Source organism: Hakea prostrata, chromosome 3 (genome assembly GCF_041222555.1).
Source record: "Hakea prostrata isolate BN-2017 chromosome 3, UWA_Hpros_2, whole genome shotgun sequence".
Lineage (NCBI taxonomy): Eukaryota > Viridiplantae > Streptophyta > Magnoliopsida > Proteales > Proteaceae > Hakea > Hakea prostrata.
The window spans coordinates 14,118,370-14,185,194 of NC_142602.1; the positions used below are offsets into that span (position 1 = coordinate 14,118,370).

Genomic DNA, 66,825 nt, shown 5'->3' on the forward strand with positions numbered 1-66,825 from the left:
AAATTCAATTGCAAAACACAGAAACCCCACTGTGGCACCAAGATCCATGCTCTCTCTCCCAAGAGTTTCTTCTTCTTCTTTTCTGGTAAGAAGCTCTCTCTCTCTCTCTCTCTCTCTCTCCTGGGAGTTCATCATCCCATAAAAATTCTCCTGAAGAAGAGGAGGCTAAAGGGCTACAAGGCTGATGAGAGGCTTAATTCCAAATATTTATTAGGGTTAGGTTCTTATGGAGTGTGTATTAATTCTAAGTTGCCATTCACGATTCACGTGGTTTCATGTGAAATTTTACGTGGGTGGTTATGAACTTCTCTTGGATACTGAGATTTTTATTTCATTTATGTTTCTGAGTTATTAAGAAACTGGTTAGAGACAGCCATGAGTCTTGCCACCCTCGTCGGCACTTCTCCGCTCAAGAAACCAAGACCAGCAGACCATCCCCACACCAGTGTGAGTGTGTGACAGTGTCAATGTCACGTGAGAGTATTCATAGACTCTCTTGGTCCAAGAGTCAACTGGTCACTGCACGTCCCATATTCTTCAAATGGTTTCATTAATTAATTCAACGTTTCAACCTTAGACCAAACCCTCGATCAAAGAGTCAACTCTACCAGCTGATGCATACATATTGTCTCTAAACTGGAACAAAACCCACATCCATATGAATATTATTGAGTTGTTTGCTTCCATCAGTGGATCGAGTAGACTCAAGAAGAAACTACTAAGCTTGTTCTTCATGTGGAGTAGACTTAAAAGAAACTACTAAGCTTGTTCACCTCTTAATCATCAAGTGTTGGTCTTTGTCTACTGAACTAACCTCACTCACTAATCCCTTGAAGTTATTTTTTATAAATTGTAAAATAAAGTCCTCTCTCCAAAGCACAGTTCAATGCCAGTAAGTAGCACTTATGTGTCTGTCTCTGTTCTACCCTTTACAATGATAGCCACATTCCTAGACATACACGGATACAAACCCCTGCATTTAGTTTTTACCTCCTCCAGTGAGTTGCATACAACTTCCTTCCAAGAAATGTTTCATTAGTTAAACCACAAAATTCTTTCAGAACTGGATTTCAAAACTGTTTACACAGGAACTACGGAAGCTTCCATAACTGTCTAGAATTGTTGTGTAGATCTTTCAATCTTGAACATTTCAGAACAGGGAAATGCAGTGACTAATCTTTGTTATGATTGTAAAATAACCACTTGCTGGAGACCACTAACAAAAATCCAGAGGAGAATACCAATCAATGACATCAGAATATACAGTAATACCTATTTAATAGTTTTACATGCCTTAAGAGGTAAATGTTAGTCTACAAATTTGCTACCAACATTCCCTCATCGGAGTGGTCGAGGGCACAGATGAATGCCAGGATGAGTTCTGCTATAAATAACAAACATCACAATAATCCGAGTGATTAGCATTTCATATGATCATTGACCACAAGGAAGTACCTGAAAGGATCTTGACTCATCATAGGAAAGGAATCAACTATTTGCTTAGAGCTAGAGAGAAACGATAGCGACTAGAAAGGCTGGAAGAGAAATCAAAGCTGCATCAGTAGGTATGTTTCCAGTTACCAGAATCTCATACATGTCTCTGAAGCTTCAGTCAAGGATTATCCATACACAAAACCAAGCTTCCCACCCATTCAGGATCAGTAAATGTCAATTTGAAAGGCTAATATTATGTTACCATGTTGAGTTAAACTGAGTTTACTCAGATGATCCCTTTCTAGGAGGAATCATACAGAGTTGCATATGTTATTCGGGACTCATTATCAAGTGACATCAATTGGTGGGTTTGGCAATCCGTTATAATGAGTCATTTATGAAATTAATATTTTCAGTTACTTTCCTGCATAATCAAAACATTTGCAGAACAAAAGATCTTTCATGTACAATTCTCAAAAGATCATTTTAGAGCTATAACATATGGTAATAATGAAACAGGTGACGAAAAAATCCATGTCAGCCGATTTTTTTTCTTCTTTCTTTTCTCCATGAATTAGAAGATACAAAGAATGTCTATCTTATGTGTGAGTGCCTAAAAAGGCTTGCCTTTGGCAGTTCAAGTTGTATTCCGAATCTAAACCAATTATCCATACTACTATGGAAAATAAAGTTAAGACTTACGCTGGTAGAAACCAAGGATAACCCTTAAACTCAGTTTCCATATGCCTTTACTTTCTTATACTTCATTATGAAATCATCGTCACTGTCGCTCTCTGTCTTTAATCTTTTCTTGACTTTTAGATCACTGTTTTTTGAGGCCTGCTGCTGCTTTTGTGAGCTTTCTGGTTTGTCCAGTTTCAGAGGCTTAATTGGAGTTCCCATCCTTAGTTGTTGTTGCTTCCTTTGCTTCTTCTCATATGCTTTTTTAGCTCTTTCAGGAGACAACAAGCCATGTTCCATCATCCTGAAGAGAGAAGTGGGTTATCCTTTTTCCATTTAACAAAAAAATAGAGACACTGATTAGAAGAAAGTGTAGTGGAATGTTCAAATATGACCTTTTCTTCTTTGTTTTTGGTGAATATCTTGACTTAATAAAGAGCAATTTTTGAAAGCTCTATTCTATGTACGTACTTAGTACCAACTTTCTTCAGTTCGTTTATGCATACATAGACGCTGAGAAAATGAGTTCAAAACTTGATCTTGATTATGTCTACAAGAGAACCAGACTAGAAAAAGTAGAAATTTGAACTTTCTGCATGCTTCTTTTTCCTATCCATGCCCATAACAGTGTCCTACTCTGTTTGAGCTGTACGATGACAAAATGAATGCAAGAAGACTAAACCATGCATATTCTGAATCTAAAACTTGTGGATACTGTCAGAGTCCCTCTTACGGAAAATATAAGCAAGCCTAAAAGAGAACTAGCATACAAGAAATACATATAATAAGGGAAAATGTGGAAACCGGACTCCACAGGGTTGAAGACTAATTATTTAAACAAAAAAAAAAATTCTGCACTCCTGAGAGATGTATGAAAAATGATAAGTACTCTACATACAATATTGGGTTTTTTTTTTTTTTTGTTTGGGGGGGGGGGTGTGGAGAAGAGTTTAAGACATCCCACTCATTACTTGATCCCAGCAGGAAAAGAAAAAGGGAAATTTCAAGGAGATTGAGAATCCAAAATCCAGCCTCACTGATTTATTTCCATCATCAAGATCCAAAATCACTCAGAACTACATAAATTAAAAGAGAGAATGATCTGACAAGTTTGTTCATAGGAGGCCAATTCATCCAAAAGTCCCCCATCAGCCTTTTTTTCCTCTTGATCTAATTTTGATACCAAAGTTGGTACAACTGAATTTATTGTTGAAATGAGTTGCATGATAGTAACCATAGAACTCATTAGTCTCCAACAAAGCAGAGCAACAATAAAGACTATTCTTTTGCTTAACGAGGCCTCTTTCTATACTATTGAGGCCCTGTTGGCTGTCTTGGATTTAAAAAAAAAAAAAACTTGTATTTACAATGAATGTAACATTCTCTTGTCTACTAATCTTTAGATAGGCCAACAAAATGGCAGGGTTTCTCAACAAATTCGGTGCAAGTTGAAGATTTCATAATGGGATTTTGATACTATTGCAGGGTTGTCCATTTTATCAAAGCATCTTCCTTGTCCCGTTGATTATATTTCCCTTTCTATTGGGAGTGGATGCTTTAGTTGACCAGTTTCTAAGTGAAATTTTCTTTGTTGCTCATCAAATGGATCATCAGCATTCTTGGCCTAGGCCTGCCAATTTGGAAAACCCACAGGATGCGTCCATTTCCTTCTCCCATCATTAAATGATAGTTGAAACCCACTTTGCAAGTCTAAAAAATGATTACTCTATCTAAGGAAGAAATAATTGAGCTACCCTGCATCTATGAAAGGGTTGCAGAACCCCATGCATTGCCACATGATTCTCAAATATCTCTTGGGTAAAACAGTGATATGTGCTGGTAGTTTTTGTAAGACAGTGACTAGGCCTTTTTTAAGACTTGAATTTGTAATGAATGTTTCTCACAAATCATAAAGAAAAGTGGAGTTTAGTGACCCTATATAGATATACCGTCTATAATTGTTACACTAACCTAATACAGACAAATTATACTCTAAAGTGTTTGCCTCAACAGTTGCATCTTTGAATATCAGAACAACTCCCCCCCCCCCCCCCCCCAAAAAAAAAAAAAAAAAGTGTTGCAAAGGTTGATGAGTTTCCACCATTGCATCCTGTTACATATTGCAGAATGCAAAAGAAAATCCTTTCAAATAGAACTACCTGGACGGGCTAAATTCCAGCAAAGTCATAACTCTTAATTTATCTAGTGAAAGGATGGAATATCTCCTATATGTTGTTCCTCACTAATGGCATATTCTGATTTTCAGAAGGAGATATATACTAAATTTACAAGTAGAAAATATCAGACGAAAATTTTGTGGTTTTAATTTACAATAACTTCTCCTTTTCTGTATAGAAAATTGATAATACTTTTCTATTCATAAAAATCACCCCTAGTCCATGTTAAATCCTAGTATCTAAGATCCTAAACCAAATATTATGTATTATTTTAACACTCAATGCTAAACCTTCGCAACCTTAAATCAAACTTAGTAGGAAAGCACCATTTTTCAAGGCCCACACTTGAGGATTTAATAGTTCCTCATGACAGTGGCTGTGATCCCTGATTTGTTACCTTAGGTTGCAATCCTAAGAAAAATAACCACTTATGTGAGACCTCTGAGCAGGATTGCTGCTTGGTCTAACTGAAGACACACATGCCTTTGTTTTCAAGCATGAGAATGCGAAACCATAGAATGTGGAGCAGATTGTGCATCTTCTTGTCTTAAGGTTCTGAAACAGAACTAGATAAACAGTCTTGTCTTGGGTACTCTCAGGACTAGCAATTTGTTAATAATGGTAGGGCCTTCCATTGCAGTTTGGTAGCAGATGGGGGCTGCAAAGTTGGCCACAATGCTTCTTGCAACACAGATAAGAGGTAGGTCCAGTAACGTGTTAGTTTTTAGAATTCTACAGACAATGTAATTGGAGCTATCCAGTCCTATGTGTTTTTTCACTTTCAGTCATTGAGCAGGCATTCTATGCGTGCATCAAGGCAATTCTAAGGCCATCCTGTGGCTGAGCAGGCCATGAATATTTCATTCATCTTGCATGGCGTATATTATTCTGATATCTGGGATGCTTTGAAGGAGGATAGCAGATGCCTCATGTAAGCTTGTCCAGTGAACTGCATCTACCAAAAATGAAATAACACACAGGAAGATGATTGAGAAGTATCTAGAGCACCAACATTTGTGGTGCATACATCCATCCAAAAAAAAGAACATCTGTTGGGCATATCTACCTGTGGATCAATCGGTAAAGGGCAACAAGATGATATTACTGAATGAAAATGAACTATTGTTGCCACTTGGAAGAGACACACAAGTTGGAATAGTTTTTTCAGTTGAAAGAAGCTACACATGATTAGTTATCAATTTTGACGAAAATACAATTTTTAGATATCTGTGATCAATCAAAACAAGAAGGTTGCAGAGAGGACAATATTTCAGAGAGGATTAAAATCGAATGGATGACGTGGAGAAGTGTGTTGAAGATTTGTGTGATCAGTATACTCCTTCAAAATTAAAGATAATTTTTATAGGACAGTCATATGACCGATCATGATATATGGAATAGAATGTTGGGTAGTTAAAAAACATCATATAAATAAACTCAGTGCAGCAGAAGTAAGAATTTGAGATGGGTGAAAGGCAAAACTAGGAAGGATAAAGAATGGAATATCCTGCTAAAGCTTGTTTGGAAGTAACTCCATTACATGATAAGCTACAAGAAAGTCATTTGAGGTAGCATGGCCATGTTCAATAGAGGTTTTTGGATGCTCAAGTAGGAAGGAGTGAAGGGTTAGAGGCAAACCTAAAATGACCTTAGGAGAAGTGGTGAGAAAAGACATGCATAACTTAGGCCATGTGCCATCAACCTTAAAGAGAGCTGACTAGGGGCAAGGATTTATGCAGTTAACAATATTTATTAGGGATGAAGCTGAGCAGCGCTGTTGTTGTTGTTATTGCATCCTCACAATCATGGAATTCCAAGCATCTTTTGTTGGCTTGCAAGAAACTTATAATTTTTTCCAAGGGCAATATTATTCCTTGGGGGTGGGTGTGAGGGAACTGCCGGAATGTAGACATGCTGTCATGATTTAAGGGGGAGTTGTGTTCTGAAGGTAGATGGATGCTTTCAACTCAGAGCACGTATAAGGACTACTTTATATCCCTGTGGTTCAAGAAACCACAAATGAGGTTGATGAAAAAAATAAGGAATGAGATATAGTTGATGATTTACCCAAGACTGTTGAAGAGGATTTCAGAAGAAGCCAGCCTGCAACTAGATAAATTGATAGATGAGGTGTGGCTGTTGCCTCACTTCAATTTATCTTTGTGTAATCATTGAAAACTATATTAAGTGATGAGGTGCAAACAAAGCTAAGTAAAGGTAGGCAAATTGAAAGATGGCATGGCTAAAGAAAATGCAACATTCGTGATTGGACTCAGTTAATTTGACGACAACAGAAAGGCAGAAGCGATTGTTAAGATACTAAAATATAGGATGGTGAACTAATGTTCAAAATGAATCAATGCCATTAACCAAGATGGTGAAACCAAGGCACTGTGAGGTTTGAATGCATTTTATAATATTTTTGTGAGAACAACTGCTAAGTGCAGTTGGTAGAGTGAGTGTTCGGCATGTAAAAGCCCACCCTCCTAGGACGCTCAGGTATGAACCTTCTAGTTCTCATCTTCCTTCTCCGCACTTTCCTCTCTTGGTAGTTGTTAGTTGAAGAAAAAACAGATTGAGATTGCTTCCGGTCGTCAATTTTGGGTGGAAGGCTGTGTCCCGTATTTTAGTTCTAACACTTTCTGATGGCAATAGGGAGTTCTTCTACCCATCTACCACAGTACTGCATGATTCTAAACTTTGTTTTGAGATACTCCTATTGTAATTTCTAGACGTCTATAGTTATTTATCAACAGCATAGAAAATGCATTTCTAAATTGATTCATCATATTATGGTAAACATAATTAATTTCAAGACAACACTCTGATTTTCGAAGTCCATTCAGTCAGTAGTCTCAACTCCAGGCATAGAGAAGCAAGATAGATCTGACTAGATCCCATACATGTTAAAAGGAACAGGAAATAAGTCGGGAGAAACCTACCAGAATTCAGCCATTTCACTTGAAGGTATCTGTTTTGACAATGATTCATAGAATATCCTCAAGGGCTCCCTCTGCGAAAAAACAAGCAAGGTGTGAAAACTGAAAAAAAAAAAGGGACAAGTTAGAAATTGGGAAAACATCCCACGAAGAAGACCAATAAGGAAGAATATACAAATCTTAAGAACCTCTTCAGGGGGATCATATTTCTGGCCGGCCAAAGTGAAAGCTTTTTTCGCTTTGACTTTAGCAGTTGTCGTTGTAGTGCTGGTGGATTTCGACGAATTTGATGCTGAATTTTGCTTCACCTTCAAACCAAAAACAACAGAAATGCATTCAGATGATCACTTGAATCCAATCGATCAGCCAATTAAGAAGCAAAATTTTAGTTGACGAACCAAGAATCAAGGTAAGTTGGTACCTCTGATTTTGAAATGGTGGAAACAGATTTATTCTTAGAAACACCGGCATGTTTGCTTGGGCTCTCAATTTTTCTGTTGGAAACCAGGACCGCCTTGCCTTTGAAAGATGCATCTTGCTTGGATTTCACCTTCACATTAGATCTGATTTCTGATGAATCTTCAGCCATCGCTCTCTACTCCTATCTTGTCATTGAGATCATCGACTCCCTTTCTCTCTCTCTCTCTCTCTCTTCTCTTTTACAGGTTTTCCAAATCTATATACGTGAATGTTCGTGCAGTAGAGATTTTAACTGCTTTTGAGGCGTCAAAAGTAAAACACGGAATACGAGAATAAAAGTTGAAGAAAACCATGGCGTTTCTCTCATTCGCAGATGGATGATCGCAGCATCTCATCGTACGACTTCCACGCATCTGCTGCGAAAGAACAATGGTGTGATTACCTTGTTTTGCCCCTCTTTCTTGCAACTTTCCCATTAGGCTGAAGGACAAAATGGTCATATCAAGTACCCCAAACAGATATAAGAGGATATTGGCTCGTCATATGTTCTGTTCCGGTCTAAGTCGTCACGACACGCCTAAGAATAACCTAACTACTCTCCCTCAACTAACACGTGAGTTAGACACGTGTTACCTTCCCTTTCCATTAAATCGGAATTTCAGTGAATTTTAACAAACGAAATAAAAATGAATGATTTGCAACTTGCAAGAGAGTGAAGACATAATCACCTAGAATAAGGATCGGAAACGGCAACTTTCCGATTTGAGTCAGTCAATTTGACCGATTCAATTTTAGGTAGACATGTAAATGGATAGCCGAAATCTGCCTCTCAATTCACATTCATAGCCGAAATCTGCCTCTCAATTCACATTCGTATTCGAAATTTTTCTTACCTAAAAATATCCGTATCCAATCTATCAAGTAACCGGATTTGAATTCGGATAATTGCTTATTGAATCGGATAGAGTAAAGTATTCAACATTTTTTTTCTCTAAAAAGGAATGATAATTGGATCTAGAAATCAGTAATCCGATAATTCGTAGAGTAATACTTTTCTCTAGAAAAGGGGTTAAAAATTGGACTCGAAAATTGGTAATTGGTAATAAAAAGTAAAAAAAAAAACATGACAATCACCAATCAATAATCGGATAGTTTATCCGGATTGTTATCATATCCGATAAAGTTTCGGATTTGAATTTGGAAGCATTCTCTAAATTTGCATCTAAATTCTGACGAATTTGGATACTGGTGTATCCGAACAGAATCTGATCCGTTTACAGGTCTACATTTGGCTTCAGCATTCCACCTCTCTGTACTTGAATATAAATTGCAGGGTTAACTTTGGAGCTCAGATTCCAGAGCCATCAGGACCTGAGATCAATTCTGAAATTCTCTAGTACAAGAAAGATCCAGCCTAGAAAGCTGAAATTATGGTTAGTTCCAGGCCAATTGAACAAGGAAGCCTCAGTTAACAAACAGATCCTGGTATTTTTCCCACACAGAGAAATCCTTTACGTTAAAAATCAAACAGATTGAGATCTTCACAGCCACACACTCGATCAATTGAGATTACAAATACAAAACACGAATTTGCATCAAAACCAATGAAACAAGGTTTTGGTGCATCAGGATTTGAATCTCCTTAAACATGAAGAAACATATTCTGATCGTTCACTGAAAAAGCTACTGCTCTGTAGTGCTAAGCATGTGCATGATTCAGTCTCTTCATCTTCATCATTCAGCTGATTGCTTCTATCCAATGCAAATGATATTTTATGTTACATACCAACCAACACCAATATTGAGGATGAGTAGTATCCATTAGCCTTAAATATGTCTCTGTCATGATGATGTTGCCACCCTTCAATGATAATCTCCTGATCAAGGTAAAGGTAATCATTTGAGAACCCACATCAGGAAAAATGAGACAGACTAGACAGCAAACAGAAACCCCAAGTTAGAAGGAAAACAATCATATCAAATTGAGAGTACAGTTGAGTTCCATGGAGAAGAGAACAATGTTGGCTAAATTTCATTCATTTTCTTCTATTTTTTCAAGTAAACACTGGATACTAAATGCATAAAGTGAATGGTTCTGTACCAAAGTGACTAATTCTGTACTAATTAACCATGTCAAAAAGCTACAGCCTCTAGTATATCACATGGGATGGTCAATCAGATAACCTATCAAGAAAGGACAAACCAGTGCCAAAGGCTTCCGCACAAGCAGATTCCACGGCCTTGGGAAGAGGGGGGGGGGGGGGGAAGGTTGGTGTGGGAGGGGCAAGAATTAGACCACCTATCATAATTACCAAACAGTCATCCTCAAATTTTTTTTATCATATCTCCCCTCATATTTTTCTTGGGTAGGTAAGCGGGTTAGCAGTATTTTATGCTACCTTTATGGTTTTACTTCATCTTGCCAATCTCCACAAGCAAAGTCAATAAAGCCTCACACATCTCACGGGCATCAGGCTCACAAGGATTGTTCGTCAGTGGTGAGTAAACCATCCAGGCATGGTCAAGCTTCTGGTCTGGTCGGACAACAACAGATCCTGGAACTTCGGCATCACAGCGGGTCACCACTCCATCACTCCTCTCTCCATACCGAAGTCGCAAGTGAAGGGCACACACAGCCATGGCTGCTGCAAGAGGGATTATCAGAGGCACCTTGCAGCTAAGTTGGGCAAAACTAAACTTCTCACCACCAAAGACAGTAAAGGGAAACCTTGGAAGCTCCACATGCCCGATATGAGACATCATGGCAAGAACTCCCGGGGTGACACTTGCTTCTGAGTGGAAGGAGAGCAGTGGGACATGTTCCGGTAGCTTGTACTTCATGATGAACTGTTTCCGCTTCTCATATGTAAGATCCTCTAGAGCCCGAATGTCACCCTACAATAGAAGATAATGCAATTATCATGACAAAACATTAAATGCAATGCATGTCTCATCCAATTTGAATTTTTTTTTTTAGATGAATCTCATCCAAATGTTCATGAAGTTCTTATCAATCCAAAAAAAAAATTTGGTTAATTACTCTAACCGAAACCTAGACAGATGTGATGACAGATCCAAGGGCATCTACACAAGTTGCCCAAGGTATTGATTCATGGTGCAGTTCAAACATAAGTCAAACAAGTTAAACACCAAGACACTTTCATTAGATTCAATGTGTGATATGGAATGAAAACCATTGATACCAGAAAGTCATATTCAAGTGTGGTACTTATACAGATTGTACAGGGCAAACCTAAGTTTTCATTTTTTTTAAAAAATTTCTTGTGTTATCATTGGTACCTGCAATCAAGTCCAACTTAGTGTACATGAACCAGCCGACCTTTACCAGGTCAACATCCAGGCTTACTAATTATATATTGCTTTTCTTGAATAAGCATCGTTTGTAGAAAAAAGGATCTGAAGAATAGATTCTCTAATTTGGTTTAATACTTGACACTAATGCTTGATTCTTAGAGGAGAAGAAGAAGAAGAAGAAGGGGGGGGGGGGGGAATTGTTTCCAAGACACCCTATGCACTCAGAAGAACTTGGTCAAAAAGAAATGCAACTACCAGCCATAAATAGATGAAAATTTTGATACAATACGTTTGATGATACCTGTCTGTACATTTGAAAATTTTTGGGAAAATATCAGGATCTGTTGAAAAAAAATATTTTTCTTTTAGCATTTTATCTTTCCTTATATTGGGAAAAGAAAACAATACCTTAAGAAGAGCCTGTTATAAATTATTGTTTTTTTTGTGTATTTGTTTATGTCAGATTTAACTAAATTTATTCATGGGTTTACTTTATAGATACTTATTCAACCATGATTTTCTACAAAGAATTTTTAAGCCAAATATATTATGTTGGAGAAATGCCAATCAAGGATTTTATTTTTCATTTTTGTTCAATTTTCTTATAGTTCAATTTTTTTCAAACTGAACTTGTTCCCATGTCGTTTATGGCAATCTGATGTTCCAGTTATGAAGGTTCAACTATGTCTGAAGCCAAAGGTGATAGGAAAACCTTAATCAGCTTGCAGATCAAGAGCTCCATGATCTTCCTCACTTCCTTATCTGCAATCTGGCCTTCTCGAAGAATATCAGAAGCAACAGGGGAGCCACCATATGGACATTGTACCAGTGCCAAACCTGCAACTTTGTCCTCCAAGGAAGACCAGTAAACTGACAAAGCAGCAGCAGCATCTACCCCACCCTTACTGTGCCCAAGCAACAAAATGCGCTTTCCAGACCCCCAATAAAGTTCTTCAATGTACTGTTTCAGTTCCCAGGCATTGTGCTCAACTGATGCCTGCAAATGAAAAACAAAAACAAAAGGTTAAATATGTTTAGATGATTGCTAATTTTCATACAGAAAAGTAAAAATGCAGGACTTCTTGCCAGGCAGTAGTCTTCATTATGTAACGGTTAAGTCCTAATCCAGCATAAAAGTTAATATCCTCACCTCACTATGAATCTTCGCAATATGGCAAGCAAGACCCAACTTCGAGAAATACCTTTTTGTGCTCACGAAATACAAAGGACCATGGTTGCTAAAAAGACCTGAAAACCCACATTAGGAAACATACGGATTGTTAACCATCCAGAAGTCAAGTTGAAAGATATAAAGCCACACAAAAATAGTTAGGGGAGAATAACATCTACTCACCTGGAATAAGCAAATATACAAACGAATTAGGTAGTGCATGCACGCCATTTCTGGAGGCAAAACATAGAGGGGGGGAAAAGCAGCTACATAAGTATTTTCCATCAATTCATAAGGATATATATAGCCAAATTCTCCCATGTTGTAACAAGACAAATTAAAGCAACAAATTACTGACTCAATGATTCCAAAATATATCCACTGAATATGTATATCACTGAAAGTAATAAATAAAGTCTGCCAAGGATTCTCACTCCCTTAACCATATTCTCTCGTTTGTTAGAAACATCAGGAAATGGAATTTGAGATAGTGTGCAGGGCTCTGATTTCACAATTCCAGTTGAAGGACCTAATCTGTGATGGAAGAGATTATTGTCTCCCAGAAAAATTATGTTGGGAGCAGAAGACAGAGTTGGCTACCACAAACCACCAATGATTAGGGTCAAGGAAACAGGAGAGAGAAGAGGCTCAAGTACAAAACTGAAATCAAGCAGACACCTTGTACACAAGATAATGATGAAGTGATCCAAACTCCGAATGCAGAAATGCTGCTAAGATGGATAATTAAACAAGAATTTGTCAAAGCTCCAGCATGACAAGTGCTTCTCTCTTGTTGCATCTCACCATGGATGACAAGCTTTTCCATTACCAAGGCCTCATAATGAAAAGCATCAGGCAACACAGGTGCAGGTAAATGAGGTTTCTTTGGCACATGGGTATTGCTGCAAATCTCCAGTACCTTATGCTTTCAAGCAGTTCCCCGAATCTGATTGTACCATCCTTAGGAAGTGGTACTCCAGGAGCTCTTTGCAGCCATCCAATATCACTGGAAGATCCCTGTAGCGTCTTCCGCAGTCGAGATATAAAACTGGCCAAACAAGAAAAATGCTCAAGAGAGTCAGGTGAAATAAAATATTCCGTCACCATAATAACTAACTTATTATTTTCATTTCCCACTTTTAACTATGGACTCAAATTTGAATATGCCTAACATGAAGGAAGGAAATTCTCCAACATGTAAAGGTCAATTTTGCAGACTAGTCTGAAACCAAATAATTAAAGCATAAACCTGCACACAGATGAGTCAACTATAACACAACCATAGGATCAGATGAAAGGCATGTAACTGAAATAAAGAACCATATCCCGTTCATCCTTCCAGAATGTTAAAGGATTTATAACCCATTGCAGTATCGTCTTCATAACCAATGTGACATATGGTGATTGGTTCCATCTCCAGACAATTTTTTTTTATACGTGTTCAACCTTCAACAGAAGCCCATCAGATTGAGAGTGCAAGTTTAGGTTGGCATCTAAGGAGTGAAAATTTCTTTTTTTGGATGAGTGAAAAATTCATTAACCAAAAGAGAGAGAAAGAGAGGGGAGAGGGGATGGGGGAGGAGAGTACAACAAGAAGCAATGGGCAGTGCTGCCAACTAAGACAACAAGGCTAAGACTAAGAAACAAAACAAAACAAAAAACTAGGCACTAAAGGCCAATAACAAAGAGCCTAGACAAGCCCAAGGCTCGAACTATTTTTCTTATTTTTACTCTTCTAGTTCTCAGAAGACTGGATATCGACAATTTAGTCTTCATTAAGGCGATGACACCCTTTGGTAGAATGGATACTTCTCCTGCAGTTCCGAAGAGGAAAAGAAGGGGTTTCAGATTCCAAAGTACCCCACGCGTGATTTTTTTTTTTTTTTTTTTTTTTGGGGGGGGGGGAGTGTGTGGGGCGGTGGAGATAAGACTCAAGAAGAGGGGGAGAGGCAAGCCCAGGCGAAGGGAACAAAGGGTGGAAATAGGAATGGACCCAATAGGGGGGACAAAAGCAAGAGGAAGAGAGAGGAGAAAGGTTCGGCTCAGCTGAGAAGAAATGAGAAGGGGGGGGGGAAGACTTGACCCAGAAGAGATTAGAGAGGATGGGTCGGATCCAGAGGAGAAGAAGTCTGCGCCCACGAGGGATGACATGGAGAATGTGGCACCAGATGAGTTTGGATTGGGCCTCTCAAAGGGTTCAGGTTGGGTCCAGGAATTCAAGTGGGCCGAAAAGGGGAAGAAGTGTAAGGAATCAGAAGAGGGAAGATTGAGGGATTGAAGGGATGGTAGGAGAGGAGGAGACAGAAGAGGGATTTGCAGTGAGGGAGGAAGAAGGTGTGATCTCGAAGTAGGGAGACAGGTAGGGGAGCAAGAAGAGTGAAAATTTCTTAGAGTTGGCTTATATTAGACGAAGACAGTAGTACAATGCCCTTTTCTATATATATTGGAGCATATTGTCTCTTCATAGATTGTTCTTTTAAGACAAGATCTGGATACATGTCATATATGGAGTTGGCACGTTCCAGGAGATCTCTGGGACCAGAAACCAGCACTGTGGACAACCTTTAACTATCCCATCTACAAATGTTTCCTGCCATCTGAAGTAATAAAAAGTAAAAACAAATGGTCAACAGACTTATGTACTTGTATCTGTGATTTTAATAATATATTATTTCCTTAAACCAAAAAAAAAAGAGACAGACAGACAGACAAAGAAATTAAATAAAAAATTTCAACAACTTAGTCCCACTAGACCCGACCCAATAAGCTTAAGGCTACAGGCAAGAATAGGTCTAAACTAATCAACATAATCATCATGACATCATCAGAAACAAGTGCAACTAGAAAAAGCTCAAGTTGATGACCAGAATTAATTAGAAGTTTAGAACAGCCTCTCTGGAAACAGTGGTAAGGCTGCATACATTTAACCCTTCTCAGACACTGCTAAGTAGGATCCTAGTGAATGGCTTTTGGCCTTTGAAGTATTGGATTATTTAAATACAGAGTACTATTTAAAGGGTATAAAAGAAGAGAATCATACCCTTGGAAAAGAGAAGGGCCAATCCAAAAGCTGTGGCTGCTTTCTAAAACTTCAGCATGATTTATAGGCAAGTGTTCTTCCAGCTCTGACACCCTTCTTTCATAATTTGGGATGCTTCCACCAATATCAGAAGGCCTAAGAGGATGTGGGCAATCATGAAGAATCGAATGTGAAATGCTGCTGTCCAAAGATCTCGAATACCACCCAGAAGATGAGATTGTTGCAACAAGTGAGCGTTTATACACATCTCTCAACACAAGATCCTCTGCAGTAATATTATTATTCTCAAATAGAAGCATCACGCCATATAATACAAATGAAAAAGTAGTTTTAGAAGTGAGTACATCAGAGATAAATGCACATAATCACACATAGTGTAAAGAACGAAGCGAAGTAAAAGAATCACCAATGAAGCGAATGAATCGATGACTTATATATGAAGCCAAGGTCCAAAGGCGAGCAAACAAATCCTCCATTGATGAGCAACAAGCAGGATTTGAGAAACAAAACTAGATGGTCTCACCGTGTCACAGTGAACCTGCTAAGATGGCTTATGTCAGACAGTTCATATGACTTGCAGTACATGCTTGAATCAAATCATAAAATAAGTAAGTGGTCATAGCATCATTCACAAAAGGAAGAGATTCTAGGATACGTTCCAACCCCCCCCCCCCCACAAAAAAAAAAAAAAAAAAAAGAAACAAATACAGTACAAACATTTTTCCTGGTAAGGATTTTGAAACTTCTCTGTCTGAATGTGTTTTTCATTTCCATGTATCCCAACAACGACAAGAATTCCACAAAAGAAAGAGAGACAAGGAGAAAAATAAGGAGGGGGGCCCCTCCACTTCGACTTCTGAAGGCCAACCGGCAAGACTTAGCAAGATACCATCCCATTATGATCATTACGGTCCCTGAAACACTGGCTATCAAACACGGGGTCAGAAGTGAATTACGAGTCGGACCAAGCAAGAACCAAGCAAGATCAGCACTATTCCTTCGACGGACTGTTCACATCGGGGAGCATACCATCGGCTTGACCAGACTTGAACTAGGCCTAATAGGCACCCTCTAGTTTAAAGTTACCATGGCATCAAGAACTCTCGGTACTCCAGTGGTTAATATGTCTAGTGCCAATTCTATTCTATCTGCTGATCTATGACCACCCTCACTCATGTACATGAGCCCGCTCTATTCAATACTGCTTTCTTTACTCGTCCAGTGTGCAATTCATTTTGATGAGATAGATAGATTGTCCTCGGTTTTTATTCAGCCAGTTCAAGGTGAGTTAGAAATACCAAAGTTAGAGTGGGAAAAGCTTTCTAGCTGGAAAGACATGCCAGATCAGAAAATGGTAAAGTTTGTCACATTCATTGGGAGCAATTGCATCACCGGCCATATGATCTATGCCTTGTGATTTGAGTGAGGTGGGATGGAATTCAACCTAAGAAGGAAGATAGTGTCACAGAAGTGTAAGGGCTCACTTTGGCTCTTGGCGTATACTGGTTGAATAGAGACGAAAGTCGGCCATAGTGATCCAAAAGTGAGCCAAAGTAGCATGCTAGCTGCTTTACAACCGCAGTTTAGTACTGCTGTAAGCCCTTCCCTTGATGGGAGGTTGCTTTTCTGGTGAGGGTTGAGCTTTGAATTCATGGCATGAACAAGATATAATTGATCTAAGCACACTTACTCGCCCGACTATATACGCAATTCCTTTGTCATTTTTGCAGCAACAATATAGAGCTAGATATGTTTTTCTCTTAGGCAATGAGACCCAGGGCTTTCGTAGCCCAAGAATCAAGAAGAAAGGGTTGCCAATCAAGCAGAAAAGGTAGCCACACAGCCAGAGTATGATCTTCTCAGTCATCTCAGTAAGTTACCAATCTATCTTGGTCTTTTCTACCATAGAGTCATATAATATATATGAGGATATGGATAATCCATACACATTGCATTGATCTGGCCGACTTAGCCAGTAATTCAGATGGAAGAGTTGGATAAAGTTTCACTCTCGATGGCAAGGCAAGGATTTTGAAACTTCTCTGTCTGAATGTGTTTTTCATTTCCATGTATCCCAACAACGACAAGAATTCCTTAATACATGCACAAAAGTATTGAGTTTGAAGAAGAAATGGATGTTAGACAGAGACGGACCTACCCTTGGGCTGCCCCCCCCCCCCCCCCATACTGGAAAAAAATTTGAAGGGTAAAAGGCAATGTCTAGAAATGTCATTATGGCCCCCAACAATGTTGAATCCTGGTTCTGCCCCTGATGTTAGATAACTTTAAAACCGACACATGTTTTGAAAAAATAGAATATATGTTGAAGATAGACAAGCAGAAACTTCTGAAGAGGTGCTACATGTTCCCTTTCAATAAAGAATAACCCAAAAATGTCCCCATTCCTTACATAAAACAAGATGATTCTTTGCATGATAAGCAAGATGACTTTTAACAATCAAATAAGTGCATCTCAAGGCAGGACTATTGTTGTCTCCTGGGGTTTAGTGTCTCTCTTCTTGCCAAGTAGTAGATTGTAATTGCTTCCCCCACCCCCTTTTTTCTTCATGTTTCTCCCTCCTTTGTACATTCTTTCCCCTTTCGGTTGGTTAATGATTATTTCATTCATCCAAAAAAAGGTGCATCTCAAGGCAGGGAGTATAAAGAGTTATACAGACAAACCTGGGATCATTCAGAAACAAAAAACCACGCAAGTGAAGCATAAAAATCAATAATAACAAGCATTTCAAAAGGGCCAAATCTGTGAAGAGGCCTAGAGAACAGAACAAAGGAAGAAGCACATATCATTCATATCACAAAGTATCAGGATGTAGATTCAAGGCCCACAATCAAGGTCATGGACCAGAGAAGGAAAAAATGTAGCTATATATATTCTAGCATATTTTTGTGCATTAATATCCAGAACACAAACAGAAAGGGTCATACATGACAAGAAATGGTGAAAGAAGATCTATCTAATCTCTGCATGGTAGTTTTCTATAAGCAAGGTTACAACTTTTTCAATGAAATCATAAGAAAGAAGATCTGCCCATAGTCTTCTTTTGCAGAATTCACAACATTGATTATCAACCCCTCCGCTTCATCTCATCCCATCGAAATGTTTCCTAAAATTAAAGGCCGATTGTTGAATATTAAGGAACACTACTATGTTTGACTCGTTTGACAATTCAAGTAACTGGAGGTGACCACCTATTTACAAAAAAGATACTAGATAGTATCATGACACATCCCTTGCGCCCTGGAACAACAGATTGTTAATATCAGATTAGCAAACAACCCCAAAACCAGAAGAATATCTGTGATATCAGCAGAAACTTGAAATGCAAAAGATCCAGCTATATAGAGTCCTTTGTGAGTCAGGCTGAACAGAATATAAGAGAGTCTTCAGTGAAAATCACCGAAAAATGCTTGCGAAATTTTGCAGTTCAAAAATTACTACACCAGTAATCCATTCAAAGTTAAAACACAGACACTACCATCTACCACTAATACATTCTCCTTGTAAAACGACTACTTGAGACAGTTCAAAATGACACGAAATAAATTGAGACAATAATAGCAAGTCCCTGATGAGGAAGACAGATAAGACATACAGAGACTGCATAATAGCATGTGAAATAAAATCAGAAACCGAGACAACAAAATGCAAACACAGAGTGGGGGAGAAAGTTAAATTACTAACAAAGATAAACGCCAAAAGAGAAGCTCAGAAGGCAAAAAGAAGACCAGCTGCAGAACCCACAAACAGATCACACTTCTGAAACTGAGTAATGCCTCGCGTATAAATAGATTGGCGAGAGAGTGAGGGAACGTGGCAATTATTATCTTCATCTAATCGTTATCCAATCCTTTATTGGCTCCCACTCGTGGACTTTGGACAACTTTGTGGGACACAAAAAGGCACGCCAAGACAACAGGATATAAAACAAATGAGTTTTCCTGAATTCTGGATAACAAGATATTGGAGCCTGAGAACATAAAACCCAATCCCACCAAATGAGGATGTGGATTGTGAAATACCCAAATTTGAACACTGCGGCCACGACTTAACATTGAATTTGTCTTGATCATAAGAACAACCGCACCGAATAAGGATGAACCAAAACAATTTCCAGAATTCAGAATCTCTTAACTGTGCAGCCTGCAACCTCACCTTCCACCCAGAGATTCATTTACAAGTTCAACAGAAAATTTAAGAGGTTTTCAGTTTGACTTTCAAATTCGATTAATACCATTCAACAACTAACTGAACCAAGTTCACCCTCAAATCAAGAAATAGATCAAGGTTTTTCCGGTTTGATTTCATCTTTGTACGTGGCTTTGTTATTTCACTACACAGATGATCTTCTTTTGGGGGTTCTAAAACACAGATGCTCTTCTGCGAAGAAGAACACGCCATGTTGCCGCGCCTCAAGCTCGCTGTTGTGAAGTCAAATCCAGTTTTCCGTAAACACGAGCGGTGAACGGTTGGTCTTCCTTAATAATGTCAGCAAGAACAAATGGGTCTCCTCCTGTAAAATGGGTTTCTCAGTTATCCATTTGACGCCTAAGCAAGCTCTGGTTCTCTCTCTTTTCGAGTTTCGACAGGTGTGGCCCTCCTTTAATTATAAATCTTCCCACAGTGAAGGTCATTTACATCTTTGTAAAAGAAATAAGCACGGCATGAATGATCGAACACAACCCCTGCGCCCACTTACGTTTCTTGTTGCAAAAGCTGAGGGAGTTCTGGCATGTTTTCACTCATCATTCTCCTCTGCCCCGTTAACTTTCCTTTAGAGGATTCGACAACCCCTGCATTTTTTTTAAAACGCTGAATCGGAGAAGGATTGACCACCGTTGAGGATCGAAAACCTGGCATCGGTCCTCGGGTTGAAAAAGCATAGAATTACTAGGGTTTATCACATATTGATTATGGTCGATTCTTGAAGAAGGTTCAACGGTACACACAATTTTGATATTACCGTGAATCGTTACGATTGCGTTTCTTACCCTTTTTCCGGCGGGAAGAACAAAAGCAACTTTTCGGTACTTGTGTTGAAACGATATCGCCTAAAGTATCCACCATTCATTATAAATTGGGAAATTTTCATTGTCACCCCTTGAATTATTCAATTTATCAAAGGTTTCAATTAGTTCTTATTTTATCAATTTTCAATATTATCTTCACATTTTAAATTTTTTTATTATTTATTTTTAGTAAAATATTTTAAGTTTTAAAAGCATTATCCATGACAGTAGGCTTTATCAAGATCAGAAGCCAATTGTGCAATGGCTTGTAACTACTTCTTTCAAGGCTTGTAACCCAGCATTGAATAGGTCAACCTAAGAATATTTGTCCATCAATGAAAATTACATTAGTAAGAATATAAGTCAAAAATGTTCCCCAATTGAGTCTCAAGACTCTCAACTTTGGTAAGTTGTGTGGATTTATAATTGAAAGAGTAAGAAATCACAGATTGTAGAGGAAGAGGAAGATGAAAAAATGAGTCAAGAGTGGATTTTTCATTTAGAGTTATTCTTGTTTTTTTGAAATATTTATCTTGCTTATATCATAACTATGAACTCCTAACTACAAAAGGTGTCTTTTGATATACTTTTAACTTATATAGGAGGTTTAATTGATAAATTAGATAACACCAAAGAGTTTGAACCGCATCATTTTTACTAAGAAATTGTAGTCATTACCAATTGAGCCAATCCTTTAGTTGTAATAGAACCGATTTATATTAAACCATGCTCAAAAGAAGTCGTGGGTAAAGCAATCATTTCATGGTTCATGTATGTAAGGTGAAGTCTTCTTCTCAATAAATTAATTTCTTACCCAAGAAGAGAAATACATAAGGTGAAGCTTGGAGTTGATTATTTCATTACCTTTTATTCCAGTGTAATTTGATTGTCCCTTCTAGCCCGAAAGATTGTTACCCTAGCACGTAAAATTGATTGGCCTCTTCCCAATCCATGGTTGTTGAACTTAAGTAATTCCGACTCCACACGCTCCTCTTTCCATTCTCTATCAAAATTCTCCGGTCGAAAGCAACTCAATGGGGATGATTCAAGGCCAGATTAGACATGCCACCCAAACTTAAGGATGTGCTTTGTATCCAATCACAGCATAGATGCTTGGTTTTCAAATTTTGAAACATCAAAGACCCTTTGACAACAGTAAACTTTCTTTTGGAATTCTTGCACAAAGATTATAAAGGGACAGTCAACACATTGCTTTCTCCCTTGAAATCTTCTATTATCATGTAACAAGTGAAAACTTCCTGTTACTTTTTCCTTTTTGTTCTAATAATTGGAACTTTACAATTTGATGGATTTTAAATTCAATTTTCCCCAACAAGAACCCCCAATGTTTAAGCCTACATACCTACAAAGAGCATGAAGATAGGACTAAGAGTTCAGAAATCGCGCAGGTAGATCATAATATGATGGTCGGCGGCAGAGTCTCCTTAAACGAACGCTTTCCTGGCAAGATTTTGGTAAGAGAATATGAGAACTAAAGTAGCAACAAGTCTCCATAACAAAGAAATGGCTTTGTAGTTGCATTAACATGGCAATTTGACAATAATAAGATATGGGCTATCAATGTGGATTCATAGAAAGCCATATAATCCAGAAATAAATAGGGCAAAAAGCATAAATTTACCTCGGTATCATCATGGTCATAGCGAACCAGGAATATACACCTGCAACCCCTTATATCATGTAACCTCCTTTCGATGTTTAAAACATGAGCGTCATAGTAGATTGATTGATCCCTTCTCTCCTGACAATTCACCCAACAGAAAAAGAAAAGTGAACGTGATTGCAAGCCAAGGATGGGAGAAATTGGGAAAATCACACAAGAAAATCAGTTTTCAGACTAAATTACCTGGAAGCATAGGACAAGATCGCCAACCTTGACTTTCTGGCATTCTGAAGGCTCCAGAGGAAGAGAGCGTTCACGTACTGCCTTCTTTATAATAAGCCATTCATCATCTTCAGCACCAAATCCAATAAATCTCACTCGAACTTCCTGCAATATATAAAAAGTGTTCCATTTGATTCATATAGGTCAATTGGAAACCAAACAAGATTATCTCTAAGGATGGAATCTTCCTTCCATTTTAACCAATTATCTTTATAAATTATTGGAAAACATTCTCCAAAATTTTATTTGGATGATAATAAAATATCATAACCCCCCCCCCCCCCAAGAAGGGGAAAGAAGGAGAATGCACAAGATGTGAGAGAGGAGGTGGGCGAGCACCAGCCATCAGGTGGGGTGCTGGAGAGAGGAACCTAATAGGTAACAACAATGAGTCTGTTTCTTGGGGTACCCATAACAGGAGGGTGGGGATATGATGAAATCTAACCGAAATGTCAAAATAGATGGCTTTCCAAACCATGTCCAAGGACCTAGATTTGGAAGTCCATCTCCTGAGGTTACATTCATCCAAAAAGTACGCATTTATGTACAAAAGCAAAACACAATATGGATATCCAACACTCACACCAAAGTTCCTAGATGGCAAGTGGAACAGATTATCCAGGGAGGTAGAAATAAGGAATAATTTAACTGCTAGGTACAAACCGTAAGTGCAACACTTCTTCACATAGGGTGGAGAAATGCAATACCAGGGGATGACTTTAGGGCATCCTTCTTCTGAAGGGATCAAAGGAATAAAAACATTATTCAAATAGCCCCACATTGAGATCAAGAACTTTTTCCAAATGCGAGACACCTAAAAAAAAAACCCCGGCTGAATAAAAAAGAAAACCCTTTTGAAGGAAAAATGAGAGCGCATTTGTGAAAGGTACAGGAGACACAAATGCATTCCATCTAAAAAATTGGATCTGCCGTCTTCTAATAAATAGCAAAGAGGAGAGAGGAAGAAAGAATCCTTACATTTTCACCTGTACGACGAATCCTGTGAGAGACAAATGCAGCAACATCATACCTGAAAAGTCAAGTATTACATCGATGAAGTTCAGGTTGACTAGGGAAAAAAGAATATTCAAGCAACATTGCAATCCAACATCAACTCTGGGAGTTGTTTGGACAAAAATTATCGAGTATTCAGACGTCTGTTGACCATTTAATTCAGAGGGGTCTCAACTAAATGCAAGCAAGTTACTCAGGGGTGGGGGGAGGGGGAGAATTGCAATAGCATAAGCATTACAGAATGATATGGAAACGCAGATCATTGATAGTAGGGAGAAAACATAAGGCATCCAGTGGCGATCAACTTTCATTTTTTCACAGCAAAATAGTTGACAAACTGAAGCGTAAACTGGAGAAGATTTAGCAACTCTTGCTTCCTACTTATAACAGCTGGATCCATGGCCAGGACTACAGGAAAGGCCCATCTGTAGTCACAGGATGCAAGAGAGACTTTTATGGAAGGACCACCCAGTGCCCACAGAAAACAAGTTACAATATGCAAGCTAGCAAGTTGGTAGGGGCAGCTAGCATTAACTGCCATGCCCAATCTGGCAGGCTTTAAAAACATTTCCATAAAAAGGAAAAAAATGAAAGGAAAGTAAATATTGCTGTTAAAATCTAAATGGCTACCCTCCTTTTGCTCACCTAGGGTACCTCTCCCCACCTCAATATTAGTAGCAATGCAATTTTTTTCTTTTTCTGCGCAACACCTACAGTGTGATGGTGAAAGTTGTGTATGCCATTTAAGGGATTACTCCTAGTGCTACCAAAAACAGTGGGTTGTTGAGGTTAGTGGCTCTTTGATGCAAAAGATATCATCTACATGAACACAAATTGGTGAAAACCTAATAAGATGAAAATTATAGCTATTGCTTCTACGACGCAAGTTGGGAATAAATACATCAGGTCTTTAAGTCGATGATAACATTTAGAGCAATGGAATTGTGATCAGATCCATGGCATCTCAGCAAGATAAATATCAATATATGGAAGTTCTTAGTATAAACTTACATTTCTGTAATTACATCCACAGTCATCAATTCAATTTAGAAATATGAGCTCCATACTTCCTTAAATATAACAGAAGAATTTGTTTCTTAAGGCTAATCCTTCCACTAAACCATAAAAGTCGATGATTCACATGCAGCCTTTTCAGTTATCCAGTTCAGAGATACAAAGCAACCGTATTAGCTATGGAAATGTTGTATTCTCCTTTGGGGCATATGTTTTTTATCTGGAACGGAACACTCAATTTCCCAATCAATCTTTCTTCACTAAGTACTGCATCATATGTAGATGATCGAATCAGATATCACTTCTACAATAGATGACCATACCTCCAATGGTAGGTCAGTTACAGTGTCCCCAGTACACAAGGCTCCCACTACTGCAGGGTCTGGGAGGGAAAAATGTACCACAGCTTTATCACCTGATACTCAGGAGAGGATGTTTCCAAGTCTTGAATCCGCAACCATTAATTTGCAATAGCACAACTTAACTGTTGCCCAAATGCTTGCCTACGTACTAGCAAATGATATAAAATCTAGCAGAAAGGAACTGAACTTCACTTGGTACGAAATGGAGATTGTGAATGTTTATTCAAACTAAAATCCCATTACGAAACATATATTTTATGTAACATTACCTTAACAGCATCATCGCTGAAAAGAAAATCGAATAAATAAAGATAGCACTTAGTTGCAAAACTATAGAAAATAATCCCCACCAAAGACATTCCTTCTCCATGTGTCACCTAAAATCACCCTTCGAACATTGGACACTGTTCACAAATATAACAATTTCAACCTAATAATGAAGCAGACATGCAACAAGTGACAATGTTCGTAATCAAAGCAAAATTAGAAATAGTTCACCTTAGTGTGGCCTATAATCTACAAGAATGCAAATCATATATAAGTTTATAGTCACTAGTCTAGCAAATAATATGATGGCAGCAAAATCATAAATTTCAAGCTATAGAAGCAATAATTAAGTTCTTTTGTACACAAAAGGTAATAGCAAAAAGACCAACTTGGTCATTAAAGATTAGATTCAGAAGATTCAGCAACATTAATATCAGGAGAGTTTACCTGAGTCATTTTCCCAGATCCTTACATGGGTCTGGTCTCTATCAGTCAACATACACACCATGAATCATGCAGGGCAAATATCATGAACAAGACAGCACTGATGAAAACACATTCAAAAAGAAAAGAGAAAACAGAGGAACATAGAAAAGAACAGACCAGCAGAAAAGCATTGCAGCACAACCTACTGTATCAAATCCATACTTACCATGCCCCATCTTTTGATGACTTTGCCTCAAACTCCAAATCAGAGAGATCTAGATCCTTTTTAACTGTTCAACAGGATTAAGGGGAAAGCTTTCATTGATGGCCTATATATAAAATAAAAGTACATTTAATAGCACAAAGAACAACACAATAAGTGTCATTTCCATAACTCCATAAACTTAGATAAGAGCAGTTCAATATCAGTATTAAGAATGATAGGCAGAAATAATCATCAGATATGTTGCTCCAAAAAAAATATGGAAAGCAAATGCTGTTCAGAAAAGGCAAGCATTAGATATTTCTGAAAATACACATGGAATTCATTCCTGAGTTCTCCGTCTAATTACTTAACTAGCCAATTACTTAACAAAAAACAGTTAAGAAGGGTGAAAAAGCTCACAGAAATATCCAGCGATTCAATTACAAGTAGATTCCAAATGAATTACTCTAGTGTTTCATAACAAGAAACTACACATAGAATGAAAGAGGAACACTTAGAAGAATGCTTCATATGTCATTGCAAGGTCAGCAATTACAATGCCCTAAATTAACGCAATAGACAATAGCTGGATTGCACTCATTTTACCCTAAAGAACACATGGATGCTAATGCTTTGAAAGATGAAGTAAGCATCATGCTTTGCTGGGGAAATATTTTTGCAGCAGTACCAAGAGTAAGAAATCGATATTTAAGATATTTTTGTTAAAAGGGAAATGACTAGCTTTTCTTTTTTTAACTGCTGGCTGCCCATACAATTCCTAACAGGGTGCTGACACATCATTGCCACAACTAGGTGAGGTCTATATTCAATTAATACCCCCAAATGAAAACAATAAACAAATAAAGAACATGTTTTATTCCTCCAGAATCCTGTACATCCCAGACAAGAGAATAATTCACACATGTCACGATAAGATAACCATTGAATACTGTTCCGTCCAAAAAGAGAACACTCCTTTGAAGCTGAATTGTCTTCAAATGTTTCCTCACCAAGGTCCTAGATATATGACAGTCTTTTAATTCAGTTATACGAGTCTCATGCATATTTACAAGTTACAACTTCATGCATAAGCTGTGGAGAAACTTGGAATAATAAATCTCTGAACATGTTCAATGGCCATAAAGTTTAGAAAAGGTTGAGGCTCATATTATAAAATTCTATCCAATAAGTACATGCAGAAAATAGTGAAGGAAAAATGCTTAATGTCTAGACTGAAACCAAAGCATCACATAACCATGTAAAGGTAAATTAATCTTATTGAAGGAAAACAAACACATGATGAGATATCAAAATAGAAGAAAGCAGTAAACAGTGGAACGTTACATGCCAAGAAAGACTATTTTTCTTTCCACAAACCCCACATCAACAATTCAGTTCACAGTTGCATAACAATTTGTCACTTGTGTTACACCAAAAGTGTAATCACGGCATTTTTTCCAAAGTTACCACTTCACCGGCACCACACAAATCACAGAAAAAGAAGGGGATAAAACAGCACCTTTTGGATTTTCGGAAGTCTCAAGCGAATCAACTGAAACTAGCACCGGCGGAGGACCAACTGGTTCATTGGAGACACTAGGTGAGGAAGTAGTTTTTACAGTCAAATCTTGCTGCTTATTTTGAAGCCAACTTTGTATCTGACAGAGAATACCAGCATTGAAGAGTCACAGAGCAGTCTAAACTACAATACAGTATGGACCAAGTTTTCCTTAAGCCCTGGTGACTGAACCCTTCCCACACAGTGAAGGAAAACTTTCTCCATGCAGTATTGGAAAAATATACGTATTAAAAATAAAGTTACAATCCCAAAAAAGGAAAAAACCTGTTTCCATGTCACAGGAGTTTTCCCAGCACGACCTGCAGAACGACTAAAATAAAGACCATAGTGAATAAACAGGAAATTATGTCAGACACTACAAGCCTTGCATAGAAAAGGCAAATAAAATACATTCAAAGCTCTAACCAAAAGTTTTTTATACATTCAAGACAACAGTTGGATATGCTTAGGATGAAACTCACTTAAAATTCTTTGCAATCTTACAGCAGGAATTCTGATTTAGGATTTCTTCCCCTTTTTCCTTGAGTAAACCCTCCATTTTTGCAGTCTATGAGACAGAAACAATTAGTTTTTATAACACTGATGAAACAAAACAGAAAGAATGCAAACAGAAACAAGCTTTGACAGTGCTAGAAACAACTGGTTCCAAAATGGCATCATCCAGAGTTTAGTAACTAAGTTAATTGTGTGGGAGAAGAACAACTTAGAATACCGATATTATGACAACTGAAAGAGACCCAAAGAAACACAGTAATGATATGTTAACCTGCAAGTCAAAAAATTGCACAATAGTACTTATTCTCCAACTTAATTCTACTGTGCACTTCTGAAAAACCACACATACCATGTTATGGAAAGATACAAGAATCGCAGTCCTGGTAAGGCAACTCAAGAAGGATTAGCCTTTGGTGAGATTTTTTTTTTTTTTTTTAAATACACAAAAAGCCTTTAGTGTGAATAAATGCACCTTTGCAAATGTTCTACAAGATGGCTCGTTATCCCATTCCAAAATTATGTTGCTAGAATCAAATAATCACAAACATGAATACGTCGTGAGTGCACTTCTCCTTAAAATCAAAACGTAAAACCTACGCAGTGGAAGTGCAATCCAAGAAAGCGTTGCACATGGAAATAAGCAATCTATTTTGGATTAACGAGTCACATTACATACCCAATACCCATTACATCAACTTCTCCTTTTTTTTATTTTTTCAAGCTTACCCACTGTAAAGCCAGATTCCAAGAACCAATGTTCGATAACACAAGCATTACCTATCCACAAACACAACAAGAGAGAGATTACCTCAGCCTCCGTAAAACCAGAAGAAGCCCGATTATTTCTAGGCCGAAGCCGAACCATTCTCGGATACTCTTGGAGTGAAGAAAATTATAATTGCCTTCTGGATTTGCTCCTGCAAAACAGAAATATATAAGGCATAAGCATTGCCATGGTAAGAGTACCTTTTTTCCTACTTCAAACTTGTTGGGATTTGTTCAAAGAATCCATTTTACTATTAAAAACACGAATAAAATCCAAAAAGACCTCTCTCGCTTACTACTTGGCCCTAGCTTTCCGTTCGATGCTTCGATTCTTCGATTCTCGTCTTCTACATTATATGTTACAAGAAGGGAAGGAATGTTTGCTTCCGCATGTGGTAAGCAGGAGAAGTCGTCTTATATAAATCCCATGGGATCCTCTGCGCTGTCTCTCCTGGAGACCCCTCACGTCAAGGCGTCAATTAGTTTGAACCTCGCCGATTCTCCAACTATACCGGTATGTGTTGAATTCTTAATTCGTATCAGCCGGAATGTAATCTTTTCCTTTTTTTACCCTTACAATTTTTTTTTGGGGATTTTTTCTTGTAGAACCGCGTTTTAAATCACAACATTCTTTTCTGGAATAAATATTGTTTCCCTTCAGTTCATTATATAATTTTTTGATTTTTTGATTTTTTTTTTTTTTTGAGGTTCATCCCGACCAGCTTGCGCATTACATCATCAAGGGAGTTTTTATATAATTAATAGGATAAATATCATTTATCTTCCCTCTAGCTAGACAAATAATACTTACATCCCCATTTCTTATAATTAAGAGGGGAAGTAAGTGAGCATATAACTCGTCTAGCTAAGAGGAGAGGTAAGTGATATTTACCCTAATTGATATAGAAAAGGTCCAATAGTCCCCGTACCAATGGAATACCCCGTACCTCCAACAACTATCTCCTCACTATCCAGATTTATCCCGAAATAACTGAAGATGCGTGTCAATAAGATCCCAAAGCAAAGATTCCTAACACCCGGATGTGTGACAACCTCGATCATAACATTCTGTATAATGTAAGACAGATCGATCTCAAACTCCATATAAATCTGATAGATGAGTAAGGCATCAATCACCGTAACCACATGATGATGTCTTGCCATCGGTATGATGTTCCTCCCTACAATCCGTCCGATTAACTACACGCCGATGCAATCATCTACAATTCGCCCTGTTCCTAGTCTGGCTAATAACATCTAATCATGACATAATATAAGTTTTACTTATTCTCTTTCATAGTCGTAAAAAAAAAAGAAAAAAAGGGAAGAAAAGAAAAAAAAAAAAAATATAAAAAAAAATTTTTTATTGTTTTTGTAAAAAATACACTTGGGGGAAAAAAAAAAAAAGAGGAAGGAAAGAAAAAAAAAAAACCCCTAAGGTTTTGTCCCCCAAATTCATGGCATAATATAAGTTTTGGTGATTTCATGTGGAATAATCTTATCTTATATGATTAAATGGCAAATAGTGAAGAATTAGGATTCCACTAACATAGTGACGCGATCAAATTATTAATCAAAAAAGCTTCAATCATGCGCATTAATGTCAAACAACATTTTGTACTCTTGAATCTAAAATTTCGATCGAGATTTTCATCCGACGGTCCAAAATATGTCGGTCGAGCGTGCACATTTAATGCGCATGACTGTAAGGTCTAATAGTAAAGATAAATTAATTGTACCTAAAAAAATTTATCAGACATGATGATGTCTAGAATGTCCCATATTCATTGATGATAGCTGCTCACTATAAATCACCTTGTCTTTTTATATCTTAATCATGACGGATCACTGGATCGGCATAGATACCATCAACGCATTTGGTCAATTATTAATAAAGACAACCATGATTCCAAGAACAAGCAACAGTCACTGATGAAGACGATTCCAAAGTTGTAATCCACAAAATACAACAGTTCGTTTTAAATATCAAAAAAATATTTAGATCTTCAAATATATATTTTTTCATACAAATGCTCATAGCATCAATAGTACTATTGAATTGGAAGAATTACATTCATTGCTTATGTTTAATGTACAAACTACGATGATATGAATCATATAGGATTTTCAGAGGATGAAAATGGTCCACATCATTGGAATCCTTAGCAACTAACTCATCAAATAGGGTTTTGAAATTTAAAATTTTTGATAAATTTGGATAAAAAGGTGACTTAGAAGGGTGATGATTATAGCAAATACTGCTTGTTGGCCAACTGAGATGATCTTCTCTTTGTTCTTTCGAGAAGTTTGACGAACTGCGGAAGAGATGAAGAAAGCCAGGGATATAGATTCTTCTTCTACTTTGAAAATTGGCCTTCCAATCACATTCTTGTATCTTTCACTACTCAACACCTGAGATAATCAAAGAGAAGGTATCATATATCATGCTTTGAGGCTTTTCCTGCTTTTGTCAAGTACCCAACATTTAGTATTCGAACTAGCTTGTATTTCTAAAGAACTACCTAGAGTAGGAGTTGTTGAGGACAACGATTTAATTGAACCCAATTTAATGTATGGGTGTTAGATTCAATTAGCCTAGCATGGGAACCTATCCAAAGTAAGACCTGCTTAGAGTCCGTCTTCGGCGATGGTAGAAGCATGGTAGTATGTTAAGTACTTAATGAGATCCAATTTGGTCTACGGGCACTAGATTGTATGGGATAAGTTTATCAAATACCTAACATCGTGTAATCATATTTTAAGCCGTTGGATGGAAACAATGAAGCTATGTAGTATAGCCATGTTCATCCAACACTTAACAGAAAGCCTATCCCTGTTGGGTTTAGATGTGTACCTGCAATTGATCACCAATTGTGACAACGATTGCATCCTTCTCTGGGCAGAAAGACATCCAACCTTTCTTTGAGTAGACGCGAAAATCAGAAGCGTCTTCACATATGTGTAAGCACAAGGAATGGGAATACTCAGAACCTTTTATCAGCATTCGAATTATATGAGATTTCAAAGAACTCAACCATTGGTTTGCGGCATTGTTTCTACAATGCTTGTAAAGACAACAGATCGAGCCAACATTTTGCTCTCCATTCAGCGATTCAGTTCCATTGATTGATCTTTCGAGGTTTCTTCCCGCAAAAACTTGTAGAACTCTGATGGCCACTTCCTCGATTTCCTTAGAGAGGTTTTCCATTCTCTGGCTGAGATAATGTTGGTTGTTAATTTATAGAAATATCAATAATAATTAACAAGAACTTATCTGAGGCATCTTCTTCCATAACTAGAAATCATTAATTATTTGAGTCTGTGGTATAATACCTGAAATTTGAATATCCTTTAGGCCAATTTCCCTCCATTACCGACTTCAAACCATCCTCTCTACACCAAACGAATTCTTCACTCGCATCTCCGTCATCAGACATCTCTTCACCGCATGACGATTCATCGAATCCGTACAATTTTGCAGACGATCTCGCAGCAAGCGCTTTGGCCTCTGGTGGTAGACGGAATATTTCAGTAGCGGCAGCCGAAACGGATCGGACCAAATCTCGAGAGATTCCATGGTTAACGATCTGAAAACAGCCGATCGCGGTGGCAGATTCTGTAAGATTTGAGGCGGTATCGTCGTCCATAGACATCAATGACCGGAAGTCGATTCGAGGCATGCTCTGGATTGGAATTTGTCGAGGGAAGAGGAGATCAGGCAAGACGAGATTAGGAACTCGAATCGACTGCTCCAGGAATTCCGAGAGCTCGTCGTCGTTTACCACACCAGATCGACGACCGCCTACAATGGCGACGGGAGAAGGTGGTGGAGCTCGGAAATCGGGCGGCTTTGCTGACATAGGTTCCGGTGATACTGCCATGGAACTGATGGAAGAGGATTATTAGTGTCTTCTGCTGCTGCTGTAAAATGTGAATGATCTGAACCTGACCTGAGATGATGTTCATGGCTTAACACTAACTACTTCGATTTCTATATAACAATTCTATCGACGAGAGAAAGGAAAAGCAAAGCTTGAAGCAATGATAGCATTGTCTCCGGCGTCGCTCAAGATTCGAGAATCACATCATCATTGCGTTTTTCCTTTTCACTTTTGCCTTTATTTCTGGCCCCTCTGTGTTTCCATGCGATGTGAAATCGAACACCTCAAGGCAACATGAACAAGAAGAACCGAATTGAATAACAGTAATCGATATTGTGAATAATGGCAGTTCCATGCCAGGCTGCCACCGCCATTTTTTCTCCTTGATTGGCGTTGATGCTAGAACAGAAAAACACCTAGCAGAAGAAACCCTTATTAGGTGAGTTGATGCCATTAATCCAATAAAAGGACCCACCAGATCTTGTAAAGAGAAACATTCCTTTTTAGTTTTTACCTTTACAGTCGTTCCTTCCTTAACCAAAGAAGGCGGGCTATGTATAAGGTTTGTTTTGAGCGTGTGGTGTGTGTTCGTGTGCGTCCGCCGTTCCATTCCCATGCTCTGGTTAATATTTTCTTTCTTAGCAAAATCACATTTACACCCCTATAGTTTGCAAATAAATAATATTATCACCCCCAAAAAAATTATTTATTATAAACATCTCTTTATATTTGCAAACAACTACATTTTACGTACACAATTTTTCAATGCCCATACAAATTAAACTCCTTTTGCTCTTGCCTCCAAAAGTTCCTTAAATAGACCATCAACCACTTAACCACAGCTCTCCCTTTGGCTTGAGCCACATACATACTTATCATCTATCTATTCAGACACTATATGCTCCTTTGATTTTTTTTAGGTAAATATTACTTACCTCCCCTCTTAGCTAAAACAAATAGCATTTATACTTCCTCTTAGTTGAATAATATCATTTACCTCCCCTCTTACCTAATAATTATATCAAACACCTCCCCCTCTTGTTAACTCTTTCAGTTAAATTTAACTTTTACAGTTAAATATCTTCCTAAAACCCAAAACTACCTTTGGCTAAAAACATACTTTTAGTATAGACCCAAAATCAACTTAAATTGATGTTATTTTAAGAATCAAAACACCCTTAATTAACTTTGATTATTTAATTTAAATGTTAATAAAAAGATTTAAAAAAAAAAAAGAGAAAAGAAAATAAAAGAAGAAGAAGAATAGAAGAATCCATGCTTCATCTTCTCCAACCAAGATGTCTCAATTAAAATTGCATTTTGATATCAAGTAGTATGTGTTTATTAAGTTGGTCGATAAAAATTAAATATAAAAAAATACATTCAGGTTTTAATAGTTAAAGATAATTTTGGTTTTAAGTATGGTATTTTGGTTTTTAACTGCTATTTTAACTGAGGGTAATTTAGTATATTAACTATTAGGATGATTGCTGTAATTTAGGATTTAAAATGATAAAATGTTTTCAGTCAAGGGCAGTTTAGGGTTTAAAAAAAAATTCACAGTAAAAATGAAATTTATTTGAGAAAATTAACAGAAGATAAGTGTTTGTATGTTAGCTAGGTAAAAAGAGAGGTAAGTGACATTATCCAACTAAGAGGGGATCTAAGTGCTATTTATTTAGCTAAGAGGGGAGGTAAATGATAATTACCCTTTTTTTCCTTTTTTCTAGGGTCCGTTTGGTTACATGATTCATAAATGCAAGATTTATACCTGCTTGGTTGTGGAAATCCATGAATTCATGTAATCTAAATATTCATTTTTTTTACACTAAACACGTGTATTTGTAGACTTATGGGGATGGATGGAAATGAAATCCATAAATTTCACCCAAACTATAAAACCGCTAAACATTTGCACATTCACAAAAATCATGTTGACTAAATAGTTTTTCAAGATGAATCCACATATTTCATTCCATAAATTCAAATTAATCAAATAGTTAATTTTATGAATTATGACTCTATAGATTTGAAATCTCAGACATTTGAAATCTCCAACTCATATAAACAAACATGCCCAATTTAAGGAATATACTGATGCTTTTTGACCACACATTTTGTTTGAGATTTATGTCTAAAATTGATATTAAAAAATAATAATAAAAATAAAATAAAATAAAATGAAACCCCAAACAACACCCTATATTGATCAACGAAAAGAGGGGGGAAATGCAGGACAACGGAAAAAAAAATGCCAAACCGGTTCAGATGTATATCTACAAAACTAACAAGGGATATTAGTACTAGACCATTTACCTACCCTTAGTCTCTTCAATAAATCATTATTTAAAAATTATATATTTTTTATGCAAGGTTCATTTTTTAAAAAAATTTCCATCATTTCAAAATAGAAACAGATTTTAACACCAACACCCCCCCCCCAAAAAAAAAAAAACATGAGATGCCGAAGAGAAAACTAAGTAGCAGCTTTAGTGGAAAATTTTCCCGAATGAGTGAGTGCAAAAACAAGAGCCATCCCTACCATCTCCTCCTCCTCTTCAACTTCTTTGTCATTTTCTTTTCTACCTCTTTTACTGAACATAATCTCTATCAGTGTTATGTCATATCCGTACTAGTGTCATTCACAAATGTGTTCACATTTTTCTACTATAAATTTGGGGTGAGGGTTTATAAAAATCTTATTTCTAATTTGTTTTGTTAGTTTTCAGAGATGAGTCTCACACCTAATGTTTGATGAAAATGTGTGAAAAGAATATGACTTCTACCCATCAATACATGGACATACAAATGAGGGAGGGAAGAGAGATAAGGAGAATAAAGGTAATAATTTGTCTTTGAAATTGCATATTTTTTTCAGCCCAAACTCCCCCTAAAACTACAACATATGAATTTCAAAGAGTTTTTTTTTTTTTTTTTTTGTTCATCTAGCTAGCTTATGCCCACCTTAACTAATCTTCAAGGATGCTTTATATAATTAATATAGACGGGGCTTCGTCCCTGACCCCAAGGGGATTTGAACTCTGATCTCCTATGTGGAAGCGTTCTCAAGAAATTTATTTGGTTGGAAAAAAAAATGCAAATATTTTGATGCAAAAGTCAAATTTATTTGATGGTGTAAAATAAGTTGAAATTTTTAATAACAGGTAATATTTTTTCTAAAGTAAAAATAATTCTCACGTTTCAAAGAAAACTGTAAATTTGGTTCACCGACCAAAAACCCAGTTGAATCAAAAACCCTGGAATCATCGCTCTCCACTGCCGGCCCTCGACTTCTCCCTCTTTCTCTTTCCCGTTCGGATCATCACCTTCTTGCTTCTCTCTCCACTATAGCTGTTCTTATACTTTCTTCCGTCCCTATCCTTTGGGATTCTGCAGGTGCGTCTGTTTTCACTAACCCAACAGTGGGATTCTTCTACCGAATCAGGAAATTCAACTCAAGGTATTCATCGTAAAATTTTGATGCTTCAATAACTTAAGGTTTGGGATCTGTTTTCTTCTCCTTGGCTTTTTTTGTTTGTTGATTTAGTTCTTCGCGCTAATTGTGCTTGGTCGAACTAAATTCAAATCCAAGTCCAGCCTGCCAGTTGTTTGATGCAAATCCAAAATGGGCTCAGGCGATCATAGGATTTTAGTTTAAAAGCTGAACCATTTCTTCCCGATTAGTGATACATCAATGGCGACTGCAGGGGATCCTCTTTTCTTTGTGGCTTTTGTAAATGCAGTTTCTCCATAGAGGCATTGAGTTTCTGCAGATAGTGTGCATTTCCTTTAAGAGCCACTGTTGGGTTGCTTTAAAGCCATGAGTTGTTGGATGACCATTATAATTTAAAGCGTCTTAGTACTTGTTTTGAAAGCTTTGTTTATTTTTATATCTTCAAGTAATTAGGTTAACTGTTCACTATATGACCAGATGACTCCCACCAGCAGTCCAAGCAGATAGAGATGTGTGCTTTTATGATGGCTTATTATATTTTATAGAAGAGTAGTTGAATGTCCTGTATGTGTTTGTGAAAATGTGTGTCTGAGGGGGGAGAGAGATTCTCTTTTTATCTATTTATCACTGTGTTTGCATTACTTGCTGCTTTGTTCTGCGGGTTCAAGTCTCAATCATGCAAGTTGCATTTAACTTTAAAAGATGATGAGCAACTGCACTTTACAAATTATTCTGCAAAAGCAGCAAAACAATTGTAGTTTCACAGTACTTCAGTTGAAACTAAACATAGCTCAGTGGACACTGATCCAACTTTTAAAGCTCAAGTGTGTTATGCTGACCTCATATTGGTCTAATCTTGCTTCCTTTTTGCTGTCTAAGTATGGCAACTCCAAGTACAGGATGATGACAGAGCAAAAAGAAGGCTTGATTTAAGGCAGGAATAGGGTCTGATTGAAAAGTTAACTGTGATAGCATAGCAGAACTATCATGGTGTTGAACCTCCTCTGAACAATGCCATCCTTGATAGTTGTTATTTGTTAATCAAACAATTCAAAGACTATGACCAATAAAGACAGAGAGACCGTTTAAAAAAAAATCCCTAATTTTACAGCCAACTAAACAACTTGGTAAAATTAATTTCACTTTACTTCACTTGTAACCAAACGACATAAAGGGAAAAAGAATTCCCTTGACTTCCCTTCCCTTTTCATTCCCCTTGCAACCAAACATTTTCATCAAAACTGTTGTCTTAGGGCACTGGGCAGGCAAGGTGAAACCACCGTGGCTAGCAATCAACGGGAACACTGTCCAGTTACAGGTTTCAAGGAGAGTTTACATGTACCTACAGACTCTGCAACTAGGTTTCTCTGAAGAGGTTCAAGGTTCTCTTCTGAGACTGATTTACAGAATGGTAAGATAAATTCCAATGTCTATTCGCGCACAACCCTGCTAGGTTCCATTGATTATGTACTACTTGAAGAAACTTTAATTCAAACTCGGCTTGACCTTCAGTTGGCTTTACTGTATTCTTGTCTATTTTGTTTCAATATTGGAAGGAAATATAAGTTCTTTGATTCGAGTTTCAGAAGTCACTACTTGCTGGATGAATTGTATTTGTGATTCATGTGAACTTTTTCATCTTTTTGGGGAATTGGAAACTATGTCACTGTTGGTTCATCTTTATTTCACAGAATTTAAGAATCCAGAGAAATTTCTTCTCATGTTTATGAGTCTCTAATAGGACGACTTTCTTTAATATGTTGGGAATGAAGGGTTATTTATTTTAAATTATTCTCAAGATGTAGCCTTTGGGGTTGGACCTTGTTCAACGAGGTTTTTGGTGCTAAATTTTTTAAGGGAAACGTTTAATGCCTGAATTTCTTGTTCCTGATTTTCTTTTTCTTTTTTTAATTGTTAATTTTCTTGGTTATATGTTTGAATCAAAATCTTCGTTTGGGTCGAACCTGAATAGCATGTGTAAGAGGTACGCCATGTTTAGGCTTCATTTTTCATAAACAGGACAACCCTTCTTCTTTTTGAATCCTTCTGGTGACTGTCTTAATATTTTTCCACTGACCTCTATTATCTTCTTGAAACGGATAAAGTAAATTTCAGAAACTACACCAACTGGCAAAGTTTCAGCGCATCTTATGGTCCCTTTGTTGTTTATACTTGTTATACTATTTGCTTGTTTTTGTACAATTTCAAAAGGAATTTTTTCTTCTTGAATAATTGAATGGATTTACTATGTACCTTGATTCTTCAAATTCTGCCAGGCTTAGTTGATTTTAGACCACAACCAATGGTCTTTCAAGAATCCTGTTTGATTAGAAGAGTGTTGTAAGATACAATTTTTTATCAGTGAAGTGAAACAAAATGGAATGGTTAGAGATTGTAAAATAAATCTGCATTTGGAAGTGTTTGGTTGCATGGAGAGTCAATGCAACATGTCAGATAACATGTCAGACCCAGAACATATATGTTATGAAAGATAAATCTGAATTGTTTTGATTGAGAAGTGGTGTAGCAGTTATTTGCTATATTTCATATGATTTTTAAGTCTGTTACACTGGTTTTCTTGGTGACAGAGGGCCTAGGTGCAAAATTAAGGTTGCTTTACTGTGACCTATTGGTTGTGGGATCAAGTCTGGGAACAGCCTCTTTGCAAAGAGAAGATAAGGCTGTGTACATTATGACCATCCCCAAACCATGGCTTGAGCCTTGTGCTCAGGTTATGCCTACACAAGTTCTTGGAGATCATAGTAAAACTTTGTTCTTTTTAGGAAATATTTCACTCTGGGATCTAACCCGAGAGGACTTCTATTCTAAAAGCAACAATATAGCAGATTGTTGGGATCTGTTTTAATTATTTTATTTGTATCTCTTTTTAGTATCCTTATGTATATTTCTTGTTTGGTTCGCCCTTTCCTCCAGGTGAGATTCTAATTCAACAAAGGAAACAGAAAGTGTGAAACATGCCGCTTTATGACTGTATGCTGTTGTTGAAGCCTCATGTTAAAAAGGAATCTCTATTGGAATTGACTGCTCGGGTAGCACAACATGTTTGCAGAAAGAATGGTGTTCTTACTGACATGAAGTATTTTGGTACTGTTCAGTTGGGTTATGGTATTAAGAAGCTCGACGGGAGGCATTACCAGGTGCATTTATATTTGCTGTTCTGTCATCAATTCTGGTTGATGTTTGCCTGTGGTTTTTTCCCCATTTCTTAACAAATTTGTCTCTATTATTGTATTTGAAATTCTGACTCATTTTGTGAAACAGCAGCTTATGAATTTTTGTCGTTGTATTTTCAATATTTCACCAATTTATTTCTCTGTGGAAATTTAAGAAAATTGCTGTTGACATCAGAGCCAGGTTTCCTTATGTGCTATTGTATAGTGTGGTTGTCTTTTGGAGCTATTATAACAAATTCATGTTCACTTTCAGTTGGTCTGACCAAGATTTTTTTTATTTTTTTTTTTTTTTTTTGGGGGGGGGGGGTGGGGGAGGGAGGGGAGGGGGGGGGGGGAATGCTCCTAATGCAAGAACACAAAAGAAAGCGGGTATGCACAGCAAACTGAACCAGGCGGATTCTGCTGACATAATATAACCTGTAGGTAGATACATTAAACTAATTAGGTGCATCTAAATGATATCAGGCAGGAAATAGAGTGAAACAACTTCTATTTAAGATTGAAGAGGAAATTATGAAGTTTTTTTTTCATTAATTATAATTAGTCACTAGTGGAGAGGGTTAATTATCTGGATTGCTTGGACTCCGATGATGAGGTCCCTTGGTGTATGCTTTTTGCTGATGACATTGTGTTGATTGATGAGACTCGAGTGTGGATTAATACCAAATTAGAATCATGGAGAGTAGCTTTGGAATCAAAAGGCTTTAAACTAAGTAAAACAAAGACAGAATATCTAATTTGTAACTTTAATCATGATCGGGTAGACGATGAGGTGGTGATACTTGATGATAAGGAGATTCCTCCGAGTGATTGTTTTAGGTACCTAGGTTCAATCATAAGTAAAAGATGTGATTTAGAGGATGATGTTTCTCAAAGAATTAAAATAGGGTGGATGAAGTGGAGAGGTGCGTCCAGGGTCTTGTGTGATCGACATATTCCATTAAAGCTTAAAAGAAAATTTTATAGGACCGTTGTTTGACCAGCTATGATGTACGGTGCAGAGTGTTAGGCTGTTAAAAAGAATCATATATATAAACTCAGTGTGGCAAAAATGAGGATGCTAAGATGGATAAGTGGCAAAACTAGGATGGATAAGATAAGAAATAATCATATTAGAGTTGGTTTGGGAGTTGCTCCCATAAGTGTTAAGCTTCGAGAAAGTCATCTGAGGTGGCACGATCACGTTCAACGGAGACCTATAAATGCCCCTATATGGAGAAATGATATAATCCAGATTGAAGGAACTAGAAGAGCTAGGGGTAGACCTAAGATAACCTTAAGAGAAGTGGTGAGAAAGGATATGCATAGTTTAGGCCTAGAATCTAGCATGGCCTCGAACAGAACTGATTGGAAAGCAAGAATCCATGTAGCCGTCCCCATTTATTTGGGACAAGGCTTATTGTTGTTATTGTTGTTGTTACTTGGACTCCGATGATCCAATCGAAGCACAACTTTTAGAAATTGTGAGTCTTCCAATGATTATTGCCCATGTCCACTATTGAATAACCCATTCCTGGAACTGTTGAACTTTTGAACAGGGTCAATTGATGCAGATGACAATGATGGCTACCCCGAACTTCAACAAGGAGCTACAATACCTGAATAAGGAAGATCGACTACTACGATGGCTTCTAGTGAAGCACAGGGGTACGAATTACGGGTTGAATTTTTTGGGTGAAGATTTTGTACAGGGTGAGCTGAAAAAGTTTCCCAGGACCAGACTGTATGACGATGAAGACGTTGATGATGATGATGACGACGATGAGGAATATGAGATACATGAAGAGGACGCCAAGGAAAACGAAACTGTGAATTGAGCTGTTGGGACTTTCTGGTCTTTGCTTTGTTCCTTACATGTTTGCATCTGGTTTAAACAGAGCTTGTACTACTTAATTTAACTGGCGTCATTTTCTCTTGAGTTTTAATCTTCTGCAGCTTTAAAGTTGTGTTTAATGGTGGTGGGTGTGTAAATGCGTAATTAACATTTTGGTTTAATGATTTATCAACCAATGTGATTATGAGATAGGACTGAGCAGTAGCCTGAGAAAAATAGGAAGGCTTCAGTCAGTAAGCAACAACCAGATCCAAACATTAGACGGGGCCCAGTGTTTTGAGCACGCCACTGCGTAGCTATACAATGGCAAAGGCCATTTTGCTGCCTTTATTTAGTTGAGATTGATTTTTGTTTATCTCCTGTAGTAACTGTCCGGCTGCGCAGTTCCTTATTTGTTTGTAATGTCTTATTCAGGTTTGCAAAGACTTGTCAAATAATGGTCCAGAAATTGCGATTCATTATTTAGCTAAATTATTTCTTCCATTGAAACCATTTCTAGTCTACGAAAGTTTTTATATGACCCCCCCAACGTAGACACAGAGACCTTAAAACACTGATCTCCTACTTTATGTTCGAAAAATACACAACACTATAAAACTGAATTTTTTAAACTACCTTAGGGCCTGTTTGGTTACATGAGTCTGGAGATTTCAAATATCTCGAGATTTCAAATCTATAGACTTCAAATCTATGGAGTTATAATTTATAAAATTAAGTGTTTGGTTGTGGAATGAAATCGGAATTCATCCTAAAAATTTATTTGATCGCATGATTTTGTGAATGTCATTGTATAGCTTTTTGAAATCTCGGTTTCACCCCTTACCCATAATCTCGTTCCCTTTTACACTAAACGTGATCGAGTTTCATGATCTAGAGATTTTTACAACCAAACGGGTATAATTCTCAGATTTATGAATCCAGAGATTTGAAATCTCTAGATTCATGTAACCAAACAGGCCCTTACCCACTTAGTAACTAACCCTTTCTGAATCTATCATCTTGAAGAGGGGAACAGCCCTTCTACGGGTTTATATGATTAAAATGACTCTAATTGTAATTAGAATGAATTTTGAATCAATTACTTGTCAAGCATAGAGTTCTAATCATAAAGGAATTAAGATGGTCTCTGTGAAATAACCTAAAATGGCAAACAAGGGTAGCCAACTTAAGCAAAATGGGAAAGGGCAGCTTTTCTGAATTAGGGGAAATTCTTGTACTTATGTTCTTCGTGGATGTGCCTCTGTTCCCATGTCCCAACAAACTCTACATCATACGGTGGAAAGAGCCCCACCTCTGAACTGACGTTCTCAGGTTGAGATTGGACAGCCGCCAACTCTGCTGAGCAAACGTGTTCCCATCGGGTATCAAGACCTCCATAAAAGGATAAAAAAAGAAGTTCCCCAAAAACTTTGCAAACTCTTCAGCTGGAACAGGGGAATATAAAGCAAAAGAAATTCAACTTTATTCAACTGCACATAATCTTATTAGAGAATGCATGACAGATCTACTTTAATCTTCTAATTGGATTTTTCAGTAGAGATCAAGCAGAATTCAGAGAATTTACAGCATTATCTACTCTCTCTCTCGTTGTAGCAACAGCCAGCACCCTCACTTTCAAGTTAGTTTGCCACCAAGGACTAGGGCTGCTTGAGTGACTGCTCTAGCAACCCTCCAGATTTCATGTTGTACAGAATTCCATGACTCTGCAGTGTCTAAAATCTTTGCTTTCTCAATGGCATCATCTATCCCAGGAAATGATTTTGATCCATAATCATCATGTTTTGATGGCCCGTAAACCTGAAATGATAACAGCAAAGTTCTAGTCGCATTAAATAACGTATCAGAATACCAATTGAGGCTACATTCTTGGATCAGTGATTTATTTACAAAGTCTCTATGATCCTAGCCATCAAGAAGGCAGTAAAGGGACCAAAACAAAAAAAAGAAGAAGAAGAGAGGGGAAGGTCTATTTTAGGATTCGAAGAGTTAAAACCAAGAATGATACATACCAAATGCTTATACCATGACCTCCCAAGCAGCCCATCTCGGTCTGTAAATGCTCGTTCTGCCATCATTAACCTGTCATTTATCACCCTTTGTCTCAAGTAGTCTCTATCCCACAATGATGGGTACAATCCTGCCCAGATCTTACCTTTCTTTATTACCTAAAGCATGATCAATTCGTTAGTTAATGTGTACTGCCTAAACCACAGATCATAAATACTCGTGTTATGGAACTTTTAGCAATACCTTTATCTGTTCATTTATTTTGGTGGCAGATTTCTTGAGCTTATCAATGGACTTGTATAAGGGAAGAAGACTTAAACCCTTGGATGAAATTTCATCTTCAAATGCCTTCACGCTTGCCTGTCAGATATAGACTCATGAAGTTGAATCTTGAACTAAACAAATTGCTTATCTTACATGCATGTTGCCATGAAATGGAGCAGTGAAGTAAAGTGCATATGAACATGCATTCATAAGAAATGGAAATTTGTTTTTCGCGTATCTGCGTTAATCTATGCATGTAAAACACACAAAGACGAAAGCATAAAAAAGAAGAAAAAAAAAGGAGGCAGATGGAAGACCACTGCCAGGTGTAAACACATATATATCATCAACATACCTGAAGCTCTTGTGCATAAGAAACATAATTAAATGGCAGGAAGTCCTCATCTGCGAGCTTAAGAGCAGCTAGCCCCCAAATGCTGGCCACTGTTAGATGAAAACACAGTGAGACAAAGATACTAGATCAGGCTGGAAGCCTGGAACCAAGTTTGAAGTAAAGGGCTTTGAAAAATTATGATGACCTTTATAAGTAGCTACATTTGCTGTTGTGTCTTTTCTTTTTATGAAAAGACAAATAAAGTAAGAAGTACCGACTTTTCTGATCGATCAAATATTATTCAATTTCCTAATCCTAGAAAGGTTTCACAGGCTGAATAATGATTCAGATAGGCACACCCAAGTTCATATATCAAAATAGAAAATTGCCAAAAATATTGAATAAATAAAAATAGAAGAAATACCTGCTACATGCCTATGGAACATTGGGTCACCATATTTCCTCATCCAAACGAAGTCATCATACATTGAGTGATAGACTGGGTATTCTGCGAAAGAAAACACTGAAGGGCTTAATCATGCAAAATACATAAAAGTTCGATCACAAGACTAAGCATATGTTGTCAATGCAAGTTAAGCACATGTTTCGAAGAGACTATATGCATCTTTATAGGATGATACAGCAAACTCAGAAGTTAAAAAAATGTCTGATGCCAAGCAAAACATTTAAAAAACTGTTTACATAATTCCGTGGTGAAGGGGGAAGAATTATAGTGTTGGAAAACCAACATGTGTGCATATGTTGGTAGACATAAGTTTCCCAGTTCAAATTATATGGTACCATCTTATAAAATTGCATATGTTTACTAGTAAACACATGGATGTAACTCCCAGACTGAGGGCCAATAACCAGGAACAATCAATTGAATTCAGCAGTAAAATTTGGATTTCTTACAACCCTGCGTTTGGGGCTGTAGGAACAATATACTAGGTTTGGCTAGAGCCTGGGGGTCTAGGTCGTTGAGACCTAAATCTGAATTCTGTTATTTTCAATTTCAGGATCAATTTTCTAAGTCTAGGGTCTGGGAAAATTAGGGTTTTCTAATTCTAGGGTTTCTAGGGGGTGGCTAGGGTTAGGTTTAGGGTCAAAGGTTGAGGAGGTAGGGCATGATGAGTCCAAAAGGGAATGGGATTGCGGTAAGGGGTTTGAGAGATCTAGGGAATGGGGAATTAGGACTACTAGGGTTTTGGGGAGAAGATGAAGTGTTGGCTTTAGGGTTTTGAGTAGGCAATTGGGGTGAGGGATGGGAACCGAATATTGGGGGGGATGGGGTTTGGTGGGAGGCAATTGGCAGCTGCAGGGTTTTAGGGTTTGGGGAAAGGATACTAGGTGCCGCAAGACAGAGGGAGGGATTTAGAGAGGTTTGAGATGAGATAGGAGATGGGGAATGGGGTGGGATGATTAGTTGCTTGCTGTTTACCAGTGGGGATTAAAAATTTCTTGAAGAAGGAACACCACAAAGCTAGGAAACCCTACAAAAAATTTCTTCGTCAATAATCCGATTTGATTACATGTGTCGCACTATATTTATAGCCTTACATCAAAGGATTCCTACTTGGACTCAAATTAGAAAGAAAAACAAACCAGGATTTCTGTTTTTAAGAGAACTCCCAACTAAATATAATTGCAAAATTAAAAGAACTTCTATTATAAGAAGGAATCCTATTTAACTAACTACTCCTAACTAAACTAGGATTCTTTAATAACTTGAAAAGGACTAACTCCACAAAATAAAGTTATGACCACAATCCTACTAAAATTCTGGTTCTACTTAGGTCAAATTGGGTAGGAATAGGCTACCCAAAATGACCAAAATGCCCCCTGTTGATGAAAAAGACTCCATGCAGCTGGGCTGGACTGTAGGTTGCCGGGGAGAAACCCTAGGTCCTACTTCAGCCCTTGGGCGCCCTCTCTTTAGGTCGCCCTCTCTTTAGGTCGCCAGGCACTTTACAGAATACACGTTTTCACCTTTCACCACTACTCTACAAACTTCTATCCAAGCTAAAAGACAGAAGTGGGGAAGGGGAAAGAGGGAGGAAAGATTCCAACCTAACCCTCAACTTTTCTTTTCTTCCTCCCCCCCCCCCCCCCCCCAATGTCATTAGCAACAGAACAAAAATATTTAAATCACGCAGGTTGAATAATGATTTAAATACCATTGCTAACTGAACATATATTAGAAAAAATCTAGTATGGGCACAAGAGTGCATAGCTTGAGAATTTAAAGTGGCCCCTGAATTTGAATATAAATGGCTGATGGTTCAACTTCAGGAGCTCACTAAAGGCTGAAACTTTTCCACCATCCAGTCATTGCAAAACTAATGTTCCCACCACCAGATATGGAAAAAAAATATGTGCATCGCAGACAGAACATGATCACATTAGTTTCTTCTTTCTTTACCCTATTTTACTTTGGGAAGGGGGGGGTGTGTTGGGTGGGTTAGTGGTAAGATTTTGACCTGGAAGAAAAATCCATTTCCACTTTAATGTTGGCATTCATCATCTTACATCTAAGGCCTTAATTGATACATCAGTAGAAGTTTTCATGGGAATATTACATTTTTGTCAGGTTCAGTCTCTGTACAAGGGCTTTTCTTATCTCATTCCCTTTCCTTGTTTACACAACAAGGTAAGTTTTGTCACCATAGAAGGGCTTTCCCTCTCCCACTCCCCTTCCTTAATTTTCACATCAACATTGATCTGTCTCTGCAGACGGCACCATCTGATTGTAAGGAGTATCTTGCAGATTATAAATGAACATAAATTTGCCAAAGCAGATGATCATACCTCCTCCATAGAACATGTCAACTGATGGAACTCCAAGATGTTGAACAAAAGGTGCATAATCTGAACCCCCGCCACCCAACCTCTCAATCTTCAAAGAGAAAAAAAAAATTTACTTATCAACCATTTCCACGTCTAATAAGTAATTCATAATAATATAACCATCTAATGAGCACAAATAAGGAAATTGGATATTTTATTCTTAACTAATGAAGAAGACTTGTTAGTAGTTCAAAGGCATGTATTAACATAATATTAAATAAAGGTTGAAATTTGGTCAGGAACCACCTTGGAGGAATCATCAGAGCCGATCCATGAGTCATACATTGTTTGAGAGGAGTTATCAGGATCTTGAACCTTCAACAATCATGAGCTTTGTTCAGCAAGATAAAAAAGGAAAATAGTAAAGAAACCTATATGTTTCCAACAAAAACAGAAACAACCAAAATGAAAAGTTTTCCTTCTTGTACAACATCAATGATTCATTGATTGTCAATGATATTGCAACCCCAACACAGGCTGCGGCGGTAGTTGTAAATGTTTCGCTCCCATTGTTCCTCTATTAACCTTTTTCCTTCTCTTGGTTGTTTATTTATTTATTTTTCTTTTGGGTGGCGTGGGCATGTGAGGGCTCTACTGCCCCAGAGACTGCCAGTAAATATACATCACTGCAATTATACCTTTTGAGCAACTTGTTTGAGTAGTTCGTCAAGCTGAGGAGTTGCAGCAGCATGGAACCCTGCCCCAGAGACCGCACAGTCTACATTCAGATAAGCAACAACCCTTGAGGCCAACATTTCTCTATTTTCTTCTACCCATTCTGTTGATCCAATCTGCAAAACGCTGGACTGGTTAAAGTGGACCACAAGCTCCAATATGATTGACTGACAAATAACTCATATTTCAGGATAGATAGAGTTGATTCATTAGCGAAACCTTTGGTACTGACATATTGCTATTGATAATTTTTTTTATCAATAAAACAATAAAGTGTACAGTTTTGGAATGAGATGAAGTATAAGTATTATGAGAAGGTTCCTTTTAGACCAATTGCGAAAATTTTTGGTAGGAAGGGATACAATAAATGGTGCATAAATAATTTTTTTTTTTCATAAATGATTAAAAAATAAGGGCAAACCTGACGCTGAAGGCTACTGCACATGCAGAGCCTGGGGGCAATTTTCCTAAGTAGCCTTACCCCAGCAATTTTGCAGAGAAGCCATTTCGATGCCTGGACCTCAGGCTACAACTGTGGTCCACTGTTGTGCCAAGGCCTGCCTCTCATCTGATCATAAATTATATACCATATAAAATATATAGAAATCTCCTTAATATGATACTTATAATATGAGAAAACAGTAAGACAGAAGTACAAGAAAACATTGAAAAAGAAGACACCAGAATAAGTTACTACCTAAAAATTATATATTATTAATTAAGAACTCAAAACAAAGAAATGCAAATCAAACGAGGGGACATCTCAACTGGTTGTTTTACCTACAGGAGATGAGGAAAATAGGTGTTTGGCTATTATGGGGCCCACCATTTTCAACTGAACTATCTTTTCCTCTCTTGTTACATTGTGATAAAAGAACACCAGTAATACATGTAGGCAATTTGACAAGAGGAACTAGTGAGATGTTCTTCTCCAGATCTTACATGACTGAATTGCCAAGTTCTACAACTTCTTTTTTATTATTTTTATTTTTGGCAGTAGGGGGAGGTTGGGGGCTTGGTTGGGGAGGTGTTACCGAAGACATATTTACTTAATCAAGTAATGGTGTGGCAAGTGTTTAGGTGGTCAAGAGATCGAGTCTGTGAATGATACCAGGCCATACTCCTCAGCATCCCAATTGCAAAATATAATCGTTCGCCTTGGTCTCCACCCTCTTTTCTTCAGCTCCCCAAACCTTCTAGCCACCTATTGACACCAAAGAATATTAGCTCTAAAGTTAGCACAGAAATATATTCTTCCTTTTAGGAGTGAGCATGGTCTCCTTCATGAAAATTGAATCCATTTAGAAGAGTGAAAGGTTTACCCATCCCAACTAACCTCTAGTAGTGCTGCAGTCCCACTGTTCGGATCAACTGCGCCAAATGTCCAAGCATCGCGATGGTTACCAAGTAGTACAAATCTGTACAAAAATTAGAATAAAAAAGAACATAAAATTGAGTTGATGAAAAAATAGAAATTTCCCTGGCCCCTGTTTCTTTAATGATGGCCTAATGCAATCAATAGTTTTCTCATTATTAACAACAGTAAATTTTTCTATATTAAAACATTAGGTGTAATATTAGTCACAAATACCTATGGAAGATGGTTGAACTAGTTACATGAGATGTCAACCGAAGGAGATTATCACTGGTCACAGTGATCCAACCAGTCCACACACTCCATCTCGCTATTAGCAATCAGTACCAACATGAGATGAATGCAGTGGCTTCCTGAGTTAAAAGAGTCTAAAGTTCAACATTTCAAAACTTTAAAACATGCTTCCAGTTTTATCTCAATATTTGAAAGAATGGCAGAACTACGGTGGTATACTAGTAAGTTGCAATAAATTTGTGGAATAAAAGCCAGCTAGATTGAAAGCCATTCTCTAGGTAATTTTAAGCACAAAAAAAGAATGTCAAAGACTAGACACTCAGCTATTCTCCCTAAAGAAAACCCTATACGGTCAAAGGAAACAACTATTACGTAGCTAGCATTCAAATAATTAATGGAATGGCTAAATTAAGATGATCACTTAACATATGACAAAATTAAGGAGAGAACCATAAAAATTGAATAAGGCATACCGGTCAGGCTCTTCCGATCCTTCAATAACACCAAAGACATTTTGGATTGTAGCTATGACTTGCTCTCCCTGAAGAAGAAATCAAGTACCCATTAACTCAGTACAACAGGATATTGGCATTCAATCAAATCCATCTGGGAGAAATGAGAATTATCTTTATATTTAGTTTGATTCTGGTGTAAATCAATCCATCCAAAATATTAAAGCTGATAATTTGTTACTACCAATGAAACATCTGAAGACCCAATGAAGAACTCATCAACCCAGTTCGACAAAACATTGATATACCAACCCCTCTGGATCACAAGGTGATTAATACCACTACCAATCAAACTTCTGAAGATTAAACAAAGTACCCATTTACCAATTCAACGAAAATATTGATATCCAACCAAGCAATCTAAAGATAACAGCTGACAACTTACTCTTTTTTCTTTTATTGGTAAGAACTGATAACTTACAACAGAAATTAGAAAGAACTACTGACGATAAATAGAGCAGAACTAAAAGCTTGTCAAGGGCCCCAAAACACTCATCTAACGTGGTATTTAAAGGAAACAAATAAATGAACCAGTAGAAGCAGAAATTTTATTAGGTTTCTGGAACTGTTTTCTCACTTACAGTATAGCTGAGATTGAGGACAGCAGGACCAGGTCCAACCCGGTAAACTGCAGCGTCGATGCCGCCCTGCCAATCATCGGCGGCCACTTGTCCATCAATAGACCTGATGATAGCTTCACCATCAGCTGCTGAGACTGGTAACGATGGTATCGACGGGAGCTCTCCACGCATTTCGACTTCATCACCGGACAGCCTCTCACAGTCACTGGTGCTGGCCCACCCCGGTGTCGTCGGATCTCCGGTCGCACCATACACAGTCCCCACCTGAACACCACTCGGCGGCAGCCACTTGTCATCGGGAAAGCATTTCGCGCCCTTACCTCCTCCACCACCGTAATCCTTGGCATCGGAGTAAACGACGACGGCGACGGCACCGGCTTCATAGGCATGACGTACTATATCGCCGCGGAATATCTGGCCGTACCTTGCCAAGGCGATATTGCCGGAAACATTCACACCCATCGCTTCCAAGGTGGCGTAATCCTCGACGCGGCCATAGTTAACGTACACTACCTTCCCCGACGCCGTCCCAGACTTCGCGTAAGCGTGGAAGGTGGGAAGAACCTCGCCTGCTACGCCGGCGTAAGGGTCGCCGGGGTAAATTTCCTGTCGGAGTTCGAATTTTGTCGTTGTAGTGTCGTCCGGCGGAGCCCGAGTGAGAGTGAGAGAGCGGGAGAGTGGGTAAGTGAGAGAGACATGATAGGGAGTGATGTGTGAAGGAATGGAATAGGAAGCGAGAGTGGAGAGGACGTAGGCGGCGGTGTCAGCGTTGGCTTGGGTTCCGGCGACATGGGGTCGACGAGTGAGATTGAAGAGGTTATCGGCGATAGAGTTGTTGTCGGAGATGTAGAAGGAGGTGAAAACGGAGTGATAATCTGGGTCGGGAATCAACCCAATGGAGTAGAAGAAGATGCCGGAAACAGGGAGAAGGATAAGTGCTATTAAGGAAGGGATGCAGGCGGCGGTGCTGACCCATCGTCCACCGGCAATGATGGCGCGCCTGAACATGCTGTAATTTTCACTTCTTCTGGATTTCAGAGAGCTTCTGCCTTCTGTGAATTAGATTATCATCTGAGGAATCCGCATGATTATTAGACTTAATAGTTATTACACAGGAAGAAGGATGAGAAAAACTGCCGGTACAGGCGGCATCAACGTGGACACTCAGAGCAGGGGAGTTTCTCTCTCTGCGTCCAGTGTCTTCTCTTTTCTTTTTCTTTTTCTTTCTTTCTTCCCTTTTTTTTTTTTTTTTTTTTTTTTAATTACAAAATCAGAAGTCTTCTCCATGAGATAGCTTTTATTTTTATTTTTATTTTTTTTTTCTTGAGAAAAAAAAAAAACTAGGGGTTAAGGAGGGTGTCCGGGCAATTAGACAGTGAGTTCTTAGGGCAGAGGCACAGCATAATAATGTAGGAAATTTTAGTAAGGAAAACAAAAAGGCAGGTTAATGAGATATTACTAATTGGTATTTATGATTTTTCGGTTGGTCGGATAATATATTTACGTTGAGCCATCGAGATGATTCATACAAAAAGCGAAGAATCGTTGGTAAATTGTAGAATCTAGTTTACTTACTTGTCAGGAGTTATTACCGCTCTTTTAGTCTCCCACCCTAAATATTTGGAAACGCATGTCTAAGATCTAACTTGTTGACGTAGAAACCCTCCCCTTTTGATCTTCTGGGAAGACCTAAAGGTAGTATTTACTTCTTTCTTCGTGAAGAAAGAATCCGAACTCATAAATTATATCCACTATTCTAGTAATTAAGAGACAACTATCAAAAATATAAATTCATTACATGGGTGGCGTTGGGCAAAGCATAAAGCCATGAATTGAACGTCAATCCTATTTTTAAAGCCCAATAGGAAGCATTTTTTCCCCCACAACTTCTTTTATAAATAGCATTGTATAGCCATACAATAACCTTTTTTTTATCCACAAAATGTAAGTGGAATCATGGTCTTTCAGCATCCTCAATGGAGGCAGAGGCATGTAGGGATGCTCTTTTGTTAGCCAAGACCATTGAGTTGTGGCAAGTTATCATCTTCCATGATTCCTCAAGTTGGTTTTGTCTCTCAACGAAATTCCAACTCAGTGTATTGGGCAACCAACGTTATCTTATCTCACATTAAGAGTCTAAGACGCTCAACGAGGATTTTCTTTCAGTTCAATTTAGATACCTTTATAGGAAGGACAATGTGTATGCCAACTATCTTATATCCAATAGAACTCTTCGCTCAAATTATTTATTGACCTTTCCCTCATCCGAACAAGGATTTTTGCTAAGTTCTTTGAATAAAATCCTTCTTTAGTTAATTAAAAAAAAAAATCTTTCAATGACATAAACATTTTTGTATTTATTAAGTAAAAATTCCCTACCCAATATTCCATGGTATTTTACTATATTAGATTGATAATGATATTGTTGGCATCTCTATTATTTGATAAATGTAGCTATCACATATTTGAAAACTTCCCAAAATAACATACCCTCTTTGCAATAAAAGGTTAGGTATGATAATGAAATGTCATTTGATAGTATCTTATGTATCTATCTGATCCGTCTAAAATCTTGCAAAAGGAGGAGGATGAAGGAGACAAACATATTGTATACGCAACATACATCATCATCTCATGCTTTTTGAACATTTTAGTGCAAAATTGTGATAGCCACTTCATAGAATCTTATGTGGGGGCATCATTTGCAAATTTGCAGCCATTTCTATTTATAAAAGTGGCTTCCAAATTCCGATATCTTATTGTTAAATGGGTGGTATTTTTTGGTTTGCTGTATTAATTCATGTCTTTTCTTTATTTTTGTATGGTACCATTCTTACATGGATGGTTACATGAATCCAGAGATTTCAAATCTATGGATTCATAAATGTGAGATTTATACTCGTTTGGTTGTAAAAATCCTTAGATTCATGAAATTTAGAGATTCATCTTTTTATACTAAAAATATAAATCTTTAGATTTATGGGTATGAGGGTGAAATCCAAAAATGAGTAAACTTATATCCATTTACACTAAAAACTTTCCATGTATTCGACACCATACATACAATGCATCAAATCTTTGTATACCATATTTGAAAGCTAAGAAAAGAAAAAGGACAATGACAATGATTATATAATGATTGATGGGTAAACTTATCTCTTTGAAAACTCTCTCTTTCTTATCTTACATCCCAAACACAACAAAGGTTTAAATTTTCCATTGATGGAAAAATGTTGTCCAATTCAATGATTGAAAAGCATACCAAGTCTATCCTAGGGACTTTGCTCCAGTCTTAGGCAGGATGGTTAAGTAAAACATTTCGGACTGTTATATCAAAATTTTGGTCTCTTGGTCGTTTAAGTTCAATGGTCAAAATTAGATTTTAACCGAATGGAATTAGGCAAAACAGTCCTACTTGCCACGGACTAAACCTTTCTAACTAGGGAATTAACTATAAAATTAGTTCACCTAGAAACATATTAGACCAACCACGTCGGTTCAAAACCAAGAAGATGTCAAACATCCTCCACCACTCAAATGGCATCCAATTCGATGGGGGGAGGGAGAAAACGACCCCTTGTGTGGTCTCCTCTCTTTTCCCTTTTCTAACAGCTAGGGTTTTGCCAATGAAAACGTTCTCAACATGGGATGGGCTTGCAACACCAATAATGGGCTCCCCCATTAGAGTCTAGATGACCGCCCCCAGCCCAAACTTTGTATCCTTAAAAGCATCGTCTACCCTTGATTGATTGAAAAAGCCTGACCGAAGGAGTATCCACTTTGTTTTTACCTTTCTTTTTTATATATTGGTGATGAGAGTATTACATTAATCTACTTCTTCACTAAGAGGTGTTGTTCTTACCAACTTGCACACAATTCTTCTCCCCAGGATCAACCACCTTGTTTCTTGAGTCTTCACTTGAAGCTTTACTATCCCATTGCAAACAATGTACTCTTAAGCTACTACTAAAGCTTTCTTCAGAACTTGGTGACACAATCCAAATATTTCAGCATACGTATGCAATCTGAGCTTAGATCTCCTTGTTGGACCACTTGTCCACTGGGAGAGCTTCCTTCCAACTTCTTATTGCCGACACAACTAAAGGATCTCATCAGCCGAAGGAGAGAAGAATAAAGGCGATGTGAGCGACACTCTTCGAGCAACCTCACAATATAATAGAATGTGATATGTGTAGTTTCATCCAATCCACACCAAGGGCAGCTCAGGTCCCTTGGCTCCTGCCTCTTGAACAGTTCATTCTTTTGCCGAGGGAAGAACACTTACACAAGCTCTCCAAGGCTTGCTTTGGAAGTTAGGCACCACTGTGCATATTCCGATATTCGTATGTATGGCATTCATGGCAACAGCCCTTCAATGAAATCAGCCCAATCAGAAAAAGTATATATGTAACTATTGTCTCATTGATCCTGATTTTGCTTGGGAGTAGCGCTTCTCCTTGTAGTTAAAGGCCCAAATGCTCTCTGGAGTTTAGATTAGCTTCAAACCACAAATTGAATCTGGACCGTGTGCTGCTAGGAGCAGCGTTGCTCCGATTGTGCCACAGCCAATATCATGTCGTAGTCTTTCTACGAAAAAAACATATCATGTTTTAGATTTATCAAATTCAAATAAGGATAAACAAATTTCAAAATTCAAACGTTGAGATTAAAATTAATAATGTGAAACTGCCCCTCGATTTCCGTGCTAATTAAGTTCTTAAGTTAACGGTCTAAGCTTTCAAAATTGGATAAAATATAGATTTAAGTATTCTATGACGAATATCGATCTTTTCAAATCCTAGTTCCCTTCGCATCTTCTTGTACTTTTCTTTTTGGGTAGAAATCACATTTTCTTGTACATTTCATTCGATCATACATATTCAAACGAGGAAGACAATGTACACTAACCAGATAATGTTTTCTTTCCTTAGATTTAATCGATGTTCGTGAGACATAGAAAGAGACTTCACAGTTCACCAGACACGCTTCACGAAAGCTTTTTCTAGCAGTAATCGATGTCTCGAACAGGTGAAGAGAATTGGCAATACAGAGAAGCCTCGAAGCAATGGATATTGGATTGGATTTGGAGGACGACTCAGTCAAATCAATCCCTAATCATTATCGTTATTCAAATTCCAATAAAGATAAAGAACACTTATGATGGGTCATGGATTTCATCTCAGAAATCACCACCGTCATCAACACAAATGGAAGTGAAACCAGTGATGAATGATTTTTTTTTCCTTTTTTGGGTTTCTCTCAGTTTTCTTTTTCCAACCACATTGAAATCACAGTGTTCCATTATCGGTTTATCCTATAGGGAGTTGGTCCATAGAAGCAAGCTCCATTAATCATTCATATCCTCCTCTCTGCCACTCTAGTCTCTCCTCTGCTACTCCATCTTCTTTGCAGGTATTCTCTCTCTGAATTCCTTACATACTCTGCCGACTTATCCAACCTACCCATTACAACACTCTTAAAATTAAAGGCTTCTTGAGCCTGAAAACATGACCTTTGCATCCCAACTCCGCTCAAGCTAGCCCTTGATTCAACCATTTCATTCAGCCTTAGCTTCTTCTTCATACACGGCTCGGGCCTCTGCTTTGGGGCACTGTAAGACCTGTCTTTGGCCCTAAATGACTGCGTATTCGTCATGTAATTGGGGAAATTAGAATAACCCCTGAAGTTCTCCGCGCACACGCTCTTTGCAGGAGCTACGGTTGCATATGAAGCTCCCAAATTCGCAAAACGAGGGGTGCTATGTGCCGTGCAAAACCTAAGTTCGTCACCTGTTAAGCTCCACTCAAAATCTTGGTAGTTCTGGCTCTTGGGTATGGAGAGACGAGCAGGAATTTGGCATGGCAGAGGTGATGATATCGTTTCGTATGATGGTTCTTCAGTAGAATCCCACATTGATTCTTTGGCTCTTCGGGATTTTGATCTTGGCCTGCATGTATCTATCTCCACAATTTTTGGGCTCTCTTCGGAATTGTTAAGAGCACTCTCCACTGATGACGATAGCCTCATACTGTGAATTGAAGCCGTTTGTTCGCTTCTTGTTTCCTCAAATCTTTCCTGAAAATTTTTGGTTTTCCAATAAAGAATCAAATGTTATTGTTTGCAGTTAGCATATCCACTTCATGGACTATAAAAATAGAACGTTTGATCTTACAAAGGAGTTGCGAGCCCTCTGCGAGCGAACGGTAGCTTGGGCTCTTACTAGAGCTTGCATACTATACAGAGTTGCAGCTGCTTGCTTGCGCACCAGGTAACCTCTAACATGTGCTTGTAACTTCACCAGCCCCTTTAAAGCTCGAAGGGCCTTTCTAGCCTGCAAGAGACACCACACCACTATGTTAGCAGCCAAGCACCAATAAATAGAACAAGCTAGGTACGAAACAGAGAGGAGAGGAGCAAACAACTTCAAGTTCGGAAACACAATGTAACTACATAATCAGGAACAACCACCAGGTTAACAGAATTCATCTTTTGAAAATGGAAAAGAGGGATTAATGTAAATTAATGTCAGTTACCAGATAACCCCTGAAGACGGTCTGAATCTTCAATGCAGCCCATTTCTCCCTCCCTCCACCAAGCATCGTCCCTCTCCCATGGCTGGTAAGTCTCAAAACGGCAGCCGCAGCTTGGGCAGAGGCAACAGCAGCATCAGCGGCCGCCGCCGTGGCAGCAGCCACAGCAATTGCATGCTTGTTCTGTTGTCTCTCAGTTTCAGTGATATGGGACCTCAGCCAAGCAGCATCAGGGGCAGGAATGTTCACCGGTAAGCTTGTTAGGATCTGAGCATCCCCACAGGAACTCTTTCCTGGGTTGGAAAAACTACATCTTGTCTTATCTTTCTGGTCACCGCCGTTACAGTTTTCCTTCTCTTCCTTCTTGTTATTCTTCTTCTTCTTCGTCCCCAGCAGACTCCTGAACCAACTCATCGCTCTTCCCATTCTTCGGAAATCTCAATTGAAGTGACCCTGGGGAAATACCAGAAGATAGTCGATGATCGTCTACAGAGCAAGTTTAAATCTCTACTAGGACAAAATTAAAAAACCCAAAAGCCAGCTTTCCATGTTGCCAATTGGGAACTCTGGTAACCTGACAATTGAAGAGTGGAGGAAATTTTAATTTACAGATATCAAAATGTTAAGATATGGAGGGAGAGATGGTTAAAGGAAAAAAAATAAAAGAAAACCTGCCATAATTTCGTGGAGAACTACATTATGACGGGAAGATACAGAGACTCTGAAACTAACATCTAACTCAATTTAAACAAATGATTTTGTAGACAAAACAGTCACTAAAGAAAGGAAATAATTGCAGAGAGAGAGAGTGACCACTGACCAGTCCCGTCCCACCTTCTGAAATCTCAACGTAAGAAAAAATAAAAATAAAAAATGAATTCCTCTCATACTTTAAAATAGAAAGAAACCTGAGCGTTCACCGTCACTGATGCTCTCATGACTCATGAATCTCTGCATTATTTTTATTCGAACTTTTAAACTTTTTCTTTCCCTCGCAGTCTTTGTCACTTCGGCCCTACGTAAGAATAGAATCAAAATTAACCTTTGGTCTTCATGCTTTTCAGTTTCAGGATTCAGATTCTGAACTCTTAACTCTGCAACGCCATTAAAGACCAAACTCTTGTAGATATCTTACTTCAGCTATGGGTTACCCTTCAATTTTTTTCTTTCCTCTCTGTTTTTTGGGTTGGACTGTTGGAGAAGTGGTAAGCGTATCTTTCGGATCCTCCAGATTTCTTTTAGTTTTTTTAGCGATTCAAATTTTGACGAATCCGAGGCAGTTGAGGGATAGCTTTGTAATTTGACATAAGAATGTGTCGGATAACGGTTGGACTGGAGCAGGTGATGGGGACTAAAATGAAATTCGGATCCAACGGTGGAATACAAATGTTTGTTTTCCATTGGGTGTTGACGATTGCTGTCGTCATGGTCTTAACTCGTAAATGAACCCAAAAAGATCCTTTCATATCCTTCTCGATGATCTCAGCCGTCCATTTCGAATTAACATCAACGTCATCAATGCAACTGTGGGACCCAAAATCTCCTATTGGTTATCACGGTATCCACAGGTCCCATCATAAAAGATGAGATCTGCAAATCACATGTGCAAATCAAATCACTGTACCGGAAACTTTCATGGCAAAGTTGAACGGATCTAAATTGTGACCCCTATCCAACTGGCACTTGTAGGTCCATCAGTACGGATGTTTCTCGGACGGTTTGTTCCGACTCCATCTGCTAGTAGACCGGATTTTAGTGTTATGCGGACATCAAAGGAGCAGCCGCTCAAGATGGCCGCCACATGTCACCAAAAAAAGTTAAAATCGTTGGATTTAATTTGGAGCGGCCGCTGGATGACCGCTCCTTTGATGGTCGCTGGAAATTAAAATCCGTGGACCAGCCCATAGTTTTTTATTTCAGATTCAAAAATTATTTGGATGGAAAATTATTGGAATAAATCAATCAATCAATTTCCTAGTTCTATCAACAAGAGCATAAAAAAAATGCATAAATTAAAATTTGAAATTTGGACAATGGTTATTTGTTAGCTAAAAGAAAAATCAATAAAAAAATTTGATTATGTAAATCGAACAAATATTAAATAAATTCAAAGTAGGAGTTGAATCATATAAATAAGGGAGACATCAATATACACGCCGTCGATCATTTCCTTTCAAAACTACTAACACTGACTCCCCTCTTTGGAGAGCTCTTTGCAAGGAGGCAATTGATATGCGTTCCCTTTGTCACACTTCTATTGGGAACGGTAAAAATACAATGTTTTGGTGGAATGTTTGGTTGGGTAAGGATAAACCTCTGGAGTCATTGGTGGAGAAACCACTTCCTCAGCATATGCTATGGGATAAAGTAAGTGATTATTTTTATGAGAATGAAGCTACTTGGTCAAATATAATTGAAGAATACCTTCCAAGTAACATTAGGGGGCAAATTGAAGTTTGTACATTCCCAAGTTCAGCAGCAGGCAATGATAGGGTGTTGTGGTCCTTGTTTAAAACGGGTCAATTCTCTGTTAGCTTTGCCTACGAGGCACTAGCAGCGAAAGGTTTGAGTAGATTGAGTATTTGGATGGATGCTACCTATTGGGAGACTTTATGGAAATTAAAAGTTCCCAATCGAATTTGTTCATTCATGTGGCTAGCTTCGAAGGATAGACTTCTTACTAATGATCGTATGAGGAAAATGCAGCTGTTGAACAGTAGTAGATGCAGTATTTGCCCTAGGGATGAGGAAGATAATATCCACATCTTTCGTAACTGCATGTTTGCTCAAGGTATTTGGAATCAGTTGATGCCACAGAAACACCATGCATGGTTCTATGGGTGCAAAAGAGAAGAATGGTTCGTAGAGAATATATGTGGGAAAGCAGCTAAATGGAAGCACGACAATTTGCTTGTGTTCTTAACTTCCTATGGGGGTGGAGAAATCAAGATGTTTATGATGAATCTTTTGTGAGGCCTGGGAATGGTCGAGTCCTTATTGAAGAATACTTTGATGGAATACAAAATGCATGGAGAAGTTGTTGTTCTTCAGTTTAAATACCCATGCAGATGAAATACACTATAGGATGGAAGCCCCCCCCAAAAGGGTTGGTTTAAATGTAATACCGATGCTGCTATTAATAGTCGACAACAATTTGCCCAACTAGGTGGACTCATTAGAGACAATGATGGTAATTTTAGAGGCGGGTTCACTAAAAGGATTTCCCTTTGTGAAGTTCTCGAAGCAGAATTATTGGCAATCCAATAAGGTTTGTCACTAGCATTAAATATGGGAGCTTGGCCAGTCCAAGTTGAGTCTGATTCCCAGCAAGCAGTCTCTTTGCTCGATCCAGATCATAAAGAGAGAGGAAAGTATGGCAAGATAATTGAAGGAATTCACCATCTATTCGTCTCTAGAGGGCATGTTCGTTTCAGTCATGTGGGAAGAGATGATAATCAAGCTGCAAATTGGTTGTCTAGGTTCTCTATGGATCCAGGAAATTCATGGTCTTTTATTCAGGAGCCTCCTCCGGATTTGATGGAGATTCTCCGTGTTGATTTTCAAGCTAGCTAATCTTATTTCTGTTTTTTTTTTTTTTTTTTTTTTTGTCTTTTGACCAGCCTATGTACCAAAAAAAAAAAAAAAAAAGCTAATTATTATTTTTATTTTTTTATGAGGTTTATTCGGACCAGCTTTCGCCTTTCGTGCACCTTTATTACAATTTCAGATGGAGCTTTGTTGTCTGCAAAGATCGAATCCATGACCTTTCCACTAAAAAGTATAAAACTTACCACTCTACTCGATACTCAATAGACTAAATATTCACTTGTATTGAACCCAGAAAAAAAAAAAAGAGAAAAAAAAAAATTGTCAATAGTTTATCAAAATCTATAACTAAAACTAACATTCAAAAGAGAAATCGGTAAATAAATGTGTATAAATTGTTTGTAAAATGAAGAATGGTAGAGAAGCCTATAAGTGTGTATAAATTGTTTCTTACAGGATTGTAGAAAAAAAATTATAGAAAAAATAAAAGAAAATTTAATACCAGACGTGTTGGCAATAAAAAAGCAATTAGTAATATATTTTTCTTTCATCAATTATTAACTAGATTGTTCCCATATAATTATAATTTGGTTCGGTCATAATTAATTGTGAATTTCATTCATACGAGTAGAAGGCAAAAATTTTACATAATCAATGGGAAAAACACGAATTTGGAGGAATAAATCGTATTATTCGAATCCGAATAATAATTTTCATAATTAAATAACCATGGACCAGCCTTGATACTCTTGGACCAAACTTCTTCGAGCAAAATTCGATTTTTGGTTTAGATTTGATTTGATTTAATCTTGTCTGTCGATCTCAACCTTGTTTGGAGGTCTTACGTCCAGCCCATCTCCCATAAGCATACATTTAAGCCCACATCACAAGTGTTCAGTGGGCTTTTTTTTTTTTTTTCTTCAATTAATAACATTTTTATTTGATTTATTAAAATAACGTCTTAACAAACATACATAAAATTGTTTTCTAGAATCTAGTGGAATTTTATTGATGACTCACTTTTTCTAGTGAGGATTCATAAAAAGTTGATTAATGTCATAATGAATTGTGTCACAACTTCTAAACTTAATATTATTTGGAATGGTGGATTGATGGAGTATTTCGAGCCTTCTAAATAAATTCAACAAGAGAACCCCTCTCTCCTTACGTGTATGTGCTATGCATAAAAAATTTGACTTGTATCATTCAAGATGATGTTGAAGAATGAATGTGAAAGCCAGTTAAGATTAAAAATGCCAATGGTGGGATAGTAAAGCGGTTAAAGGCCCAACCTCCCATGGGGAAATCTTGGATTCGCACCCATCCGCGCAAGCATTATGTATATCCCATCCCCATATATAAAATTCTCCAATAAAAAAAAAAAAACAAAACAAAACAAAAAATGATTAAAAATGAAAGAACTAGGAATTATGTATATCTCCATATCATGAATATGATATAGATCGCTATTTGGGAATCCTTATTTAAAATGGAAGAACCAATAAAATCAACTACAACTATATTGTCAACAGAGTGAAGGAGAGGTTGTCTTCCTGAAAAGCAAATTTTGTTTTTATCTCTTGTAGGTCGAGTTGTACTAACTAAAGCAGTAATCCAAACAATCCCGTATTACACAATGCAATCAAATCCTATATTGAAATGAATTATGTATGAGGTGGAAAAAGCCACTATATCATTTATTTGAGGAGATACTAAAATAACTCATCTAGTTAATTGGGAAAGTTTGTGTAGTGCCAAGAAAAATTAAGGTTTAAGCTTAAAAAATTTAACAATTATGAACACGACCTTCATCATGAAGCTAACATAGGGTTCTCCACCAATATACTATGTGGACAACAAATTTAAAGGAGTAGTATGACTCTACAATGAGGAGCAACCAATTTAATAGTTCAATGACAGGACTCTCTACTATGGAGAACAATAACAAAAGAAGTTGTAACTGTCAATAAACATCGTGCAGCGGTAATTGGGAATGGTAAATATATAATTTTTTGGAGGGACAAATGGATATGAACTAATCATGTTCTTGTAGATATGGCTATGGAACCTATTATGGTTGATTAGTTAAAATAAAATCTATTGTCCTATGTGCAAACCAGTGAAAGGTTGTGGAATGACAACTTTATTAATTTTATGCATGATAATATTTGTTAATAGATTAAAGCACGTGCCCCCTTCCCCTTTAGAATATAATGGTAGTGACAGGTTCATATATAAACATTATCCATATGGGCAATTCACCATTCGCACAGCTTATAAAGTTATTTCAAATGAATTAATAATGTCGGCTCTTGATTTGTACATAGTAGCTTTCTGGTATGTGGTTTGAAAACTAAAACTACCGAGTAGATTATGCTCGTTTGCTTGGCTTGCAAGCAAAGATCGCCTCTTAACAAATGCTCGCAACAAATATTTGAAGCTCCATAATGAAGATGGATGCAATTTTTGTAATGCTAGGGTGGAAGATAATATGCATGTCTTTCGAGAATGTGGTGTTAGATTATACTAAGCAATATATGGGCTTTGATTAATTATTGGGGTTAATAATTGATGGGTCTCAATATATCAGGTCGATGCACTGCCATTAGGTTTGAGATGGGTCAAACGGGTCCATTGTGGAAGTGGACTATGGTTTGGGATTGCTATTATAAATAACTATGATGAGGTCCCTCTAATCTCTCAAGTTATTATCTTTTATTCACAAGAAAGAGATATTGTATAAAGACAAGGAGATTGGAGAAGGCTTCGTCATTTTGCAAATTTGACATTCAAGATTTGCATCAATCTTCTTTAATATACGTGTGGTGTAAGGTATGCATAATACTTCATAATATATCGCATTCTAGTTATTGCATGGTTTTGTTATTGTTTAGGGGTCTTGGAGAAAACCCTATAAGTTATAACATGTGGTTTTACTATAAGTATATGAAATCAACTAGTCCACCCAAATCATCGAAGTTCATTTTATACTTGTGATCGAACCTCTTGGTATGAACTTAACGTTTGTGGATAAATTTCTAAATGGTATTTAGCTAAATTCGTTAGTGTGATTTATTTTCCACGGAACTAGAGAAATAAAGACATGCATGATATCAATTAGGATGAAATAGAGATTACTCACCACATTAGGCCTGGTCCAAGTGGTAAATGGAAAATTAATAATTGAGGATTACTTCACCACGTTAAAAGAAGCATGAGAATTCTACAATGTGAAAATACAAAAACCACCAAGCATTACAAAGAAATGTAATTGGTATAAAGCACCAAATGATTGGTTTACATATAATACTGAAGCCTCTATTATCAAACAATGTCAAATTGTTCAAGTAGGAGGAGTTATTAGAGACTATAGTGAACTTTTTTCAGGTAGATTCACAAAAAAAAAATGCAATGTAATGAAGGATTGGACGTTGTTCTCAATATGGAGGCATGACCTATTGAAATGGAATTCGCTCGCATGGCTATCTTGCTTCTTCATCCTTATTTGAAGATCCAAAGAAAGTTTGGGAACATTGTTAACGATATTCGTCAAAAATTCATATCAAATGGACATGCCCGTTTCACCCACATTAGACGAGAAGGGAGCCAAGTAGGCCGATTGATGTTCAAGGATGTTATGTGATGAAATATAAATCCTGAAAATCATATAAAAGCCACTTTCGGAATGAGAGGAACTTCCTCAGGTTGATACGTTGACTGAAGTAAATTAGTTTTTTATTTGTTTTGTTTTCCGTAGGGTTCTGCGTGATTCCGTTATTTCTAAAAGAAAAAAATAGTAAACACCTTTATTGTATACAAGTATTGGACATTTTTGGTAGAAAGTCATGGACATTTAGTTGGTTTTTTTTTTTTTTATTTTTTTAATTCTTTTATTCAATCTCAGTCGCATGTTTCTCCTTTTTTTTTTTTTTTAATTCAAATCGCATAGTTAGCTATTTTACCAAAAGAAGAAGAAGTACATAGCTATAGTTATTTTTTTTTGGTGAAGAACTTTATTCATTTAAAAGAGAAGCCCCTGGGATACAAAGTACCAATTACATCAAAGTGCAAAAGGCCAAAGAACCGCAAAGGGGGGGGGGAGAGCGCAAAAATAAGATGCCCGAGAAGCATAAGAAGCTTGAGAAGCTAATCGTATCCTATATTGAGTTGCCTTCTCTATGAGTATGATTTACAATTAAAACATCAAACCAGGAGGAGGAATAGGTTGAAGATATCATGTATATAATGACTGATCTTCCAAGGTGGAGTCTCCGAACTTCTTGTTAATCCAGATTAACAGATCGAGCCTTCATTGCCACTTTCAATAATTACTTGCTTTAGATTGAGAGAGATAGCCACCTTTAGACCTTCTCGGAATTGCAGCGGCTTCCATTTGAATGGCTTGTGAGTTTCCTCCTTTACAGTAGAAGGTGAAGAGAGTGTGACCCAAGTGATCACGAGCAATACCACCAAATCCTGACTGGAAGCCTTTGGAACCCTTGCTGATTGCAGATCCATCAACATTGATTTTGATGTAATGCAAAGGAGGTGCACTCCATTTAATGCTTTTGAACTCTTTTCTTGATTTGCTATGCTGATGAAGGGCTAGATGCTCTGCAGCTGTTGATCGAGCAGATCTCCATATATGATGTGGATTACTCACTGGTCTAGAGTAAACAGCATTATTGAAAGTCGCATGTTTCTCCTGCTATCACTTTTTCCCGACTAAATCAATTTCCTTACCTTTATCCGAAAAAAAAAAAAAAGTCTCATTACATAAGTTTAGGACTTATTATTAGGCCAATGAAACTAGATTATGACTATATGAGTTGCTTTTTAAGATTAAAGATCATAAATAATTTCACATAACATTAAATAGAACAATTTGTCGTCACCAACCTTGTTTCATCCAAAATCTAATGTGCAAGTCAAAAGAAGAGAAAAAAAAAAATGTTGCTTGTTGAAATAATGGTTTGTATATTGATTCCTTTTCCACACATGTTTAGAGTACATGGCACTGATGCACTATCATTGCCGTTATTATCATTATTGTTTGTTTGTTTTTTTTTTTTTTTGGGTTGTTGTTGTTTTTTTTTTAAATGAATGCTATTACATGTGTATCTTTTGATACATTCTCATTTTTCTCCACGCATTAAATTGGGCTCACCCATTTCTTAGCCTGGATGACCTTGTCTATTGCATATATGGCATTTGGTCACTTTTCATTTTTTGGTTCGGATCCAACCTTGTGTTTTCATGCATTGATCTTTTGTTTTGTTTTATTTTTTTTTTTTTTATGGTGTTTGTATTTTCTTTTGAATTCATGAATGAAGGTTTTGTAAAAAAAAAAAAAAAAGAAAAAAGAATAGTGCAAAAAAAGAAAAAGAAACGACTATTAACAATGATATATAAGTGGTTACTTTTCGTTGGGTATTTGATTGCATTTTACATCTTCAGATCCCTAATTAGAATAAAAAACATATTAGTTGTTTTAAGCTCTGTTAGCCTTCAAATTTGACAAGTTTCACACCATATCCAAACGCTCCTTATCTAGAAGTTGACATTTTTTTGCCTTTTGGAAAAATTGGTAGGTTCTTGTTTAATGGATTAGGTTGCAACCCAAAAACACGTATGAGATTTGTTTATTTTTAAATGTGAATATTTGGGTCATTTACTGGGATGAAGTGAACAGGTCGTTTATCACAAAACCTACCTAATTTATATATTTTTTTAATATTGTTTTGGTAGAAAACTTACCTATCATTGTTATTTAATATATATAAACGGTGGAAATTTTCAAATGGTATTCGAAACGTTATGAGATATTGATAATATTATAATCTCTATATGATTATTGATTTTTTTATTGGATTTTCTATTATTGATTTTCCAATTACCAATTAACGGTTTTTGAATCTGATGATCAACATTACTTAGAAAAAAAATATTTAATACTTGATTCTAACTGGATAATTTATGACATTTGATTTTTTTGTTACCGATATCCTAATCCAAGGATCAGTCATTTGAAATAAACAAGTGTTTAATAATTTACTCTAACCATATAAAATTTTATTCAGATATTATTGAATCCGTAAGTGATTATCCGAATCTAAATGCTTATTAGATGCATACATGTATTTTATGGTAAATAAAATTTCGGTTTGGATCCCTTAAACAAATATGAATGAAAATTTGGAGGTCAATTTCGACTATCCATATACAGGTTTAAGTAAGAGAGCTTTTAATTTAATGAAAGTATTGTGTATGATTATTACAATCAAATTTATATTAGAAACCCATCATAAAATAGAGAGTAATTTTTATTTGGATCCCCTGAGGTTTGGTTTATGTCATTTTTAAGTACAAAAAATCTGAAATTTTGCATTTGCCTCCTTGTGTTGTAGAAAAAAGTCAATTTAGGGACAAATTATCACTTTTATGACCAATTTGCCTTTATATATATTTTTTAATTAAATGTTTACATACACACTCCCACCTGTCATGAAACTCGTTATTCCGTTTTAGTAAAAAAATAATAGAAATTTCATAGAATTCAAATAAATTTAAAAATATGACCAAAATACCATTATATATTAAAATGACTCAATTATCCCTTAGCTTAAATCTTATTTGCAAAGTAGAATTTGAGGATTTAACCTTATTTGCAAAGTAAAATTTGAGGATTTTTTTTTATAAATTTTGGACTAAAAGGGGAGTCACGAGTTTCATGGCAGGTGGGGGGGGTGTGTATATATAAAATTTAAATTGAAAATAAAATAAAATAAGGACTAATTTGTCATAAAAGTAAAAAATTTTCATTAAATTGACTTTTTCTATAACACAAAGGAGGCAAATGCAAAGTCTCTGTTTTTTTTGTACTAAAAATGACATAATCCAAACATCAAGAGATCTAGATGAAAATTATAAGAAAAAAAAAATACAAATTGGTCATAGAAATGATTATTTGTACTTAAATTGATTTTTTATATAATATAGCTGTATAGGGGAGATGGATGCAAAGTTTTAATTTTTTAGACTAAAAATGACATAAATCAAACTTAATGGCTCTAAATGAAAATTATCCTAAAATAAAAGTAGAGACGTCATTCACTAGAAAAGACGAAGACAAGTGAGAATGTGGAGTTTTGGTGGTGGTTTTTATAGATCATCTCTACACTTAAAAACATGTGATCAAATCATCAAGCAAAGAAGATGACTGAGTGACCTTCACTCACCTCCATGTGTATTAACTTTAGGAATATCTCCCACCCCAGTGACCCCACCCCACCCCAACCTACCCTACCCTACTCTACCCT

General features: G+C 37.2%; 7 protein-coding genes across 10 annotated transcripts; 1 reads left to right on the plus strand and 6 right to left on the minus strand.

The window, feature by feature from the left end:
* Window positions 1–204: 204 nt before the first annotated feature.
* LOC149020995 (uncharacterized) lies at window positions 205–8,067 on the minus strand. Its single transcript, XM_089149249.1, has 4 exons — window positions 7,653–8,067; window positions 7,420–7,539; window positions 7,235–7,305; window positions 205–2,419 (listed from the first exon to the last, which is right to left on the minus strand). Exons 1-4 carry the CDS (start codon window positions 7,818–7,820, stop codon window positions 2,167–2,169), a joined length of 612 nt encoding a protein of 203 aa, XP_089005375.1. The 5' UTR covers window positions 7,821–8,067; the 3' UTR covers window positions 205–2,166.
* A 902-nt stretch (window positions 8,068–8,969) lies between these two features.
* LOC149020996 (uncharacterized) lies at window positions 8,970–20,251 on the minus strand. 3 transcript variants are annotated; one of them, XM_089149250.1, is made up of 9 exons: window positions 18,881–20,251; window positions 15,584–15,715; window positions 15,178–15,442; window positions 13,057–13,185; window positions 12,321–12,370; window positions 12,117–12,214; window positions 11,679–11,963; window positions 10,051–10,546; window positions 8,970–9,528 (listed from the first exon to the last, which is right to left on the minus strand). In XM_089149250.1, the coding sequence occupies exons 2-8, from the start codon at window positions 15,651–15,653 to the stop codon at window positions 10,061–10,063; spliced, it is 1,383 nt and encodes a 460-aa protein (XP_089005376.1). In that variant the 5' UTR covers window positions 15,654–15,715; window positions 18,881–20,251; the 3' UTR covers window positions 8,970–9,528; window positions 10,051–10,060. The 3 variants fall into 3 exon arrangements, with proteins under 3 accessions (XP_089005376.1, XP_089005377.1, XP_089005378.1); XM_089149252.1 differs by lacking the exon at window positions 8,970–9,528 and having other exon boundaries at window positions 10,144–10,293; window positions 10,380–10,546; XM_089149251.1 differs by lacking the exon at window positions 18,881–20,251 and having other exon boundaries at window positions 15,584–15,831.
* A 1,081-nt stretch (window positions 20,252–21,332) lies between these two features.
* Window positions 21,333–28,715, minus strand: SHH1 (SAWADEE HOMEODOMAIN protein). Of its 2 annotated transcripts, none has more exons than XM_089147029.1 (10): window positions 28,535–28,715; window positions 28,282–28,390; window positions 27,440–27,525; window positions 27,243–27,288; window positions 26,919–27,057; window positions 25,421–25,484; window positions 23,090–23,141; window positions 22,073–22,216; window positions 21,848–21,967; window positions 21,333–21,666 (listed from the first exon to the last, which is right to left on the minus strand). In XM_089147029.1, the coding sequence occupies exons 2-10, from the start codon at window positions 28,336–28,338 to the stop codon at window positions 21,592–21,594; spliced, it is 783 nt and encodes a 260-aa protein (XP_089003155.1). In that variant the 5' UTR covers window positions 28,339–28,390; window positions 28,535–28,715; the 3' UTR covers window positions 21,333–21,591. The 2 variants fall into 2 exon arrangements, with proteins under 2 accessions (XP_089003155.1, XP_089003156.1); XM_089147030.1 differs by having other exon boundaries at window positions 28,522–28,715.
* Window positions 28,716–29,940: 1,225 nt separating this feature from the next.
* On the minus strand, window positions 29,941–32,509 carry DTA4 (downstream target of AGL15-4). The gene is made up of 3 exons (XM_089147031.1): window positions 31,572–32,509; window positions 31,093–31,453; window positions 29,941–30,650 (listed from the first exon to the last, which is right to left on the minus strand). The coding sequence occupies exons 1-3, from the start codon at window positions 32,117–32,119 to the stop codon at window positions 30,435–30,437; spliced, it is 1,125 nt and encodes a 374-aa protein (XP_089003157.1). The 5' UTR covers window positions 32,120–32,509; the 3' UTR covers window positions 29,941–30,434.
* A 2,843-nt stretch (window positions 32,510–35,352) lies between these two features.
* LOC149020999 (Translation elongation factor EF1B/ribosomal protein S6 family protein) lies at window positions 35,353–40,790 on the plus strand. Its single transcript, XM_089149253.1, has 3 exons — window positions 35,353–35,579; window positions 38,508–38,731; window positions 40,306–40,790. The coding sequence occupies exons 2-3, from the start codon at window positions 38,549–38,551 to the stop codon at window positions 40,582–40,584; spliced, it is 462 nt and encodes a 153-aa protein (XP_089005379.1). The 5' UTR covers window positions 35,353–35,579; window positions 38,508–38,548; the 3' UTR covers window positions 40,585–40,790.
* A 1,257-nt stretch (window positions 40,791–42,047) lies between these two features.
* Window positions 42,048–50,650, minus strand: LOC149021000 (Peptidase M28 family protein). The gene is made up of 12 exons (XM_089149254.1): window positions 49,431–50,650; window positions 48,811–48,878; window positions 48,065–48,146; window positions 47,840–47,932; window positions 46,692–46,844; window positions 46,300–46,368; window positions 46,015–46,102; window positions 43,631–43,714; window positions 43,228–43,316; window positions 42,852–42,968; window positions 42,611–42,766; window positions 42,048–42,398 (listed from the first exon to the last, which is right to left on the minus strand). Exons 1-12 carry the CDS (start codon window positions 50,436–50,438, stop codon window positions 42,216–42,218), a joined length of 2,190 nt encoding a protein of 729 aa, XP_089005380.1. The 5' UTR covers window positions 50,439–50,650; the 3' UTR covers window positions 42,048–42,215.
* Window positions 50,651–54,128: 3,478 nt separating this feature from the next.
* LOC149021001 (protein IQ-domain 26-like) lies at window positions 54,129–56,891 on the minus strand. The gene is made up of 4 exons (XM_089147032.1): window positions 56,632–56,891; window positions 55,964–56,534; window positions 55,603–55,761; window positions 54,129–55,505 (listed from the first exon to the last, which is right to left on the minus strand). Exons 2-4 carry the CDS (start codon window positions 56,384–56,386, stop codon window positions 54,786–54,788), a joined length of 1,302 nt encoding a protein of 433 aa, XP_089003158.1. The 5' UTR covers window positions 56,387–56,534; window positions 56,632–56,891; the 3' UTR covers window positions 54,129–54,785.
* Window positions 56,892–66,825: the final 9,934 nt, after the last annotated feature.

Excerpts from the sequence above, each read along its gene's own strand:
- LOC149020995 (XM_089149249.1), bottom strand. The coding sequence starts at position 7,820 with ATGGCTGAAGATTCATCAGAAATCAGATCTAATGTGAAGGTGAAATCC. Across the intron at positions 7,540-7,652 it reads CCACCATTTCAAAATCAGAG|GTGAAGCAAAATTCAGCATC; the intron begins GTACCAACTTAC and ends TTTGGTTTGAAG. Across the intron at positions 2,420-7,234 it reads AGTGAAATGGCTGAATTCTG|GATGATGGAACATGGCTTGT; the intron begins GTAGGTTTCTCC and ends TTCTCTCTTCAG.
- LOC149020996 (XM_089149250.1), bottom strand. The coding sequence starts at position 15,653 with ATGGAGGATTTGTTTGCTCGCCTTTGGACCTTGGCTTCATATATAAGT. Across the intron at positions 12,215-12,320 it reads TGTATATTTGCTTATTCCAG|GTCTTTTTAGCAACCATGGT; the intron begins GTGAGTAGATGT and ends GTGGGTTTTCAG. Across the intron at positions 11,964-12,116 it reads TTGCGAAGATTCATAGTGAG|GCATCAGTTGAGCACAATGC; the intron begins GTGAGGATATTA and ends TTTCATTTGCAG.
- LOC149021001 (XM_089147032.1), bottom strand. The coding sequence starts at position 56,386 with ATGGGAAGAGCGATGAGTTGGTTCAGGAGTCTGCTGGGGACGAAGAAG. Across the intron at positions 55,762-55,963 it reads CCGTCTTCAGGGGTTATCTG|GCTAGAAAGGCCCTTCGAGC; the intron begins GTAACTGACATT and ends TGTCTCTTGCAG. Across the intron at positions 55,506-55,602 it reads AGAGGGCTCGCAACTCCTTT|GAAAGATTTGAGGAAACAAG; the intron begins GTAAGATCAAAC and ends AAAAATTTTCAG.
- LOC149021000 (XM_089149254.1), bottom strand. The coding sequence starts at position 50,438 with ATGTTCAGGCGCGCCATCATTGCCGGTGGACGATGGGTCAGCACCGCC. Across the intron at positions 47,933-48,064 it reads GGACTGCAGCACTACTAGAG|GTGGCTAGAAGGTTTGGGGA; the intron begins GTTAGTTGGGAT and ends TGGTGTCAATAG. Across the intron at positions 42,767-42,851 it reads AAATAAATGAACAGATAAAG|GTAATAAAGAAAGGTAAGAT; the intron begins GTATTGCTAAAA and ends ATCATGCTTTAG.
- DTA4 (XM_089147031.1), bottom strand. The coding sequence starts at position 32,119 with ATGGCAGTATCACCGGAACCTATGTCAGCAAAGCCGCCCGATTTCCGA. Across the intron at positions 31,454-31,571 it reads AAAGGATATTCAAATTTCAG|CCAGAGAATGGAAAACCTCT; the intron begins GTATTATACCAC and ends ACATTATCTCAG. Across the intron at positions 30,651-31,092 it reads CAATTGGTGATCAATTGCAG|GTGTTGAGTAGTGAAAGATA; the intron begins GTACACATCTAA and ends TGATTATCTCAG.
- LOC149020999 (XM_089149253.1), top strand. The coding sequence starts at position 38,549 with ATGCCGCTTTATGACTGTATGCTGTTGTTGAAGCCTCATGTTAAAAAG. Across the intron at positions 38,732-40,305 it reads TCGACGGGAGGCATTACCAG|GGTCAATTGATGCAGATGAC; the intron begins GTGCATTTATAT and ends ACTTTTGAACAG.
- SHH1 (XM_089147029.1), bottom strand. The coding sequence starts at position 28,338 with ATGGTTCGGCTTCGGCCTAGAAATAATCGGGCTTCTTCTGGTTTTACG. Across the intron at positions 25,485-26,918 it reads GACTTCCGAAAATCCAAAAG|TTAAAAAGGATCTAGATCTC; the intron begins GTGCTGTTTTAT and ends CCTGTTGAACAG. Across the intron at positions 21,667-21,847 it reads ATGACCATGATGATACCGAG|GAAAGCGTTCGTTTAAGGAG; the intron begins GTAAATTTATGC and ends AAATCTTGCCAG.